Source organism: Castanea sativa, chromosome 1 (genome assembly GCF_040712315.1).
Source record: "Castanea sativa cultivar Marrone di Chiusa Pesio chromosome 1, ASM4071231v1".
Lineage (NCBI taxonomy): Eukaryota > Viridiplantae > Streptophyta > Magnoliopsida > Fagales > Fagaceae > Castanea > Castanea sativa.
In genome coordinates, this window is record NC_134013.1 from 37,644,886 (window position 1) to 37,715,716 (window position 70,831).

The 70,831-nt window shown below is 36.6% G+C and overlaps 6 protein-coding genes across 12 annotated transcripts; 1 reads left to right on the forward strand and 5 right to left on the reverse strand.

Moving 5' to 3' along the window:
* Window positions 1-7,143: 7,143 nt before the first annotated feature.
* LOC142620991 (EID1-like F-box protein 2) lies at window positions 7,144-11,281 on the forward strand. Its single transcript, XM_075794312.1, has 5 exons — window positions 7,144-7,282; window positions 7,383-7,420; window positions 7,906-7,961; window positions 9,195-9,970; window positions 10,930-11,281. Exon 4 carries the CDS (start codon window positions 9,205-9,207, stop codon window positions 9,949-9,951), a length of 747 nt encoding a protein of 248 aa, XP_075650427.1. The 5' UTR covers window positions 7,144-7,282; window positions 7,383-7,420; window positions 7,906-7,961; window positions 9,195-9,204; the 3' UTR covers window positions 9,952-9,970; window positions 10,930-11,281.
* Window positions 11,282-12,180: 899 nt separating this feature from the next.
* On the reverse strand, window positions 12,181-15,760 carry LOC142607571 (uncharacterized). 2 transcript variants are annotated; one of them, XM_075779117.1, is made up of 6 exons: window positions 15,652-15,760; window positions 15,393-15,557; window positions 14,233-14,306; window positions 14,039-14,118; window positions 13,519-13,670; window positions 12,181-12,397 (listed from the first exon to the last, which is right to left on the reverse strand). In XM_075779117.1, the coding sequence occupies exons 1-6, from the start codon at window positions 15,653-15,655 to the stop codon at window positions 12,321-12,323; spliced, it is 552 nt and encodes a 183-aa protein (XP_075635232.1). In that variant the 5' UTR covers window positions 15,656-15,760; the 3' UTR covers window positions 12,181-12,320. The 2 variants fall into 2 exon arrangements, with proteins under 2 accessions (XP_075635232.1, XP_075635224.1); XM_075779109.1 differs by having other exon boundaries at window positions 15,393-15,560; window positions 15,652-15,740.
* A 1,113-nt stretch (window positions 15,761-16,873) lies between these two features.
* Window positions 16,874-24,550, reverse strand: LOC142615991 (chaperone protein ClpB3, chloroplastic). Its single transcript, XM_075788890.1, has 10 exons — window positions 24,042-24,550; window positions 23,063-23,281; window positions 22,247-22,484; window positions 20,971-21,166; window positions 20,742-20,796; window positions 20,422-20,572; window positions 19,641-19,949; window positions 18,752-19,017; window positions 17,557-18,483; window positions 16,874-17,386 (listed from the first exon to the last, which is right to left on the reverse strand). The coding sequence occupies exons 1-10, from the start codon at window positions 24,306-24,308 to the stop codon at window positions 17,057-17,059; spliced, it is 2,958 nt and encodes a 985-aa protein (XP_075645005.1). The 5' UTR covers window positions 24,309-24,550; the 3' UTR covers window positions 16,874-17,056.
* Window positions 24,551-34,437: 9,887 nt separating this feature from the next.
* LOC142640235 (membrane-anchored ubiquitin-fold protein 1) lies at window positions 34,438-37,905 on the reverse strand. 3 transcript variants are annotated; one of them, XM_075814320.1, is made up of 5 exons: window positions 37,662-37,905; window positions 36,887-37,191; window positions 35,326-35,490; window positions 34,900-34,976; window positions 34,438-34,801 (listed from the first exon to the last, which is right to left on the reverse strand). In XM_075814320.1, the coding sequence occupies exons 2-4, from the start codon at window positions 37,017-37,019 to the stop codon at window positions 34,921-34,923; spliced, it is 354 nt and encodes a 117-aa protein (XP_075670435.1). In that variant the 5' UTR covers window positions 37,020-37,191; window positions 37,662-37,905; the 3' UTR covers window positions 34,438-34,801; window positions 34,900-34,920. The 3 variants fall into 3 exon arrangements, with proteins under 3 accessions (XP_075670435.1, XP_075670431.1, XP_075670426.1); XM_075814316.1 differs by having other exon boundaries at window positions 34,890-34,976; XM_075814311.1 differs by having other exon boundaries at window positions 34,673-34,976.
* Window positions 37,906-39,974: 2,069 nt separating this feature from the next.
* Window positions 39,975-49,535, reverse strand: LOC142612327 (putative galacturonosyltransferase 14). 4 transcript variants are annotated; one of them, XM_075784443.1, is made up of 6 exons: window positions 48,811-49,535; window positions 47,671-47,726; window positions 47,381-47,536; window positions 42,380-42,970; window positions 41,424-41,726; window positions 39,975-40,916 (listed from the first exon to the last, which is right to left on the reverse strand). In XM_075784443.1, the coding sequence occupies exons 1-6, from the start codon at window positions 49,001-49,003 to the stop codon at window positions 40,632-40,634; spliced, it is 1,584 nt and encodes a 527-aa protein (XP_075640558.1). In that variant the 5' UTR covers window positions 49,004-49,535; the 3' UTR covers window positions 39,975-40,631. The 4 variants fall into 4 exon arrangements, with proteins under 4 accessions (XP_075640558.1, XP_075640553.1, XP_075640549.1 ...); XM_075784438.1 differs by having other exon boundaries at window positions 47,381-47,539; XM_075784434.1 differs by having other exon boundaries at window positions 48,787-49,535.
* Window positions 49,536-56,393: 6,858 nt separating this feature from the next.
* LOC142644039 (pentatricopeptide repeat-containing protein At5g39350) lies at window positions 56,394-58,682 on the reverse strand. Its single transcript, XM_075818729.1, has one exon. The coding sequence runs from the start codon at window positions 58,451-58,453 to the stop codon at window positions 56,435-56,437; it is 2,019 nt and encodes a 672-aa protein (XP_075674844.1). The 5' UTR covers window positions 58,454-58,682; the 3' UTR covers window positions 56,394-56,434.
* Between the last annotated feature and the right edge of the window lie 12,149 nt (window positions 58,683-70,831).

The following is a 70,831-nucleotide window of genomic DNA, read 5'->3' on the forward strand; positions in this document are numbered from 1 at the left end:
TATTGGACTCATCCAATTTTTTCCTCCTCCTATCTGCTGTATGTCAGGGATGTCTATGCTCAGCATATATTGGATGTTATCGCACTCGTCTGTAACTCCTGCTGAAGCTGCTTTTGCCAAGACGTCTGCTTCCGTATTTTCCTCCCTAGGTAGTTGAACAAAACTTACAGCTGAAAATTTTCGTGCAAGTCGTTTCACTTTGTTGAGGTATTTCTTCATTCGATCTTCCTTAGTGTTACACATTCCATTTACTTGGTTAATGACTAGTTGAGAATCTCCTCTGATTGTTACCGACTCCACCCCTAAGGACTTAGCCAATTCCAATCCCTTGAGTAGAGCCTTGTACTCAGCCTCGTTGTTGGTAGTTTGATACTGCAGACGGGCTGCATACTCCAGCCTGTCACCCTCAGGGGACTTCAGTACAACCCCAATTCCTCTTGCATACAGTGTGGACAATCCGTCGACATTAATCATCCATTTTTCAACATTTTCGTCCTTGTCCAGCTCATCCTGGCTGGGGGTGAACTCTGCGATGAAATCTGCTAATGCCTGCGCCTTTATCGCACTCCTTGGAATGTATCTGATATCGAACTCGCTAAGTTCCACAGCCCACTGTATTAGCCGCCCAGCAGCTTCCAACTTGTTCATTGCCTTCTTTATGGGGTGGTCTGTCAGGACGTTGATGATGTGAGCTTGGAAATAATACCTCAGCTTTCTGGAAGCCGTGATCAATGCAAAGGCTAGCTTCTCCATCATCGGGTATCGTCCTTCTGCTCCTTTCATCGCACGACTCGTATAAGAAACCGATTTTCTGGACTCTCCCCTCTTCTCTGACCAACGCTGAGCTTACTGCGTGTGGGGACACTGCCAAATACAAATACAACTCTTCCCTAGGTACTGATGGACTCAACAGCGGCGCTGTCATGAGATATTTCTTCAAGTCTTAGAAGGCCCTTTGACACTTGTCCGTCCATTCAAATGCCTTCCTAAGGACTTTAAAGAAAGGTAAACACTTATCAGTAGTTTTCGAGACAAACCTGTTAAGGGCGGCGACCCGTCCAGTAAGAGACTGAACTTCCTTAATATTCTTTGGTGGTTCCATATTCAGTATCGCCTGGATTTTGTACAGATTTGCTTCAATTGCTCTGTGCGACACCATGAACCCCAAAAATTTCCCCGATGACACTCCGAAAGCACACTTTCTTGGATTTAATTTCATGTTGTACCGCCGTAATGTATCAAAAGTCTCTTGAAGGTCGTCCAGATGTTTATCCTCGTCCTGGCTCTTTACCAGCATGTCGTCTACATAAACCTCCACATTTCGCCTGATTTGAGGACGGAACATATGGTTAACTAGACTTTGGTAAGTCGCCCCCGCGTTCTTCAAACCGAAGGGCATTACCTTGTAGCAATACAGCCCTTGGCTTGTGATGAATGATGTCTTCTCTTGATTCGCTTCATCCATCTGTATCTGGTTGTAACCTGAGAAAGCATCCATGAAGCTAAGCACTCTGTTACCTGCTGTCGAGTCCACCAGCTGGTCAATGCGTGGTAATGGGTAACTATCCTTGGGGCAAGCTTTGTTTAAATCGGTGAAGTCCACGTACATTCGCCACTTGCCGTTAGCTTTCTTGACCATGACCACGTTTGCTAACCAATCCGAATAATGAACTTCTCGGATGAACTCCGCGACGACCAATTTCTGTACTTCTTCCTTAATGGCATTGTCTCGCTCAAGAGCGAAAATCCTTTTCTTCTGACGCACTGGTTTTGAATAAGGACACACGTTCAGGCTATGGGTAATGACACTTGGATCAATTCCAGGCATGTCCTCATGACACCATGCAAAGAAATCGAGGTTTTTCTTCAGAAACCGGACCAAAGCGTGCTTTGCCCCCTCTTCCATGCTCACCCTAATTCTAGTAAACTTCTCAGGCTAGTTCTCATCCAAAGGGACGTCTTCTAATACTTCAGTGGGCTCCGCCGCGACCCTTCTCCTGTCTATACTTATTGCCTGTATGTGCTCGTCCATCGCCAACATAGCTAAGTAGCATTCTCTGACGGCCAACTGATCTCCTTGTACTTGGCCTACTCCGTGCTCGGTTGGGAATTTGATGGACAAGTGGTAGGTAGAGGTTACTGCCTTCCAGCTATTCAAAGTTGGTTTTCCAATAATTGCATTATATGATGATGCACAATCAACAACAAGGAAATTTACCTCCTTGGTTATCTGCTGTGGATATGTTCCAACGACCACTGGTAATGTGATGGTGCCCACCGGTTGCACCTTCATTCCTCCGAATCCTACCAACAGCGAATTCACTAGTCGAAGCCGATCTCGTCCTAGCCTCATTTGCTGGAATGCGGGGTAGTAGAGAATGTCTGCAGAACTGCCATTGTCTATCAACACCCTCCTGGTCATGTAGTCAGAGATGAGTAGGGTGATGACTATCGCGTCATCATGTGGGTGGTGAAGTCGTCCTGCTTCCTCGTCCGTGAACGTAACTGCTTGCTCGTCTACTTCCCTCGTCCTAGGAGGTCGTCCAGACAGCTGGATGTTCTGCACCACCTTCAGGTATGTCTTCCTTGACTTGGATGACTGCGCTGTCGAGTTTCCTCCTATAATTACCCTTATTTCTCCGAGTGGGGGACGTGATGATTCTTCCACCTTGGCTTTCATTTTCTCATCTCTTTGGTCTCGTCCAAGGAAGTTCCTCAGTTTTCCTTGTCTGATGAGATTCTCTATCTGCCGTTTCAAGTCAAAGCACTCATCCGTATCGTGTCCGTGGTCTCTGTGAAAGCGGCAGTACTTGCTCCTATTACGCTTGTTAGGATCTCCCTTCATTTTATCCGGCCACTTCAAGGACGGATCATCCTTGATCTGCATAAGAACCTACTCTAGTGGCATAGTCAGGGGCGTATATTGCTGATTCCTCGCAGAGGAACTCGCCTTCTTACCATCCTTATCTTTCCTTTCGTCTACCCGAGCTTTCTTTGGACGAGGTCCCTAATTCGAATAACGATGGTGACTCGCTTCTGAGCGTTCTGCCCTTTTTCTTTTCTTAGCTATGATAGCGTCCTCAGCATTCATAAAATTCTGGGCCGAATGGACGAGCTCGGCCATAGTTTGTGGTTCTTGCTCGTAGAGCTTATGAATGAACAAGTCAGAATTGACCCCATTGTGGAAAGCGGCCAACAATAACTTATCGTCCATCTTGTCCACTGTCAAGGCCTCCCTATTAAACCGAGTGATAAAGGATCGCAAACTCTCATTTTCCCCTTGCTCTATAGTCAGCAGACTAGAAAAGGAACGCTTGTGGTGCTGTCCTCCAATGAAATTATTGACAAACAACTTACTCAATTCTTCAAATGATCCCACCGAGTTTGGGGGTATTTTACTGAACCACACCCGCGCTGGTCCCTTAAGTGTGGTGGGGAAAGCTCTACACATAATCTCGTCCGGGACCCCTTGAAGGTGCATGGTCGTCTTGAAAGTAGTAATGTGATTGCACGGGTCGCAATTTCCATCATACGAATCCAAAGAAGGCATTTTAAATTTTGGAGGTAGGGGGTGACTGTTGATGGAAGCCGTGAAAGGGGAGTCTGTTCGGTGAACCATATCATCCACTGGGTTCGCGCGCCTCATGTTTTCCCTCATCTCATCCATGGCTTTTCTCATCTGGTCCATCTCTTTTTCCAAGTGTGACACTCTTCTTGAAGCGGTACCCCTTGTCTGATCTTCGTACTCGACATTTTCTCCTCCACCTTCCTGACTCGGTGCTCGTCTATCCGCGTGCCCATCTTGGCGCTCCCTCTTGAGGTTGATCTCCCTATTCAACTCCTGATTCTGACGTGTCAGTTTTGCCATAACGGCGGCCATGGATTGTATGTGTTGAATAGAAGGCGGTTGCATGACAGGCGCTGACCTACGGTCGCGAACGGGGTTACTAGAAGCATCCCTACTCTCTTGGTGGCCTAGGCTAGTAGCCCTTAATCTTGTTCGAACCATTCAGCCTTTTGTCTAGGAAAGGCTAATCCTTGACAACAAAAACACAGTCGAATGAAAAGAACAGTGAACAGTGCTCGTTTGTTTTTTTTATCCTCTCCCCACAGACGGCGCTAACTGATGATGCAAAGAAAATCAGTAGGATGGATGCTTCGGACTTGAAAGGACCACTTGCTCTCTCAACGGCTTGAAAAAAGAAAGAAAAGCGATCAAAGGTGACCGGGGCTGCCGGCCAAGAACCCTCCGATGGCAAAGTTAGTTTTTCTCTCTATATTTTTGGAGTTCCAACTTTTTGGGAGCAATAAAAACGTACTTTTGCTTTGTCTGAATAAGCGTTTATATAGTGTTCTAATAGACGGTTATTGCAATTATAACCTCCCCTAGATTCAAGGAGGCGTAAGTATTTAAAAATAACTTCCATAACCGTTTAGGAGTTATGTACTACAACGGATACCTGGAAGTTACGCGAAAAATAAGGAATTGTCACATTATACTCAGAGATTTTCCTAAGTATGATACCCTCGTCCTAGTATCCCCTTGTCGAGTGTGTTTAGCTCATAAATAGGGGCCGTTCCGTCTACGGACGAATTTATTAAGGACGAGCTCTCCAACACCCTGGATGAGCGTCTCATTCCCTGGTCATGAGGACCTCGTCCTAGGCTCTTCCTCGATGGACGAGATAGTTATAGGTAAGGTTTTCAGGGGTGCTTGCAATACTAGTTAGGTCACGGACAACCTCTATGGACGGTTTCAAGATGGGAAAAACCAGTACCCTATCACTAATGATTTGTGGTATTAGATTTTTTATATTCTTCTCCCCCCTCCCTCCACTTTAGTTGATATTAGCAATTTTTATTTTTTAGTGATAAGAAGTTTGAAGGTTTATGCTATTAAGTTCAGTATCAATATTTTAATGAGCTAGATACTAATATGAAGTTGTGCCAAATACAGCCTTTTAGTTTTCGAAAATTCTTGCTGAATGAAAAGGTAATATCTAAGCTTATAGATACGGAAAGAATAATATCTATTGGGCAGTTATTTGACCTATTGGACCAAATTTAGAGGTAGGTATAAAAGAAGTTGTTGGAATAATTAATGAGTTTGCAATACAAATAATGAACTAGTAAAACTTTTTTTTTTGTTTAATTAGTATATATTTGTTGCTTCATATTGGAATTGCATGTGCAGTTCTATTTTGAGTTTTAACTTTGAAATATTTTGTGTTCTATTCTTCAATTTAGTTTTTTTCCCCCTAATGTTATTGTATTATATAAAGTTTCTGTTCGGTTTACTTAGTTTCCAATGTAATTTAAGAATTTTCATAGTTTTCATAATCCAATTATGTACTAATCATATATAGATATGGATATATAATTTTGTAGCAAGTTTTGAAGGTATTCTTTAGTTGCACAAAAAATTGCTTCCCTATATGTATGATTCAAAAAATTAAAATTTCATTTCATACAAAGATTGTAGGTTAAAATGTTAACTAATATCTATTTGTTAGCATTTTTTTTAACCACAAAGAAATATAATATATATATATATATATATATATATATATATATATATATATATATATATATGTCTGTGACACTAGAAGACCCCACAATGAGATCAAGTGATAGATTCCCATGTTTCAATGTTAAGCACTGCTCATAACAAGACATGATCTTTTAGAAGGAAAAATCAGTTAGATAATACTCAAAGCAACACTAACGATTATTCTCGAATTGCACATCATTTTGGATCATATCATACAAGCTCTACAAGACATGAATTTCATCTAAATATATTTACTCATCTTCTATGGAACAATTAGAAATGCAAAAATGACTTGTAATCATAACATAGAAATAGAATGTAGAATATGATTGTGAACTAAATTCTTATGATTTTATTTTTATTGGTTGTCTATAACCCAATAACCCTTTGTATAACTTTATATATATATAATTCGTCCTTTCATATATAAATCCTTCCATTTTTCGAAAAACCCAATTATTCCTCCTTAGGCCTACAAGCCTTCTCCCAATTAATTCAATGAATAAGATTTTTATCTTGCGTCATTGTCCCCACTAATATGAACATATTATATGTTGTAGATCTTTACACAATCCAAATGGCATCATGAAGCAACTCATGATATATGTAAGTAAGGCTCGAAAAACATAAATCTCATTTAATCCATCATAACATTACTCAATTCAATTTCACAATCATATTAACTTGCTTGCTTTTCATATCTTCGAGTTGACACTGGGTGTAATAATTAAAAAGCAATGAAAGCATTATTCGTATTAAAATGCCCAATGTATAAAAGCATTTTGTAAGGTAGAAGTAACAACAGAGAGATAAAACCTTCAATGGGTTGCAAGAAGGATCTTTGTAATGAGTTCAAAGTTCAAACAAATACGTAATAAGATAAGTTTATAGGACGAAATTCGATAATGTTTGTACTTTGTAGGGAATGAAACTTCATAGATTAAAGCAATTATATTTATTGAATTCACCTTAGGGAGTAGATGGCTAGTGGCTACAAATAATCTTCAGCAAAAAAAAAAAAAAAAAGATGGCTACAAATAATTATCTACAACTGTCGTTACCCTCCCCTTTTTGGGGTCGGTCTCTCAACAAATAAAAAAATCTACAACTGTCGTTAAGTAACAACATCTCTTCCCAGTCCCACAACAGAGTACAGACCAATCTGAAGTTGAGAGAGAGTGGTCTGATAATGAATGCCGTGTTTGATAATTATAAACAAGTTGAGAGAGATAGCCAATAAATAGATGCCACGTATACACCCCAAAAAAAGAAGAATCTTGGGCCGGCAGAATTGTCTTCTGACATATACCTCTGAAGGTCCCGACACAAAACAATTTGCTCTTTCTTTTCTTTAAAAATTACCAACAGTGAAAACACTACTTCCATACTTGACAAACACTACAAATGACCCTCCACTACCTGAATGACAGGTGGGATTCATGTGGTCCCACTACTATTCTAGCCACAAACTCTGTCTACGTGGCCAAATTTCATTCGTCTTTCGACTAACAAAACAGCTGCACTGTATGTTTAACCTTCTCAGTTAATTTCTTCTTCTATTTGGAAGCGGACAACGTAAAAAAAAGCTTCTTCTCTTCGTCTCTCTCTTTTCATTTTCTGCGTTTTGGCTTTCCTTTTCAGTTCCAGTGCCTCTGTTGTTGTGACTGTTTTTATCTTCTTCTTCTGCCCCTAAAGATCCCCAAATTCCAAGATGCTTTTTCTTTCTTATATGTAATTGTTTTATTATTTTTTCCACTTTTTTTTTTTTTCTGTTTTAGATCTTTATTTATTTATGACTATTAAACTCTGTGTTGAACTTTCATTTGTGCAGGGTTGAGTTTGCTAGGCTTTCTGGGAGTATACGCTGAGGTGAGGATTTTGGGTCTTTGATTTCTTCTTAATTACGATTTAGTCCAATCTCAGATTCTTTTGCCTCTATGGTTTTGTTTGGTTTTGCTGGGCTCTAGGGTTTAGTAAAGTCTTCATTTTTCGTTTCTGGGTGTCTAGGAAAACTGTAAAGTTTGAGACTTTATGTGGGGTTTTTTTTTTTAAAAATTTTATTGCTTGGAATTTTGATGTGAAGGGCTTGTGGATCTGGAATTTTACAACTGTATGGCATGCATTGAGAAATAAACTGAAATTTAAGTTCATTCTTTTGTGTGACTGAAAATGTTTGGATTAGTGTAAATTAGAACAAAAATGTTTTTTTTTTGGCTTTGAATTGTTTGTGTTTTGTTTAGTGAGTAAAAATTTTGGTTTATGTTCTAATATATTTCAACTAAATTCCAGTCAAATGCAACGCCACCCATTTCACATACGATTTTAAGCTCTCTCTTCGTTTTTTGATAAGCCAGGTTGCTTTTGGAAATTTCATAATCGGTGGCCATTGTGGAATCTGAAGAATTTAAAGGTGGGTCCTATTCTATTGAGATCTTGAAATATTAGATTTTATTGGATTGCATCATTGCTTATGCTAGTAGGAGAAGTAATCTACGTGTGAGTTGATCATGTCATTGCTGTGCGGGGCTCAAAAATCCCTTCTGAGCTCTCATATACTTTATTTTTGGACTTTGATAGACTTTATGTTTTTACCTTAAGGTTATTGCCTGGTAGATACTCTTCATCAAATATCCGTAAGAGCTCACCATTTTTGTGGCTGCTTGTAATAAATTTAGATGTTATATAGCCTTCAATTTACGTCTACATGAACATGGATTCGATATTTTTATGGATAATTAGAGAGGTCCATAAAGAAATGTAATAAGATCCATATGGGAAGAACTTACACTGCTAGTTTACCATGGAGCTGTACCCCCCTTTCATGGAGCTGAACGATTGTCTGATATTTTATTATTCTCATCAACTTTATCGTTTCTTAAATAGTATTTTTCATATCTGCATTTGTAGTGTGTAAACAATAGGGATGTAGTTATGCCCGCGGAGACGTCGTTGCCGCGATCGTGGCTGGGAGCGCGCGCCTCACGGCGTGCCTCGGCATCTGCGCGCTCCTGGCATCGGCCTGCGGGCTCCCCATTCGGCCCGTCTTGAAACACGGACCAAGGAGTCTGACATGTGTGCGAGTCAACGGGCCAGTAAACCCCCCCCCCCCCCTTTTCTCTCTTCCCCATCCTCCTTCCCTGTTCTCTTAGTACTTTGATGAATCAAAGGATGGGGGAGAAACCACCTATTAAATAAATTATTTCCTCGTACAAGTTTTCTTATCAACTTTGAATTGGGGAAGGTGTTGCTGCAACATTCTCTAGCATTTCTAAAATAGACCATCATTATTAGTTTATTACTTACACTTGCTTCTTATGTAGGTGAGAGACTATGTTGGAAGGTGAAACTTTTGAATCAAATGCCTTGAACAGCTCTTTGTTCTTGAGTTTGAGTACACTTTGGATGGCTGCATGATGTTATTGCTTTTTGTTATGTGCTTGAAATGTGGCTGCTGGAACTATGTTCTTGCCTTTAGCTTCCGGTGTTATAAATTGCATAGTTCTAGGCTAAGTCCTTCCTTTTGGATAATGTTTTGTTTAGATCTCTCTGTCTGGTTGAAAAACTTGGTCATCAGTGTAAAATATCAACTAAGCAACTTTTCTTCATTGTGTGTATGACAAGGATTTATGATAATTGTTAATAGGTGGCTGACAATGATTCTAACAAAGCAGTACCGTTGCATACACTCATCAAGCTGTCAATGCACAAAAGGGCATCTAAGCGAAGATGTGATATTCCTAGTATTCCAACAGTTGAACTGGAATCCTAAGCTAATTGCTGCTCTGTCCTGTGCATGCAAGTGGTTTGATGATCTAGCTAAGAGGGTACTATGGAAGGAGTTTTGCCGAACTAGAGCACCAAAGATGATGCTTGATCTGCAATCTAATGGGAGTCACAGTGTAGATGGGAACTGGAGAGCGCTTGGGAAGCTTCTTATTTACTGTTCAGGATGTAAGAAGGGTGGCCTTTTCAATAGCATTCAAATTCCAGGCCATTTTGTTTATAGGACCCGGTTCTCTAGGACATCAGGGAAGAGTTTCCTTTTGCCACAATGCAGAACAGATGTTTTGTATGTGTCTGATCCTTGTGAACATCTTGATCAAGGGGAGGAAGGGGATGTGGGATTCTTTCGTGGAGTTTTCAAGTCATTCTCAATGTCGAAGGTCCGGAAGATGCTAATTAAAAGGGGGGCCCAGCTTCATCCTACAGAGGTGTGCCCTTACTGTAAGGCAAAGTTGTGGAACATGCTGCAAGCTAAGATGATACCTCAAAGTGCCAGCTGTAGATTGGGTTCGTATGAGGATTGCATTGAGTATTATGTGTGTCTAAATGGACATATGCTTGGGATCTGCACTCTCTTACCTTTGTCTGATTCAGAAGAGGCATCTGAGTTGGAGTGATAGTTGGAATGAAATTCAGGTATCCTCTTGCACCAACTATTTTGATTTCTATTGGAAAAGGCTTTGGGGGGATCTGATATTAATAGTTAATACTTTTTTTATTGGTAAGTTATACATGCCCCAATGGGTCCTGAACCCACAACCCCATCCTCCACCTGGCAAGTTGAGCTAGAGTTCATCAGCAATATTTATATTTTTAAACAGCTGCACCACATTTATATGCTTATTTATACTGCTATAATATCTGTTTTTGTTTTTTGATAAGCAACTATAATATCAGCATTGAATGATTCTTAGTATTCTTTTGTTGACATTTCTAACACCAGACTGTCTCTACCTCAAAGATAAATAATAATAGAAAAGTGGTTAAAATTTTCTCAGGAAATACCTTGGATAGGTTTATAAAACAATTAGAGATCTTTTATGTCGGACCTATTCATGGTGAACCTTTTCAGGTGTGTGTTCTTCATGTATGCTAGTCAATGGCACCGATGTCAACTATAAGTTGTGAGACAAAGAACAACAGCTCATTAACATCTCACTGATTTGAAATTTTGGTGTTCGCATAAAGCATCTTCTGAAGCACTACAGTGATACTCTTACCTAACATCACCTGGGACTCTGCAATAGGAGGTGTTATTACTCTAAGATGCAGCACCTTCAATGTTCAAATATTGCCTTGATATTGGAAGTTAATCCTAGCTTATGGTGATGTCTGTTATAGCCTATGTAGAAGACTCTCTTTTTAAATTTACTTAAATGACTAGACTTTCATACCCAAAAGGATCCATGCAGCCAACTCCAATTACTTTAGATTAAGGATTAGTTGAGTTGCACACTAAACTTTCATATACCTTAACTCAGTGTTTATCTAAATGTGTTATTATGCGGTAACATCTTTAAGGTAGTTTATGTACTTTCTTCCGCAAAGAAATTGTTTGTTATAATTCTAACGAGACATATCCTTTCCTTGGGCAGATTTCTAATCATTTGCAAGTATAAAGTTGGGTTGTTCAAACATGTGATAGACTGTTCAACTTATTTGGTGGAAACTGGAATCAACCATCACAATTTCGTGGACTTTTGAGCCTGCTGCTTCAGTCTTGCCCCGGCCAAATATTTCCCAGCAAGAGGCTAAATGCTGCTGCTAACTATTTCTTTTTAAATCATCCTTTACATAGAATGTTAACGTGAAATGTACTATTGTGTACATTTATGTAAGGCCCATAAGTGTATTTCAATGTTGGATTGGTTTGTGAAATAATCTATACACGTGTTTATGATGAATTAGTTATCTAGTTTGAGTAATTTCTCCAAGAATTCCATTTCAGTTAAGGTTCCATCCTTCCTCTTGTGAATGGTATTTAAGTTGGAATATTCTGATATGCATTGCACTCTAAAGCACCTACACTTTGCTTTGTAGTACAATCTCTAGGATAAGTAATATGGGTGAAAATGGGCATTAGCTCCTAATTTACCAATTATGTAGTAAAATACTCCTGTTTTAAAATTATTTAGCAAAATGCTTATGTTTTTAAAACTCGATTTTAACAAAATCGAGTTATAGTGAAACTCGACATTTGCAATGTTGAGTTTAATGCATATTTTGACACCTAAATTTTTTTGATAATTTAATTGAAACTCGACATTGTTAATGTCGGGTTACTCTTAAAAAATGTACATAGAGTTTTACACCTAGCTCAATTTTGTTAAAATCAAGTTTAAAAAATAGGAGTATTTTGCTAAATAGTTTTAAAACAGAGGTTTTTTGCTGCATAGTTTATAAATTAGGGACAAATGCCCATTTTTCCTCAAGTAATTTGTGGTTTCTTTTTTCCAATCTATGTTCCTTGACAATCAAATTCAATTTTAATGTGGAATCATCGAGCATAACCCAGGAACTTGGAAGAATGACTTAAAGGCGTGATTATCAACATTAGACAAACTATTTCCGCCTAGTACACTGGACCGCATTAGGGGAATCTGTTTTATGAAAGACAATTCAATAGAGAAATTCGAAGTCAGATTCTATCCAAAAGATCAGGCAATACCATAGAGTCAAACTAGTATGATGTTTACATCAGTATCATGTAGAGGGTCATAAAGTGAAGCATGGCTTTATCTCAGCATTTTGACGTAGAGAATTCATCTTAACGCGGGGAGAAGTAAGTTTAAGTTTCGTATTACAGGAACTCAAAAGGCATCAAAATGAACCAAAAACAAAGAACAAGAAATAAAAATGCAGCTTATTACTGCATGCATCATATTGATTTCACTTTGTCGGGTTTTACAATCCAAGTTAGAATAAACAAGGATATTAGTATATTCAAAGGATCAAATATCCAGCCCAAGGTCCGGCTCTTCCTTTTTTATTTGGATAGTGTCTGGCACTCTGGCTCCTCTTCTTCAAAGTCCAACCTTGTAATGCTCATTGGGCCGATGTTAACTGCAGGTTTTAATTCTCAAATAAGGTGCTTGACACTTGAAAGGAATATCAATTTTCAAGGTATAAAATTTTGACATGAAATCAATATATAAAAGAGCTGTAGGTATTGAACAGAAGTTGCAGAATCACTAGCACAATAGAGGTACACTGTAGTGCTCCTGTGAAACTAAAGCAAAAGCTCAAGCTGGATAAATGGTATTTGCTGAGTATAATACAATGGGTGCACAATACCTTTTTTCCTGATTGAGGTAGGGGATGGAGAATTGAACAGTATGAAAGTGATATGACATGCTGCTAGTGCAATTGCAATAATCTCAATTCTGATTCTAGAAAATATGTTCTCCAAATAGGACTTAAAAATCATTGCAGTGACCTTCAAAGTCATATCCTAGAGAGTGCATCCAAAAAATACCCTAAATCAAGTTTCATGTGACTAGCTTCAGGGAATTTAATTGCCAAAGTAATCAACATACAAAGCCTACTTCCATCGGAAAATTCAAAAGTGAGTTGATTTGAAGAAGAAACTTTCAACTAAGTTGCATTTTAAGCATATCCACTTGCAAAGGAGAAAAATATAGGGTCTTATCTTATTTTTGCTAACATGAAAATAAAAGACCAAAGAAAACATGAGGAAATCATTTTATTCGGAGTAACCTTCAGATAATCATTTTAAAGGATGACAATCGAAAATCTAGGAATCATTTAGGTATGCTCAATACATAAGCAGGCCAAAACTGTCCTCATGGCTATAAGAAGTTAATTTCTCCCATATTCTCTGCATAACATCCATTATGCAATGGTGTTCATCTAATCTGACTTTTGGTTCCAAAATGGTCAAAAGCATGGTGACTGGAAGTTCACATCACTTTGGAATCTTACACATGCAAATTGTGCACTGAAAAAATGGCTGAAATTTTTAACAGGTATCTTTTTGAACTAAGAGTAGACAATAAAAAAAATAAAAAAAAACAGTTATAATAATATTTAAACTGTTGTTAGTAAAGAAACCAAGCAGGTAGGAAAGCCTAGACCAGTGCCAAAGCTTTCATACAACTTATAAAACAGAGATTCAAAAAGAGAGAGGGAGAGCAAAGAAGAGGACAAGAGACTGTGTTACATACCAACAGCATCTACCCCAGCTAACTTTGGCATAAACTGCCTGATATGGTCTTCTGCTGCTTGCTCAGCTTTCAATGTCTCACACACAAAAGAAACAAAAATCTTGTTCTTTCCATCCTTTTGTTCAACCATACCCACAACATCCTTCTCCCACCTGCCTCCAAATAAATATGAACATAGAATGTGAATTGATATTCACATCATCACATGCAATGATGATAAGCATTGACAAGAGATGTTAACAAAAAGATAGATAATCTTTTGGGATTTAATATCAAAGATAAAAGTATAAGTCATTTCAAACTTAAAATATATAATACATTTGGATGGAAAATTATTATTTATCTAGACAGAAGTCATCAGCTGACTAAAAAGAAAAAAGAAAAATTCCAAGTGTAAGCAGATTAAACATTTTTTATGAATTTTCCGATATCAAACAAAGACAAAAGAATGCTAATGGAAGCATTGAAGTTATAATTTACCCTGCTTAGAAAACCAGCAACATCAGCCAAGACAGCTTACCCATGAACTTGATCAATGCTGTGGAAGCGGGCAGCATCGTGACCTCTACACTCCACAACAACATTTTGTTCTTTCTTTCTCTGTTATGCCTTGAACAGTTAGAGAAAATTGAGGAAAAAAAAAAACAAAGAAGAAACAAGGAGAATAAAGGTAAGTAAAAAAATAAAAATAAATGAAGAGGCAAAAATTCCTACATTGTAGTCTATGATTGTGAGCTTGATCAAGCGGTAATCCTCACCCCTGCTGCACTCTCTTTCACATGCCAACTCTTTCGCCATGTAAAAAAGAAAAAAGAATAAGTATCATCGTATAATAATGGCAGACATTTATAAAGAGGTTCCCAGATAAGCCTCGACAGGACATTGGACAAAGTGAACCAAGAAATCCTCCATTCATGAAAACAGCCAAGGTGAGGAAGTGTACTGGCTGGACATTACTTGCCTAGCAAACAAATTCAATGATGGTAAAAATTTAAATTCCAATTTCCGTAGAGTTTCTGTCACTATTGTGGACACATTGACTTTAATGTTTCTGTATGCACATCAATTAACTGTAGGACTGATTTTGGCACCAGATATATGTCCAATGACAACAAGTCTAATAGGTTTTTCAGTTAGAGAAAAATGATAAAGAAAAAGGGTCCAACAGGGAAATATTTTGAGTATCTAGTGAGCATTCAATTACTGATGCACCAACCCCTATTTCACTTCAAGTGCCAAAGATTCCTAAGCAAAAGTTTATTTTATCAACTAATAAAGACATATAGGTACACTAAACAATGTTGATATAATGTAAAAACAAGATTTTCCCAAGCATGACCGTTCAGGGTTAAAATTCATGGCTGAGTTGTCAATCATATCTGTGACAGTTGGCCAAACTCCAAAATCATAGAAACAGAAGTAAAAAAAAAAAAGGCAATCTATAGGCATACATCAGACAAGAAACAACATTTTTCAACGACAAAAAGGATACAATACCCCCTTTTCACATTTACGAATACCATGTGTTCATTAGTGTATCCCTTTCAACAATGTTCAAGTTCTCTTACATTCCCCACTTCTATAAGCACTCTGCCCATTTGCAAATTCACAACATTTCCCAATCCCAAGCCCACTAAGCTAACATTAATAGTCCCAAACCGCAAAATTACAAATACTTATGCTGCAACCAATCCAACCATATGGTCCGTCGTAGAAGTGAATGAAAAAGTAAATCCAAAGAAAACCCAGTTTATACAAGAAACACATGAATGATTGATTGCAACTGAATTCTCAGCCTAGAAAGTAGAAATACAAAAGGAAAAGTAGAGTGTGAATGTGATGTGATACAAATGAATTAAATAAAAAAAAAATACCAGTGCCATGAAGGCCATAGCAGATAGAATGGGGAAGTTGGATGAAATGACCAGAGATGGAGCCACATGGCAACAGTGCTATCGATGCCACTCCTTCCATCACCTCCTCCTTCTCCTTCTCCTTCTCCTTCTTCCCTTCCTTTGCTTCCGCTCCTCTTTCTTCCTCTGCTACACGTACAGTTTGTTTGTATGTTTATAACCAAACAAATAAATAAACTTTCATTGACAAAAACAAAAAACAATCTTAAAAAATGAGTACCCATTAATTAAATCCTCAGAAAATTCCCCTTTCCCTTTGCGAAGGAATTAGCTGGTCTCGTCTCCAGTGAGGCAGTGACTCACTAACTAATATATGAAAAAGAAAAAGGTGCTGCATTTCAAACGACGTCGTAAAAATGATTCTCATCTCATGTTAGCCTTGGCCTTAGTTGGCAGTTGAACTTCAATACAATACATACATACGGATACGGGTTTGGTCCAAACGACCATGTCATTGCTCTAAAACGACATGCTAAACTGAGCTCCTCCAAACGACAAGCTTATGGGCTGCCCTTCAACCCTCCAATCTTTGTGGCTATGCTATTGCCATTGACTCATCCTCTTAACTTTCTTTAAGTTATATGTGTTATACTTTCAATCGTTTATTTGTTTGCTTTTATTTTATGCTTAATTTTAATTTTTGAAGAAAAACTTATAATTGTATCGGAGATCATCAAATAATATAAAGAACAAAAACTGTACAGAGCAATACAAGTCTTATCACGACTATTTATTATAAGGTGTTTTCTATCCAAATTTGTTCTTCGTACTAAAAGTAAGATCTACAATAAATGGAGGGGTATTTTCTATTCAAATTTGTTCCTCTTACCCTAAAATAATTTGTATACCTTGTCATACAATAGGCTATAGGCTACACTTCATAGTTTGCATCCCTTTTTTAGTTTTTTAGCCCGTATATTTTCAAATTATAGAACTTTTAAACTTTATTTTGTAAGGTGTAGCCTTTTCAGTTCATTCTCAAAAAGCTGAAAAAATAAGTCGTATAAAACAAGCACCAATAGACCCAATAGAAGGGTTGGTAATGCCTTGAGCGTCTTTGAAATTAAGCCTATTTTCAACAAAACAAAACAAAAAAAATTTTAAAGGTTTACCAAGCAAGCACCGGTCCTTAATTTCGGCCTTGAGAGTTTGAAACATCGAAAATGCATTTGGTCAAACTAATCTAAGCTTATTGGCCAATGTACACTTTTCGGAAATCTTCTTTTTTCAAGTACAGACTATTTAGAAACCTGACTTCTTTTTTTCAAGTACAAACTATACTTTATACTCATGATGTCCTCAAAGAGGCAAACTCAAAGCAAGTACAAATATACCTTTTATATCTATAGCTTAATTTCACTTCAGCGGGTTGCAAAAGCTAACGATTTTTGGTACTTGAAGAGAACAAATGATTCTGGAAACTTCTAATGTGCCTGTTACAATTCTAAAAGTAAATTATAGCCTTTTTATTAACCACCAAATGACTCGAATTTCACAGATTGTAATTTTATATGAAAACAACAAGAAATATACAAGAGGACAGTTTTATCAGTATTATATTACATTCTTCGTCAAAATTTGTGTCAAGAACCTAATGTATAGTGAAACTAATAAGCACAAGAGACTTAGACAGTAGGTGAAAAGGCTTCTTTGCCATCTGCAACTGTATTTTCTGAATCAGTTTCAAGCCTCGTGAAGACCAACTTTTGTTGGGGAAGTTGGCCATTGGAAAATGCTGTAACTTCTGTGTCTATTAATATTGTGTCTTCCTCCTTAAACTCGCCTCTCAGGATGCCCTTAGCAAGTTCATTCTCAACATTCTGCTGAATCACTCGCTTTACTGGCCTGGCACCATAGTTCGGGTCATAACCAAGACTTCCAAGGAGCTCAACAGCTGCATCTGTTACTTGGATTTTCATCTTCCTGTCCGCAATCCTTCTTTGCACTCGTTCCAACTATAAATCATGTACATACACGGGGTTAAGGTGAATTTGTGCCAAAATAATCAACACCATAAAACAATAAACTACATGCAAATACAAAATAATAGATTATACTTCAAGGAACTGCTTGTGTTGGAAAATAATCCATCAACTCAAGGAAGCATCATTATGGTAAAAGTTACCTGTAACTTGACAATGGTCTTTATCTGATCGCGGTTCAGAGGCTGGAAAACTATGTACTCATCAACCCTGTTCATAAACTCCGGGCGAAAGATTGATCTTGCAGCTTCCAATACCCGCTGCTTAATAGTTTCATATGCTAATTCCTTGGGTAAGTTTTCATCATCTGTATTGAGTATGTACTGTGAACCCACATTTGAAGTCATAATGATGACGGTGTTTGTAAAGCTCACAGTGCGACCTTGGGAATCAGTTACTCTCCCATCATCTAAAATCTGAAGGAACACATTGAACACATCAGAATGTGCCTTCTCTATCTCGTCAAAGAGAATGACTGCATACGGCCTCCTGCGAACTATCTCTGTCAGCTGTCCTCCTTCCTCATACCCCACATAACCAGGTGGGGCTCCAATCAATCTTGAAACTGCATGCTTTTCCATGTATTCACTCATATCAATCCGTACAAGAGCTTCTTCTGTGTTGAACAAGTAGGAAGCAAGCGCCTTGGCTAGCTCTGTCTTCCCAACACCAGTGGGACCCATAAACATGAAACTGGCGATTGGACGGTGAGGATCTGAAAGACCAGCTCGAGATCGCTGAATAGCCTCAGCTACTGATTTCACTGCAGGATCTTGACCCACAACACGTTTATGCAGTTCTTCCTCCAAATGTAATAGCTTCTCCCTCTCTGACTGTTGAAGCTTGGAAACAGGGATACCTGTCCATTTACTGACAATTTCAGCAATATCACTTCCTGTGACCTCCTCTCTCAGCATGGACTTTCCAGATCTTATATACTCATCCAACTCTTTTTCTGCACTTCCGAGTTGTCGTTGCAAAGAGTTGAGGCTCCCATACTTCAGTTCAGCTGCACGATTAAGATCGTACTCCCGTTCAGCCTGCTGGATCTCAAGATTTACTCTGTCAATCTGTAATAAATAAGAGGAAAAGTTAGTCAAATCAGAATTTTTATCTGTCAATATTTCATTATTTCCAAAAATAACGAAATTCTGACAATGTTATTGGTGAAAATTGATTTAACTAAGTAATCAGAATGTTTGCCGCACTCATTCTAAAACGTTTTTTTCCCAGATTTAAAACAACAAACATATTTTCATGATAACTAATCTGAGGAAGCTAATATACACCATGAGAGAGAAGCTTTTGACAAGAAAAACAAGCACATTAACTACATACCTCTTCTTTGATTGACTGAATGCGGGTCATGACAGACTTCTCATGCTCCCACTGCTCAGTCAACTGGGCTTGTTTCTCCTTGAGGAGAGCCAACTCAGCCTCAAGCCGGTGCAACCTATCTCTAGAAGCTTTATCTGTGTCATTTGTAAGAGAGAGCCTCTCCATCTCCAGCTTCAATACCGAACGATTGATCTCATCAAGGGCGGTTGGTTTAGAGGTAATTTCCATTTTCAGTTTGGCAGCAGCTTCATCAACCAGATCGATAGCTGCAATTTGAAAGTATATTAGGTCTCAACTAACACACAGGTCTTAAATATTAACTCCATGAAAGCAACACCATTTTTTTTGGCCAACAGGGCAAAGAGTTACAAACTTTTCAGGACCTTACAACCCAGCAGAAAGTTCAATAAAAGTTGAATGATACAACTCTGAAACAGATTATAAAATTTAAGACCAACGCTTAGCCTGGGAAATAAGCACAAATATTTTGTTTTAAAATATTTTGCTGATTACTTACTGGACATGTGTGATATATGTTTGCCTATTCCTAGTGGTTGGTATATGGAAAGGTAACTAATGTTCTAGTTGTAAACATATATATATATATATATACACACACAAATGTGTGTAATGTATTTTGTAGTCATTCCCTCCAAGATGTACCCTGGTATTGTTACAACTTACAACTGGAAATTATGGTGTGCTTCATTTATGTAATCTCATCTTTATGCTGCCTGTACATTTAAGCATAGTTTATGGCTGAAGTATCAGGTGACAAATTTAATATTCTGATTGACAAATGGATCAAAGAAAGTCACCATGAATAGATTAGTTTTTCAATAAAACAAGACCCTTTCAAATGTTACGTGTTGTATGATTTGATATTTACCTTTGTCAGGTAAAAATCGGCCACTGATGTAACGGTCTGAAAGAATAGCAGCTTCCACAAGTGCACTGTCAGAAATGCGGACTCCATGATGCAGCTCATATCTTTCACGCAGACCCCGCAGTATAGAAATGGTATCTTCCACTGAAGGTTGATCAACATAAACTTGCTGAAAACGACGCTCCAATGCTGGATCTTTCTCAATATATTTCCGATATTCATCCAGAGTTGTTGCACCAATACAACGCAACTCTCCCCGACCAAGCATGGGCTTCAAGAGATTGCCTGCATCCATTGCACCATTCGTAGCACCTGAAAGAGAAATCAAAGCTTATTGTCACAATTGGCATTGTCATTCTTCAACTATATTTTATTTCAAACTATTGGAAATCGACTACCTGCTGCAAAATTGTTGCGGACAATGGACAAGAATGGAATTTTTTACATAAAATTAAATCACAATTTAAATGGAGTATAAGGGGTTAATTCTGGTAAGTTAGTATGTAAGTTGACTACCTGCTGTCAAAATTGATGTGGACAATGGACAAGAAAGGAAATTTTTTACATAAGTGAATCACAATTTACAGAGTATAAGGGGTTAATTCTGGTAAGTTAGAATGAACTTATTTTAGATCAAAAACAAAAAACCTGAAATACAGATACTATAACTTGCAATAACAGAGCTTCCTAAAAGTTAAATGAAAAAGGTCATGAAAGCTGTTTCAGCTAGCTTTCCCACAGTTTGAAAATCAGGCATCTGAACATAATTTAACAAGCATCTTACCTGCTCCAACAACTGTATGGATCTCATCAATGAAGAGGATAATTTGGCCATCTGAATCTGTAACTTCCTTGAGAACAGCCTTTAGCCTATCCTCAAATTCTCCCCGATATTTTGCCCCAGCAATGAGTGCACCCATGTCAAGTGATATTAGCTGCATAGAGAGAGAGGTAGGTCAGACCAATATTTAGATTTTACTACTAGTATGCACCTTGTGCTGAAACCCAACCCCCCCCCCCCCCAGAAAAAAAAAATAAAAGAAGGGCAGGAGAGAGAGCAGAAACTCCAAGACATTGGCTCAAACATTTAGACATAGCACACACCTTACGATTCATTAGAGCTTGAGGCACATCTCCCTGCACAATTCTTTGAGCAAGCCTGTTGAAGAAGGTAAGTTAGACACACACACACACACGATATACAAAGAAATTTCCAAGATAAGTGCCTAGCCTGGCATAGCAAGCCTTCAAAAATGATCAAAAATAATTCAATCTAGCGCTCCATACAAACTTCTAAGAAAGGAATAGACTCTAGCTCCAACTAAGTGCTTACCCTTCAGAAATTGCAGTTTTCCCTACACCAGGCTCACCAATTAGAACAGGATTGTTCTTTGTTCTCCTGGAGAGAATCTGGATGCACCTGCGTATTTCATCATCTCTTCCTATTACTGGGTCAAGCTTTCCTGCTTTTGCCATGGCTGTCAAATCTTTTCCATATTTTTCAAGTGCTTCATACTTCCCTTCAGGATCTGTAACAAACACAATTTGTTACCCACTTAAGAATTAAGCACACAATATTTTTTCCATAAAAAATGTGAGTTTTTTAGGGTGTGTTTGTATAAGTTGTTGAAAAACTGTGTTTTGAGTTTAAAATGAGTGTTTGTAAAAAAGTTATGAAGAGTTGTAGGCTGCGTTTGGTTGGGTGTAAAATATTTTACAAGTGTAAAATAATTTCTAATGAAAATATTTTCGGAAAAGGAAAATATTTCTAGGTGTTTGGTGGCATTTTAAAAAATACTTTGGAAAATATTTTCAAGTGTTTGGTAACATTCTAAAAATGTAAATTTTTTACTGATTTCTCACATTTTCTCACATTCCAAACAAATTTTATAATAGAAAATTACAATCCATCAACTTCTAAACAAACAAAAATCAAAACAACACCATGGCCAAATCATTCGGTCAAACTGAGAGAGGGAGGTGAGACAGACAGGGAGGAGGAAGAGAGAGATCGGTGGGTCACCGATCTCGCCGGGGCGATCTCGCCCTGCGCAAGCTCGACGGCGGGCCTTTGGGTTGAGGACGACGATCTTGGCTTCACCGGCGTGATCTGACCGATTCGGCGATCTCCCTCTAACTCTCTCTCTCTCTCTCTCTCTTCTAGTGTGGGTCGTTGCTCTCTCCCTCTCCTTCTCTTTTTTCCAACGGAAAATTCTATTTGAAGGTAAAATAGAAATGGAAGTGATTTTCAGTCTAGGAAGGGGGTATTTTACGGTCAATGCAAGTGATTTTCAGTTTGACCAAATTTTCAGTTGTTGCCAAACACACGCAAATGCGTAAAATATTTTCAGAAACTTATTTACTGTCCAACCAAACGAGCCGTAGTTGAAAAACAGAGTTTTGGGTTTTAAAAAAGCTCTTTTAAACTCCCAAAACGCCTGCCCATAATAAGGAAGGGGGAAAAAAAAAAAAGAAGAAGAAGAAAAAGAGTACACTTAGTCACATTAATTATGGAAATGTGACTAAGTGTGCAATATATAATAGGTAATTTAAAAATAAATAAATAAAAGAAAAGGGCAAGAAAAAAGAAAGAAAGAATATAATGTAACCTTGGTCAATAACTGATTGGCGTCCCCTTATGGCTTCTATTGCAGATTTCAAAGTTTGCTGTGATATTTGAAAATCTCTAAATAATTGCTTCCCGAATCGTTGATCTTGTATGAAACCAAGAACCAAATGCTCAACAGACACAAATGAATCCCCATACTCTTTCTTGAATTCCCTGGCTCGCTGAATCAAGGCTTCCAAATCACGTCCTAACATTGAACCAGCTGATTCACCAAGAACCTAATTTAATCAGACAAATATAGGGGTGAACAAGTTAGCTTGATAGCTTCTCAGCATAAAGATGATGGACTGAAGAACTTATTTACTGACAAACCAATAAAAAGTCTAAATCAATTAACCGAATCCTTAAAAGAATCATACAACACAAATATATAATGGATGCTATCAATATGGTTCCACTATGGATGCTGAGGGACCCCTTAACAGTTGCTGACCCTCGTGTATAACACCTATACCTAGGAAACAGAAATTTCATGGAGTCCAAAAAATACCGAAGTCTTCAACTAGGCCTTCCTAGCATTCGAAACTTAGCTATTGCTCAAGTGCAGGCCAACATTTCTAAATGCTTGATCAATCCTTATACCATTTAACTAAATGCATCTACTAGTAAGGTTTGATAGTCAGAACTTAGAAGTGAGAAAAGAAGTACAGCTACTTCCAAGATGAAGGAGCTCACACCCATAAAAGCCCCAAAACTAGTGAGAGTATTTATTGCCAATCAATGTTAATGCCAAATCATGACTTCACCAAATTCATGAGCTGGAGTCACAATCAGAAACCAAAGCTAAAGTAATTACCTTTGGTTGGCGTTGGATGAACTTATCAGTGGCTTCTAGAAGGCGGGTATTGTCAACTCCAACCTTGGAGAAAATCCGGCGAGCGAGTCCATTCTTCTGCTCCAAGAGGGACTTCATCAAATGCTCTGTCTCCACTATCTGATGCTTGTTCTCTTTAGCCACTTCTGGCGACGAAACAATCCCTTGCCATGCCATGTCGGTAAATTCTTGTTGGGTTATCTATACATTATATTAAAAAAAATCAGTACAGCAAACTCTTCACTTGCTCATGTTCCAATTGTACACAATTTAGCATTCTTGGGACCAAAGTATAGCTCAAAGTAACATAAAATAAATCTAAGGAATCTCCACAAAGAAGTTTTATTGGAATTAGAAAACAAATACTAGAAAACAACACAAATTGGTTCCAATCTTCAAAAAATAATAACCAAAAAAAAAAAAAAAAACCAACAGCAGTAGCAGCAATAAACAACTTAGTCCCAAAATTTTGGAGTCGTCTATGGATCCTTATTCCTTAATAGAATGGTCAGGATTGGTCACACGTATTCTATTCTATCCAAAGTCATGCTATCTATTACCTCCTTGATTGACATGTCATTTTTTTACTACTACTACTACTATTAGAATTAATGTTAATTTACATCTTTTTCTACCTCTTTTGGTTCTCTAAACTTCAATCAAGTCACACTAGTGAAACATGAATAACAAAAGTAAATACTAAATTATGTGAACCAGTTGTTTAATTTTGATGTGATGCTCATTCAGCAAACAAAAAAGCAGTAAAAGAAGGCGACCCAATTGAGCTAACATGAGCAGTTGTCTTACAAATACATTATTGTTGTTAAAAGCTAAATTATTGTACTGATGCAGATAATAGCCAAATAACAAAAAGGAAAGAGTAAAATGACTGAAAAGAGAGTGACCCAATTAACAAAAGAACATGAATATATAATCTCATTGTTTAAAAAAGAAAAGTTACCCTTCCAGTTCCAGATGAAGCATCGCAGCGAACAACGAGTGTGCGAGGAGGACGAAATCTGTGAAACCCATTTGGAAACGCAGCGATTCGGTTGAGTTGAAGCGAGTTAAAGGGCTTTGCAGATTTGGATTTGGATTTGGATTTGGATTTGGATGTGAGGGAAAGACGCGGTGGATGAGCCAACAGAGTATTTATATTATTGCTGCCACAGTTGGTCCGACACAGACTGAGCCCCGAAAACGACGCCGTTGTTGAGGTTGAGGCCATAGTTAGGAAATGAATGCAATGGGAAAGATGAGAGCTTTGCGTGGGAATATGACAAAGGAAGGGACTTTATTTATTTAGCTTTTGTTTTGGGTTTGAGTTTTGAGTTTGTGTTATCGGTCTCTTCTGGGTTTTATAGAGTGAAAGCTTTTGCTGTATAGTGAGAGAGAGAGAGAGATTGAGAGTGTTCGCGAAAGCTCGTGAATTTTGTTAGGATGCGCGGGGGCCGAGCCGCATGGTGTGCTGCCTACTGCTTCTCTCTCTCTCTCTTAAGCTGTATTGAAATGAGGTTGAGGTTCACACACGTTGGGAAGCCTAAGGATATGATAGAGCTCCATGTGATGTGATGTGATGTGATGTGATACGGCTGAGTCCTTGTTATACATGTGGCATGTGGGCATCCCATTCACCGCTACGGTGAGGTGCTCTAGTGGTACACAACTCCTTTGCAAGTAGGAGAGTTGTAAGTTCAATTTATTTTAAAAACCGGAATGAACAAAAAAATCATTTTGCCCCCAATTTTTAGTTTTTAATAGTTTATTTATTTATTTTATTTTATTTTACAGATTTTGGGGGTTTTTATCTGACTGAATTGGTGCTCAGCTTTTGATTGAACTGGTCTAACCGACGGGTCTAATCCAATTTTTAAAACCATTCGGTATTAAGTCCTATTAGTGCTTGGATAGTCTCATACCATATATCAATATAAAGGAATTTAAGTGGCATGAGAGTAGTGACCATGCCAATTGTTCAAATATTTACATTTTTTCTGAAACGTTCAAATATTTACATTTCAATTAGACTAATGTTAGTGTTTTTTTTAATCAACTTATAAAATTAAAAAAAAAAAAACACTTTACCTCTTATTTTTAGGATTTCAGTCAAATTTATAGAAAATATATAATGTAATTGTCAATCAAATACATTTCTTAGAATTCTCTCCCTACCGTGGAGCTCTCTCTCTCGTGTGAAACGAGTGACTCCCTCCCTTGACCTAGGTCTAAGGGTATCAGTTTTTTCATTTCATTATTTCTGGTTTTTGACGCTATGGCTGATGACGTTGTTGATGGCTTGGGTAATATGAAGCTGACATCTAATGAAGAGGAGGTGATTCCCGTATCTAATGAAGGCAGATTGGAGGCTTTGGAGAGTTGTAGTTTGAGTCTTATTGGGAAGTTCTTAACATGTAAACCGTTTAATAAAAGAGCGGCAAAGAATACGTTGAGAAGGGCATGGGGATTGGAAAATAGTTTGTAGATCATTGAGGTAGGTCCGAATCTCTTTCAATCCAAGTTTCACTCGGAGTGATATGGCTCGGATTCTACAAGATAGCCCTTGGTCTTTTGATAATCAATTGTTGTTGCTTCAAAGGTGGCAGAAAGGGATGACTGTGGGGAACATAAAACTTGAGCATGCTTCTTTCTGGATTCAAATTTGGGGTGCACCGTTTGATATGGTTTCCCCTCAAGTCACAAAGGAAGTTGGTAGTTGCCTGGGTATTGTTAAGGAAGTAGAATGGAAGCGAAGGCGAGATGATCCTAATTTTTTTATGCAAGTCAAAGTTGCACTACCAATTGGGAAGCCCCTGCGGAGAGGAAGTTTTATTGCTGGGTCAAATGGTATTCGTACTTGGGTGTCATTTAAGTATGTACGTTTACCTTTGTTTTGCCATTACTGTGGTATGTTAAGGCACGATGTGAAGCACTGTGCATCACACTTTGCTATCATTCAAAATGGTGGCGAGGTTGATTGTCAATACGGGGACTCTTTACGTGCTATGGGAGGGTGCCCATGATCTTTCTCACCAAGAAACACAAGTAATAGTGCTAGAGTTGCAAGGGAGCAAGTGTTAGGGGAGTCTACAAGTAACAGTTCGAGGGTGGCGGCATCACCAGCGATGGGATTAGAGAACACAAACCCTAGCAGGCCGATTAAGATTTGTTTCGAGATTTTAGGGCACGTGCCTATTTTTCAGGATGATGATAACGTGGATAAGGAAAGACAGGATTACGTACAAGATGAAAATTCTAGTAGGAACGCACCAAGTTGGGCCTTGCACGATAATGATGTGGAGCAACTAGCTGGATTGGAATTAAATAAGGTGGCAACAGGTAAGCCTACTGATGAGGTGAGCGGGTCTGCCTGTAACAGATTGAATCAAGAAGAGAGTCAGGCCGTGGTTAACAATCTAAAGCCCAAATCCACTTGGACCAAGATTAACCGAATGGATTTTGGGCTTGGAGGGCTGTCTAAGGCTTTCATGTTACCAACCCATGGGAAAAGAAGCAATGATTCATAATTAGAGGAAGGGCAGCATGAGTTTCTTGAAAGTAGGGAAACTAAACGTGTAAGGGTAGGGAGTAAGGATGATCTTGACAATATTATATCGGTGGGAGTGGAAAGCCACCCTTGCCAGGAGCAATAAGGATCCTAATTTGGAACTGCCAAGGGCTTGGGAACCCTTGGACAGGCCGTAGCCTTCACTAGTGAGGGAACAAGCTCTCACTGTGTGTTTTCTTATGGAGACATGTTTAGATACGGAGGGTTTTAATACTCTGTATGGTAATTTACCCTTTCAGAATAAAATCATTGTTAAGCATCTGGATGTTGGTGGAGGGTTAGCTTTTTTATGGAAGGATGATATAAAGCTAAAGGTAGTTAACTATACTGCAAATCATGTTTTAGCTAGGGTAACAGAAGAAGATGGCTTTGTATGGTTCATGACAAATTTTTATGGTTGGCCGGAGACACAACAAAAATTCAAGTCTTGGAAGCTATTGGAACATTTGAAAACTTATGTGGAGAGTCCTTGGTTATGTTTTGGAGATTTTAATATTATTCTTTATTCCTCAAAAAAGCAAAGCACAAGGCAGCCCCATACTGCTTAGATTAATGCATTTAGGGAAGTTTTGAAAAGTTGTCAATTGGAGGATCTAGGTTACAAAGGCTACTTGTTTACTTGGACTAACAAGAGACCCGGTGATGCAAATACCAAGTTGAGACTTGATAGAGATGTGGTAACAAAGGGGTGGATAGATAATTTTCCAATTAGTAATGTGGTGCATCTTCTTCCTCATGCTTTGGACCATATCCCTATTACTATCCAAGTTCAAAGTTTAGGAAGAAACATAGAAGAGCTTATCGGGGTTTAAAGTTTGAGGAGAGCTGGCTTTTATAGGATGATTGTGAGGCACGGATTAAGCAAGTTTGGAGCTTGTTAGGCAGCGGGGAGGCGAATCTAGCAGCTGTACATGCAAAAATAAGGGTTTGTGGGGATGACTTGAAGGCATGGGGAGATACAAGGGCTAAACTCGAGGAGAAAGAGATTAAAATCCTTCAAAACCAGCTTGATAAAATTAATAGAGGTGACACTACTGAGGAAAGTAAGGAGGAATATTTGGTGGTTAGTTAAAAGTTGGATGATCTTTTGCTAAAACAGGAGATTTACTGGGCACAACGGTCTAGGGTTGCATGGTTGAAACATGGGGAGAGAAACACTAAATTTTTCCATTCAAAAGCATCACAAAGGTGAAGAAGGAATCATATTAAGGGTATCATGAATTCATAAGAGCATTGGGTGGAAGAGATGGAGGATGTAGCCAGGGTAGCAGTTGATTATTTTGACAATCTTTTTTGTGCAGGTTCATGCAATCAAATGGAGGAATGCCTAAGCACTGTTTCGGCCAAAGTCAATCCAGCCATGCAGGATATGCATCTAGGGACTTTACTGCTAATGAAATCAAGGAAGCTATATTTCAGATAGGACCAACAAAGGCATTTAGGCTTGATGGTATGAATGTCTTGTTTTATCAAAAATTCTAGCATATAGTGGGTAATGATGTTGTGAATGCTGTGTTATATTTTTTGAATAATGGAGTCGTGTTACCTGATTTAAATCATACCAATATTGTGCTCATCCCTAAAGTGAAGAATTTAGAGAAAATGTCTGAATACAGACCAATCAGCCTTTGTAATGTTGTATATAAGATAATTTCTAAAGTTCTTGCAAATAGGCTGAAACAAGTGCTTCCTGATATTATTTCCCCCACCCAGAGTACATTTGTGTCAGGTAGACTTATTACAGATAATGTTATTGTGGCATATGAGGCTTTGCATTCTACACATGCCAGGAAGAATGGCAAGACAAGTTCTTTGGCTTTGAAGCTAGATGTCAACAAAGCTTATGATCAAGTAGAATGGTTATCTTTATAGGAAGTAATGCAGAAATTAGGTTTTCCAAAAAAGTGGATTGAGAGAGTGATGACTTGTGTCACCACCACATCATTCTCTATTCTACTCAATAGAAAACCTTATGGGAACGTGCTTCCATCTAGGGGAATCCGTCAAGGAGACCCCCTTTCCCCATACTTGTTTTTGTTGTGTGCAGAGGGATTCACTTCTTTATTAGCAAAAGCAGAGAATGATGGTAAAATTCATGGAGCTTCTATTTGTAGAGGGGCACCAAAAGTTTCTAATTTATTGTTTGCAGATGACTCCCTTTTGTTCTGCAGGGCAACACAAAATGAAGTGGATGTAATTTCTGGGGTGCTTCAGACCTATGCTAATGCTTCGGGACAATGCATAAACTTGGAGAAGTCTTCAGTCTTTTTTAGCAGTAACACTTCAGCTAGTCAAAAGCAAGATATTCTGAGGGTCTTGGAAGTTCAAGAGGTAAACCGATTTGATTCATATTTGGGGCTACCTACCTTAGTAGGGAGAACTAAATATCATACGTTCTCATATTTGAAGTATAGGATTTGGAAAAAAATTGTAGGGTTGGAAAGGGAAGATATTGTTTAGGGCTAGTAAGGAAATACCTATTAAAGCAGTTGCTCAGTCTATTCCTGCATATATCATGAGTGTATTTCAACTCCCTTTAAAGCTATGTGATGAACTAGATGTGATGTGTGCTAAATTTTGGTGGGGGCAAGTGGAGGATGAACGGAAAATTCATTGGCAAAGGTGGGAAAAGCTAACAAGATCAAAGAAGGATGGAAGAATGGGTTTTAGGGATTTAAGGGCATTTAATTTAGCTATGTTAGCTAAACAATGGTGGAGGTTGCTGCATGATGATAATTCTTTAGTATATTAATGCCTTAAAGCTAGATATTATCCTAGAACTTATTTATTTGATGCCAAAGAGTCCCCAAATTGTTCCTTTGCGTGGAAGAGTATTGTGGCTGCTTTACCTATTTTGAAGTTGGGATGTTGTTGGAGAGTTGGGAATGGCCTTTCCATTTGGTTTTCAGGGGATAAATGGATACCGAATTATCCAACAAATGCGCCTTTGTTTCCAGTCAAGGATAAGGTTCGAGAGGTGACTGTGGCTGAATTAATTGAATAAGAATTGCATGCTTGGAGGTCTGAATTTATCATGGACGTGTTTGAGCAAGTGGATGCTGAAGCCATTTGCAAAATCCAGCTAAGCCGAAGAGATGTGGAAGACACTATAATCTAGTTGCATCATAAAAAGGGGTTGTTTACAGTCAAGTCCGCATATAAGGTGGCGAGAGAAGTATTGCAAGGAGGAAATATAGTTGAAAGCTCAAGGTGCTGCGTGGGGAGACAAGTTTGGGCTGCCCTATGGAAGCTTCAGATTCCAAACAAGATTAAAGTGTTTGGGTGGAGAGCTTGCAATGATATCTTGCCAACAAAATTGAATCTGTCAAAGCAAAAATAATTGATGATGCGATATGTCCTATATGTATGAGATTTTCAAAGTCAGCTATCCATGCTCTGTGGGAATATGAGGCGGCCAAGGATGTGTGGTCTAGTAGCTTGAAAATTCTACAAAAGGAGGTCTTGGGTTTGGCTGATTTGATTCACTTAATGGAATACTTGATGGATTGGGTTGAGTTACAAGACATGGAGGTTGTGTTGGTCCAAGCTTGGCTGATTTGGAATCAAAGAAACCGGGTTGTACATGGAGGGAAGTTCCATGATCTAGGATGGTTGATCAATCGTGCAAGAGAGCTGTTAGGGGAGTTTTGGATTGCACAAGAACAGAGGGAACTGAACAAGTGATATAGCTTGCTCGGGATACCTGGTAGCCTCCTCCACAGTCAGACTTCAAGATTAATTTTGATGCAGCGATGTTCTCAGGCCTCAACAGATTCGGATATGGTGCCATTATACGAAATGAGAAAGGTGAGATTATGGTAGCCATGGCAGCTAAGGGACCGGAAGTGTTTTGCAGTGAGGAAGCTGAACTACTTGCATGTAGAAAAGCTATTGAGTTTGCGATGGATGCAGGCTTCTCTAAATTAGTCATTGTGAGGGTCAATTTTTGGACGGTGTCCAAGCCCAAGTTTAAGCAAGGATGCTGGGCCCTCTTGTTGTAGTTTGAAGGGACTGGGCTTGGTTCACCGCAGCTAAATGGGCTGTTTACAAAATCAAGTGGTGCACAAGGTAAGACTCCTGCAATACGTACACACTAGCAAGCGAGAATATGTATTGAGCAACAAGAAAACAACAAAGGAAGACAAGATTATAACAATAAAACACAGAGTAATTGTTCGGGATTCTCAAATCAATAAGAACTAATCCATTAATTTTTCTTAGTTATGAATTACAAATGCGCTCACTAAAACGTAATACAAGGTCCAAATAAGCTCAAAAATTACAGACTTAGATGACTATTTAAGCCTCTAAGACTTGCAAAGTTTGAATCCTTTTGAATTCAAGTATGTACTGTAGTGGCTGTTTCTAAGATACTAGGAGATATTCCCTTGTTTTCTTTGAATTTTACAGAGTTTTTTCTTAATGATTCTGTCTGATTTCCTTCTTGTTATGTAATGGAGTATTTTTTCTTTCCCTTTACCTTCATAGGTCCTGCATAAGAACATAGTATACAATACACATATCTTCAAGTAATTGTTAGTTTCTTAGATTAGGATGTACATTTTAATACATAAACATATATATATATATATATATATATATATATATATATATATATATATATATATGTATAAATGAATTTCATGAGAATGATTTAGCCACGAGGATCTCGGCCCCAATTCTCACATACTTAATGCTTTTGCACAAGACTTGTGGGATTTGGAACTCAAGTTTAAGTAGTTTTGCTTGGGTATTGTCTTCCAAGATAGTTAGGTGAGGAAGATTTTTGTGGGAGAGAGTGATATATAATATGTGCATGTTTTTTGCTTATGTTTCTTTGGAGGCTAAGTGATGTTTCAAATAATCTCAAGGATATGGGACAAATTCCTACTCCTTGGCTCTCTCTTTTGTTTATTTCTTTCTCTTCCTTGCTAGGCTTTTAAAGCTCTAAGAATATGTGTTTTAAACCTCTAAACTTTTCCCCTAAATACCCATTTTTCTCCCATCAGAATTCCCCCTTTCTGCTATGCGTTGTGTTCTTTTTATAGCAGATCTGGTCTGGGACCCCGGGAGAGGACGTGCCAGGTTTGCTAGGTAAAACTATGTCCTCTGTGACCTGAAAAGGTGCATTGGGCAGGGGTTTAGCTTATTTAGGCAATTATAACTCAAAATGGGCATTTGACTTTAGCTATAAATGCAAGATTCCTTCTGGGAACGTCAAAAGAATGGATGGGCTACTCAACGTATTATCACAGCTTTGTTGAAAATGACATAGCAGACCTGGTCTGGGACCCCAGGGGAGGACGTGCCAGGTCTGTTGGGTAAAACTACGTCCTCTGGTTTGATCGAGATCCTTACTGCATGTCCTCTGGCCAGGATCCTTGTCCGAGATCCTCTTATTTTTTTCTTTTCTTTTTTTTATTATTATTTCTTTCTTTTTTCTTCTTTTTGGGATTTTAGGCCTTCATGATCCTTCTTAGCTTCATGAATTGGGCATTCTTTTGTTAAGGCTCATGGTTTTTCCTTACTTTTCATGGAATGAGCTTTCTTGTGAAATTTTGGCCCTTAACAGTCATTGAAGGAGATAACAATTCTACCATGAAAGTTATTTCAACTCTGAAGATTCATCAGTCAATGCTTGGGAATGTGATCGGGGATATTCAACACTTGATTAGAAATTTACATTGGGTAAGGATTGATTGTATTAGCATGACACGTAGTTTACATGGTATTTCATTTTCCACTCACATGCATTACTATTACTCATATACAATAATTGATTTAGATTCCAAATGAGGTATTTCTCACAGCTAAATCATTGCTTTTAGTTGTGAGGGATTAATGAACTCATTCACAATAGTATTTGCTTGTGTGGTCTCTACCTATGATTAGCTGCCTATGCTTGTCTGCCTTGACAGGAAAAAGAGGAAATTGCTGGATAAAGCTGACCTCGGCATTGCCGAGGTTAAGCTCTAACCATAAGAGAAACAAATAAATGTACAATATTAGCTATAGAGATATTCAATATTCAATATTCAATAGCCAATTATTTTAATATAATGGACAGTTGGAACCCTTAAAAAGGGACGCCCTTAATTTTTTTTTGAGAAGCAGCCAAGATGCCCTTAATAAGGCTATGTAGGAGATGCTCATGAGGTTATCTCTATTGTTTTGAGATTTGTTAGGTAAAGAAGACGTGAAAGTGACTCTCTCTCTATAGGAAAGGTACATTATAAGGCATGAGGTGTGACAGAAGTTAGGTTTTGAATAAGATGATTTTTTTTTTTTTTTTGGTGTGCATATTGAAAAGTAGTAAAAATGAAGGGTGTTTAAATTTGTTATAATCATGAGGTCTAGCTATCTTCCGCAAAACCTCCGCAACTGTATGGTCACTACAATAAATTTAATTGCACTTGCATTAGATTTAGCCTTTAATTATGTATTTTATGTGATAAACAATTACATGATCCAATGTTATTCCTAAACTTTGATTCTTAATTGCTAAGAGTAGTATTCGATTAACATGTTGGTTGCAAAAAGGAGAAATTATTTTCAATGTATATGTAAATCTTAATTTTGAACAAAATGATTTATCATCATTCAGCTTCAAAGTCATGGTATCTTCAGTAAATAAACATTTTTAACTTCTATTTAATTATTCTGTGCACAGGTTAGTGATTAGTTATCAATAGATCAAGAGGACATGTCTTGGTTTAGAAGTTTATTGAAACATTACAATTTTACTATAATTAAGGGAGAAAAATAATTAAGGGAGGAAAGGTGTAATTAACCCAAAAATTATTGCAAGAGAAGTTGAGTTGAAGTTCAGGAGTTGATTTGGAACTAACAAAACTAAAAGGTTTGAAATATTTATTTTTTGAGAAGAAAAAGGATTGAAATATAATAATGTTAACTAGGGTTCACTTTGAAACTTTTAAAATTATAGGTTTTAATTTAGAATCACCCCTAAAGTGTGGGATTCAAAGAGTAATGCACCTATCTGATTTGGAGTTTGCACACAGAAACACCATTGGGACTGCACCAAAAAGATGAAAATTTCCAAAGAGGGAATTTTGATCAGCTCTCATATTTGCCTTATAAGAAAATATATCCTTTTAAAATGGGGACTAATCTCTAAGCTGTACTTAGTCCCTAAAGTTGTCCTTGATCCAGTATGGTCTGTAGCTAACATGGCAACCAGATTGCCAATGCATCAATGCTGGCACAATCCAGCTATTTTGTAACTATTTTGAACTATGTTATCTCCCTTTGAAAGCTATCAAAAAAAACAAAAACAAAAAAAACAAAAAGACAATATATCCTTTTAGCCTAATAGTGTCCCCTAGCTCAGTATATCTATAATTAAAGAGGAAAATTTTGAAGATGTTCCAATTGGTAATGCAACTAAACTAATCCGAATAGTACTCAATTTTGGTTTGTGGTCTTTTCATCAATTTCTCTGAACATTTAATGGAAGAAATAGTACCAACGTCACCCTCTCAGGACACCAAAATTTAGTCGGCACCAAGTTTCAGCTCTGGGAAACCGCATGCAAGGCTCCAAAGAGTTCACCAATAGTAATGTAATTTGACATTCAAGTACTACTACTTAGGGTGTAATGGGGCCAACCATTGATGTTGGTATTCTGCAATATCAAAAAATTTTGGCAAGAGATTCGCACGCAATTTATAATTTATAATAGTAATAATAAATAGTTAATAGTTATAGGTTGTGTACTTTGAAATTTTATACAAGGTACCATTCTTCATCCTCCAACAACATTCACTTGTTATTCAGCACCCAAAAAAATATAATCACTTGCTTACTTGAGGATGATATATATAATCAAAATCATAAAAAGTGAAATGTAGATGGAGGTCATCCTCATAAATTCTGGGATGTAATTCTCTGGCTCTTGCACTTGGGCAACATATGGCCTCAAACATTAAATTGGAATACAAAGCCAGGCGAGACAAATTTTACATGAGATGTAAGATTGGGAAAAATTGATAAGGTATGACACAAAATTTCAAGATAAAAATTGGAAATATGATTTCATAATAGAGTCCAGTATACTTTAACAATGTAAAAAATATACCAAATGTGCATAATTCTGCCTCAATCACCAACTTTCATTATCTTAATAGATCCAACACCTGTAAATGAGAAACATACACCCAAATAGGTGCGATTATCTCCACCATTATACCCAAAATAAAACAAAATAGAAATATCCATACTCACTTTATGTTACCTCCACTATTCAAACTGCAAATCATAATATAACACAGAGGCACTTGTTCTTCTTTGTTTGGTTTGCCGCTTTCTTATCTGTTGAATTAGAGGAAGAGATTCACTATATCAAAGATGAGGTAGAAGCACTACATAGAATAAACTCTAGAAGTTGGGGAAAGGGTCAGAGCAGTTAGATAGAAGTATATACATAGTTGGCCACTTGGCCCTGGTTTGGTGCTTTTCCTATTAAGCAGTTGCCAATATTGAAGTCAGCGGAATGGAGCCATATCACAGTTATCATTACTTAAGGTGATAATCAAAAGAACCAAAGCAGAATTATATATTTCTCTCTACCAAATCAACCTAAGAGATAGGAATACTATCTGTCTTCATTGTCAAGTTTCAGCAAAAAAACTCAAGGAATTTCTCAAAAACAAACTTATACCTTTCTCCGAAAAAGGTGCCTGAACAACAACATGCATGGTTGTAACTCCGCCAGGGATCTCACATAATGGGCTCCAGCACTCTCCAAGTGTTCTGCTGTTCTCCAATATTTTCCCTGCACTTATTAACTTGACATCTTTCACTGTCCTCGGACCATGCTCCTTCTCTAAAAAAATCAGATAATATCACGTTTATATATCTTGGATAGCTAAATATGGAGGGATTGCCAGCTCATAGAGAAACAAATTTTAAAAAGAAAAGTTCTTTGGATGCATAATAAACAAGAAAGAACAAAATATAGAAAAAAAATGGAATGTAAGACCTAAAGGCTGTCATTTTTAGTGTCACTCACTAATGCTATCAAATGCTTAGATATCAACTGCAACTTATAGTAAAAACTTAGATAAGGTACTTGACTTTCACCAAGTATGACCTGTCTTATTATTGCCCATCAAATAAGGCCTGTCAACAGGAAATCTGAATCTCCTTGACCATTACCAAATGTGGCATTGGCAGCTACATTCTACTCTTTCCCTCTTGTGGGCATAAACCCAGCATTTTTTGGGAACTGCCAGTGCACTTCAGACCACCTTCATTCAATTACAAAAAAAAATTAGCTGTCTCTCATTGGTTCTTTTATGTCAGACAGCCTAATTTCTTAGAGAAAGGAGCTAATAACTCAAGCATGAGATTAATTAGAAGCACAAAATCCATGAAAAGTCAGATAGAGAGAGATGACAAGTACAACTCATAAGAAATTATCTTTTATCATATGGGGAAAGTTGGTTTATATCATTATATTCATTAATATCACCATTCTAGTTCCCTAAAAAGAGCCCCATGCATGCTCCTCCAAAGCAATAACCTAATTTTTCAATAAATTTGACCTTCATCAATGCAATGATATTATAAGTAACACAGCAACATGTTTATGCTATTATATACTTCAAATGAAATTATCCCTTGTGTATCACGCAGAGCATTTAAGATAGTCCATAATGGGAGAGGGTTTATGGTGTAACTGGCATATGTAACTACCATCTCTTGTAGGGATGGACCCTACATTCTTTTTCCCATAATGGGCTCTCTAGTGATTCTAGTCAGTTGCTTTGAGAGGATATGACATACAATCCATTTCAACAAGTCTAGAGGCACAAAAATTTCATGGGCCCAAATGAGAACTAGTAAAAACTTGTCAACTGTTGTGAAAAATATTTTGTTTGTAGCATTACTGAGTCTGTTTCTAGGATATATCATGGTGATGCTACAGTAGTCTGTCATCATTATGGCAATGGCTAAATTTGTCTGTAACCGTTCCACTCCAATGAATGGTTTGTGAATTCAAAAGGAAATGTAATGCACTACATAGATGGAACACAAAAAAGCAAAGGAGAGCTTCTTAGTCATTAAAACAATAGATATTAATATCTCATCCAACAGACTTACCCCAGAATTCATGATGAAACAGTTGCCACAATATGTTTCACAATTAAGAACTATGATAAGATAATTGCGGGATTAAATCAGACACACAAAAAACATAAAGAAACAAGATAACCAACCTTTTGGCCATTGAGCGAGAATGCTTTCCTTTAAAGTTGCAACAGTTGTCGCAACAGGAAAGCTTTTCGGGCCAATATCTGATCCATCAGTCAGCCTAAACTTGATCTCTAATTGATCTTGTACCCCAGCCATCTTCAAAGATCCAAGACAGAATTTCAACTCCCAATATCCTCACTTGGGCCTTCTCTAAAATATCAATTTTGTCAATTGGGATTGCTATTAGGAATCAATAGCCCACTGATTACTTAAATTGCCTTCCACACGTGAAGAGTTCATCAAATTCTCAGTAGGGTATTCTGCAAATCTGAGTTAAAAACCAAATAATTAAAGAGGTGTTGTTTGGGCAGGATATTGATTAGAAACAAGTCCAAGTATTCTGGAATTGGAAACTAATACAAAAGAGGAAACTTCAAAAATAATGACAATAATAATAATTATGTCCAATTGGGATTTCCATTTTCCAGCTATGAAATTCTGCAGCAAACCTGCCTAGTTTGGTGTATCTCCAAAATATAATCAAATACAGACAAATACCCTGATAGAGAGTATGACACAAAAACCAGGAAAAGCAAGAAAAGATACAGTGACACCCACAGCCACACACACAATCTCTTAACAGCTAGCATTCAGTAGAGAAAAAAGAGAACATCAAATCTTCAAATTGGTGTGTAATGAAAACCAAAAACAAGAATCAACTAAAAAAGTTTCATCTGGGTCACCTCCAAATCAATCAAAAACCAAAAGAATTGAAAAACCTTAAATGGGTTGTCTTACTTGGCTCAGAAACTGATCAGGGGCTCCTCCTTTTCCAAAACTTTTGGTTAAGAAATCCAAGAAGAGTAAGAAGAAGTCGAGGAGGTTCTAATAATTAATACTAAAAGTCAGAGACAGAGGAAGAGATCAAATAAGTTTCCAGGGACGAGGCTGTTTCGGAGTTTTCAAAGTCTTCTATATCCGAGGTCAATGACTCCATTCTTTTTGCCTTCTTCTAATGCCCTAAAGGGCTATGGAAATGGACAGCTTTTGTCTTGCTCTCTTTTTATTTTTAAAGTCTGCTCCTTTTTTCCTAACTTGGAATCTTACAAACTATACGTGCTCGTGCTGCATCATCCTTACTCATTCATTCATTCATGGTCATGGTCATGGTCATGGTCATGGTCATGGTCATAGTTCATGACCATGACCACCATGACCATGTGTCTATCACACAGACAGATTCATGCTACAACTGTTGCGACTTCCAAAAAATAATAATAATTTATAAGATTTTGAGCTCGAAAGTCGAAACCTTTAGCCAAAGAGAGTCTTATACATTCTCTTTTAAAAAAAAAAAAAAACCCCAACTTAAGAAAGGAAAAAATTGCATATCTAGTACTCAAATTTTCACATTTGTTTCAAAATCGCTCCAATATTTTAAAATATTTGAAAAAATCCTTGTGGTCATCTAATATATTCAAAATAATGACATAGTAAACGAAATTGATGACATCAAAGTCACTTCGAGACCTACAACATGGCATGAATTATGTTTGTCTTATTTATTTATAATTTAATAGTTGGGAAACAGAAGATTTAAATTTTATATATCTTCATAGAAAATATTAGAAGGTATTAACTATTTGAGTTATAAGGCTCTTAGTCTTATTAAATTATGCTTGTCAAGTTAGTATTTTGCATCCATAAAAACTTAATTGAAATAATTTTTAAGGGATAAGAACTAAAGTGAAACATCTATTAAAAAAAGAAAAACTAAAGTTGAAACATTTTAAGTATAAGGATGATTTTCCTTTGATGGTCAAATAAAAATATATACATATTGTGTACAATAAAAATATTCAACATATGTATTCTCTTTCGTAAACAAGTATAGAGTTGACATGTTGTGACTTGTGAGAGACATGATTCATTTGCAGAATGCAAACCCTATGAAAGAACAAGATATCACCACTTATACATGCGTATAGTGAAATATCTAACCAATTCCCTCTGTTGTGATAGACAGTAAAATTGGTGCATGCGTCATGCATATCTGCTGTCTTTGATACTGTATATGTACTTTCATCATGTTTGATAGCATAGGCAACTGACAAGTCCAAGAACTATTCAGATTCTCCGGCGAGATTTTGGAAGAATAATGCAATTTGGTGACATAAGCCAGTGCCAATCATGCAAATAGTAGAGTTTATTGAAAAATGAGAGTTGTTTAGTAAATGCCAAAGGGTCCAATCAAATGGGCTATTTCGTCGATGAAACGTGTTAAGCATTGGGAACCCCCCGGCCCCATCCCCATCCCCATGGACCTGGAAAGACCGGAATTTACCAAATACGGCTGTGGGGATTGTTAAAAATATTACAGCAATTTTCTAAATGGGTTTCTTTGTCATCATCGACTCACCAAATTCCATGAACAAGAATCTTCCATTAAATTTGTTATGGTAGAAAATCTCCTGCTAATCAGCAAGAAAACATTGAAGGGCAAATTTTTGGACATCAACCTCATGACATGACATAAGAATGACGCAATGTTTCCTAGAGCAGTTGAAGGGAATGGTGTGAGACCAAAGACTGCAGTGCATAAAATACAAAACTAATAATCAATATATATAGTAAACTGTCAATGCATGAAGAGGGCCATCTTATACATTTGGTAGAAACATTTTTCCTAGATATATATTGGATGTACAAAATAATTATTACCTTCTGCATTGGACGCATATGAAGCATGGACAACTCCTAGTAGTCTCCAACTCACTTGTTAGCCATTTACATATATGTATAGATGAAAAATTGTTTCCCTCGGAATGTTATGCCAAACACAATGGAAAACTCAAATTCCAATTAATGGAATGAATGCCTTGAATGATCATGAGCTGTCAGAATCTAAATTATACCAACCCCATTGCTCATGAGATTATTAAGTGTATTTATTTATAATTGCCAAGGGGCGATCAAGAAAAGAGACCATTAGGGCAAGAATGAGCTTCTGTTTTTGTTTCTTTCGAATGAAATTATGAATACAAGGCTGGGTGCCAAATAAAATAAATTCAATAATTTGATAATATCATGAAACAGAAAGAACAAAGAAAGTTGGGAAAAAGAATTTTCTGCACATTTCAATGTCTCTCATGAATCGTACATAACAAATACCGATATATAACCTAAGAACAGTTCTCCATTTGAATGGGACCTGTAACAGAGCAATCTCATGATCTACCCTAAATGATGATATCAATAGAAAGGGGAAAAAATGGGTACTAACAAAAATGAAGGCAACAAAAAGAAATGAAGGGAAAGAACATTTCTCGGCTAAAGGGGGAGTCTATCCTAGCCTTTCTCTTCCTTGCACCAATCAACATGATGGCATTAACAACAGTACCTTCTATCTTTGTATATTTCCACCTTATTTCAGAATATGCTCTAAGAAATTAGGCAGGACTCCCCTGATGGAAAACCAATAATAGTATCCTTTTCTCAACCAAAAAATAAAGGATGGATTGCTATGTTACAGATTGAAAGAATGAATCTCATGCCGTGCTAGTGATGTTAGTCCTTATCTGCAACAGTGCAGGGGATGACAGCGAATCTGGACCTTGCAAGGTTTGTCCCTTTGGCCAATTTTCTTCTTGCATTCTCAAATAAATCTCAAAAAGAATTCCGAGCCACAAAAAAACTTATATGAAACCTGTATCACTCGTGTCTTTTCCAGGCCCATCTATCTTGTTTAAACCACCTCTACCTGATAGACTACGACTCCAATATGTGACAGTTCCTTATAAAATCATTGGAGTAATTGACATACTTGGTCCAAAATGGCCGGAGATGCTCAAAGCCAATCTGCAACCATGGTTTTGACTGGCCATTGTAGTGAATAACTGCAGCCTTTTTCACACTCTCAATGTTGGTGTTGCTCTGATAGCCCAAGCCGAGCATGTGCCACGATGGATCAATTGGATGAACATGACCTTTAAATGCAATCAAAGCTGGTGGTAAGGTTCCAAGCTTCCACATTGTCAAGTTTGACTTCAGATTCTGCCACGGAAAAAAACCAGAATCTAAGTTAAAGTGTGGCAATGCATCTGTTTTTTAGCTATAGTTAGATGAACAATTGCCCATGTGAAATACAATCAACAGTGAACTCCACCAGAAAAGGAACCACATTTGAAAATTCTGGCCCATGTTGAAACATCTTTGTTCAAAAAATACTGTCATTTAACTAGAATTTTTCCACAAGGGGGTAGAATAGGGTAAAAAGCACGAAATTTGCATAATCTAAGCAACTTCAAAACAAATTGACATTTTTGAAATACAGAAACTAGTAATGAACTTAAATTGCCTGAGAATGATGGACTTAATTAAATATCTTTGATAAGAAGTACCCAAAATAAAACTTCATACCCAGCACCTAAAAGGAATGTATAGAGAGGTTAGGAAAAATATTTGGCATAGATACTCTTGCAGATAGAAAATCACATTATTTCCTGGAGTAGATAAACAAAAATAATGAGTTTGCCAGTAAAACTGAATACTTGGGTTTACCTCTTTCAGCCAAGAATGATATGTTTCCCTTATCTTTGTTTTCCTCCAGGCACGGAGATCAAAAATATTCATCCCGTAAGCCCATGCACATTCATCAGGGTCCAAATGCTTTGCTATGAGGGGATGGGAAAAATTGAAATAGTTCCTGAAATGCTTAGACATTACCCATTCATCGTCACCTTTACAAGTTTCAACAGCTCCATTAATCTTTCCCCCAAGGTTAATTTCCCAAAGTGGAGATAAATCACGCTGAATCACAACATCATCATCTAAAAAGACCACCTTGTCGAGGTTTGGAAAGAGCTGTTCAATATACATAATCAGCACACTTTCTTTTTTTTTAATAAGTAAATAATTTCATAAAAAACTAAAAAGGGTGCAACTCCAATACACAGGCTGTGTACAGAGAAAAGCACATGAAAGGAATAATAGCACACTTATTTTGGATGAAATGCATAAGGTCGTACAAATAAAGAAAATTTATCCAAAACAAAAACACTATATAATCATTGCCACCCAAAACAAATTCAATAAACAACCCAAAGCAATCCAATATTTTTTTAGAATTTACTACACTCAATTTAAGTAAATATATTTAACTCGCAAGAAACTGATAGCTAACAGCCCCAGTTGTATGCCAAGTTTTTTTTCATCCTAGTTGATGAAATTCTTGACCATTTTTAATGAGACTTGTTTGTCACCACTAATGTGACTTACGGGTCTACAGCTCCAATAACATCAGGGTTATGCAGGGAAGGAGACGAGAGAAAATTTTGGCCTACATTTCCAACCAGGAGAAGAGTAAACATTCAAAGCATTAACTGCCTACAATATCAAGCAACAGCATTTTATGGGGGGGGGGGGGGGTATTCTTGAATAAACTAATAGCATCATGAATTATAGGTCTCCAGAAACCAAATAAGGGAAAAGAACAGTCTCAAATTGCATGTAATTACCTCAGGTATATAAATGCGGAGATGATTCAGCAAGGATATATACTTTGGACTTCTAGCTTGCAATTTTGAAGCAAATCTCCGTGGAGTTGTATCACTAAGATTGGCCCCTGCAACATGATTCCCATGGTAGTAATCCCTAATTCCATTTTGGTTCTCTACAGCTTCAAGTACTGGAACATTTTCTCTTGTTAACCAGTCGAACTGGTGAACGCCTTTCACTTCAACAATAGCTGGGGAGACGGGATTTAATGCAAACCATGAGTGCATACCCGCATAAGTTTTCTTGTCAGTGATGACATGGAAGACAATTTTTTCAGGTTTTAGAGATGACTGGACAGTAGAAGTGACAACAACTGAAGCAGCCAAAATGTTATCAGTAGACAGAATAAAGTGGTGATAAGAATTGTTAGAGAGCAAAGGGAGTAATTCCGGAGGAGGCAATTGTTTGCGTGCATGGGCGTTGGAGGAATATTCATCAGTCAAGCGCAGAGACAGACAGTGGATCCCTTTAGGAATGGAACTTGCCGCAAAGTGTTTGTTCATCAGCTCTGAAAATCTAGACTCCCTAAGGTCCCTTTCAAATTTCTCCATCTGTGCAAATAAACAAAACATTTGTTGAAAATATGCTGAAGTTATCTTAAAATTTTCCATTTGGGGAGGGGGAATGAGAGGAAGGAGCAAATGTGCTCTCTCTCTCTCTCTAAACAAACATCCCTTCATACTGCCTATGACAACATCCAATACTTTTAGTACAGCAAATGCAATCATTAAGCTCCAGCACAGATATAAACAATTCAGTATCAAGTTAAGGATATGTAAACAAGTAATCTTATTTTTATAAGGATAAATATTTGAACACATCTCACTACCAAATAAAAAAGCTTATTCTCCTTAAAATTACAATCCTTCCTGTCAATTTAGATCCCAAGAATCACCAGCAAACAAGTAATATTTTAAATTAAAAGCTTCCTTATACACATTCCTTACAAAAATAAAGCGTATAAATAGTGAAGAAAAAATATAGACAAGAAAGTTAGCTATAAAAATACAAATGAAACAAGACAATTAGAGGAATGCGGGAAAAGATACGTAAATGGGCTAAAGCAAAAATATGAAACCAAATATGTGAAAGAAATCCCTAAAACACCAGAGAATCAAGACACGCCACCCAAGGTAAAAATAGTTGAGGAAATATAGTGATAGTTCCTCCCATCATTAAAGGTGTCTTCATGATCAAATAATTAGTACTCTCCAAGTTATAGCAATAGCCAAATCACTTCACAAATATTTCTAAGAGAAGTCCTATACTTTTCCCTTCCTTAGGCCCCAACATGACACTAGTAGCATCAGCCACACTAGTATTTACCCATCATGACACCTAGAGGGTACGAACAAATTTGGAACCTCATAAAAGTCATTTAATACTCCAACCATCTGAGTCCAATTTTATATTCTCAGTGGAGAATCTAAATATATGCATCATCTGGTGTAAGCTAGATGAAAAGAACCCATTACTTACATGGCCCCAAAATTCATTAAGCTCCTTATTAGGGAACAAAAAGGACTAAAATGCTCATCATGACAAAACCCAAAAACAAGGACCATTAGTCAATATCAAGAATATCTTCATCTTTTTTTGATAAGTAATATCAAGAATATCTTAATCAAAATATATAGGATACAGGAGATATCAGCTCAGAAAAAGGTCAAGCTTGTAGTTAAGAACTTAGGACACAACCAACTTAAAGTTCCCATAATCCCTACGCAAAGAGATTTCAAATTTCCTAATTTTGTATATAAGAAACATTCTAAAATTTCCTCAGATGCATCTCACACAAGACAATATCTTGTGGTCTTACGATGAAAAGAGAAATAAAGGCTTTTCATAGAAAGGTCTGCATAACAACAACAAAGCCTTGGTCCCAAAATTTTGGGGTCGGTTATTGATCGTCAGCAAATTAATTAGGATTGGCCACATGTATTCTTTTCCTCAATTTTATTTTATCTAAAGTCATATGCTCTGTTACTTCCTTACTTCTACTAATGTGATAGTTGGTCTTCCTTTACCTTTTATCATTCCCTCCACTTGGATCCCCATAATACTTTCAAAATCTAGAATCAATAATTCATAAGGATAGAGAAATTTAAGAGGATGTAAAAAATAGGATAAGAATAAGGTGGATAAAGTGTGGAAGTGCATCAAGAGTACTGTATGATCGTAGAGTAATATAAGAACTAACTATGCTCTATGGCACTAATTGTTGGGCAATTAAGAAGCAATATTGTCATAAAATGTGTGTAGCTGAAATAAGAACGTTAAGATAGATATGTGGAAATATAAGGAAAGATGGGATTTGCAATGAGGAAATTCACTTGAAGGTAAGGGAGACCCCTGTTGATGACGAGGGAGAGTTGTTTGAGATGATTTGATCATGTGAAGAGGATACCAATTAATGCACTAATAAAAAATCGAGCTTATTCAAGTCAAGGGAACGCAAAAGGTAAATGAAAACCTAAGATAACATTAGTGGAAGTAATGAAAATGACATGTTAATTAAGGAGATTATAGAGAGTATCACTTTCAATAGGACAAAAAGAAGATAAAGAATATATGTGGCCGAACATAATCACCCCCAAAGTTTTGTGATAAAGGCTTGGTGGTGGTTGTTTTCTTAATAACAAAAGTAACAATACGACAGAATCCCTGAGTAACAAGCTAATGAATATAAATACATGGATGTTTTATTTTTTATTTTATAAGTAAAGTTCATTAAAAAATCTCAAAAGCACCACCCATGTATGCAGGGCATATGCAACAGGTAAAGCAAAATTATAAGGACAAAAGTGTGCGTATATATATACATAGTAAAAACTTTGGACATATGCTAGAGAAAACTAACATTAGAAGGTGAAAAAATTAGTTTCCATCGGCAACAAATGCTGCATCAAGATCACATCTCCAAATTTTAGAGTTGGGCATAGATGAACAAGCTGAGCTCAAAAGGAAAAAGGTTAAGTACTGTGTTCTTCACCAACAACATAAGACTAAACTCGGGGTTTCAGCAAGCACAATTGCCAGGTTAAAACTATAGCACAAGACCTTCAACCTAGAGGAATGGTATAAATGCTCGTGAGCATATGTAGAAATGAAATTAAACTATATAGAAGCAAACAAAAGGTCAGCATATTGTGACAAAAAAAATGCAATGCAGAACTTAAATTGCAAGACTTAGCCACTGATAAGGCTATAAAACTGATACTGTGTTTCCTACTCAATAAACACTTAAAACTCAGATTTCTATAGTGACGGACAAATTATAAAACTGTGAAATAGCTTTAGACACATACGATAGGACCAATCAGGGAACTCAAGATATCTTCACCATAAAACAGTGATATCATACTTCCTACTAAACTTTGTAAGGCTCAGAGTCATATATTTATAGGCAAGCTTGAACTATAAGATACTGTAGAGAAGGCTTGAGACATGGAAACACCCTACATCCTCCAATGGTTCCTCTCTTCTCTCAAAAAAGTCTTTATCAATCTAAATTTATCCCCTACTTTCCATAACAGCTTCTTTTATTTTTATAGTTAAAATGGAGGTGGGGGGATTTGAACCTTAAAAGTCTCCATTGGAAACACCAAAAGGTACCAATTAATTGAGCTACAAGGCTCTTGGCATAACAACTTTTCAAATCCCCACATCAAATTGTTCGCAACAAATCAAGTTGCCCAGAAATATACGCTATGGTAGTCCCCCATTAAAGAGTTTAATGACCAAATTAGTGCCTTTCATATTACTCTTAATCATCAAGATGTGTACTTTTGTCAAAAGCAAAGAAAGTCAAAAGGTAAAGTACTTTGATGAGATCTATATCTTTCAGAACCCCCCCCCCCCTTCTCTCTCCTTTCCATTCTATTTTGACCCAGAGCATAGAACTCGAGTCTTGAACCACAAGATTGAACAAAAAGCCAAACATACAAATTAATCCCCGAGAATAATTCAATCATTTATGCACAACACAACCTTGTCTACTTTTATTTGAATCAAAGAAGTCATGTTGTAAGTTTAAATTTATACATGGGACCTATCAACATGTATCGAAATGAGGACATTCACTTAAAAATAGGGGTGACCCCTATTGATAAGAAGATTAGAAAGTCAATCGAGATGGTTTGGCATGTGCAAAGGAAAGAAATTAAGAAACCTACGAGAAAGAGCGAGTTTATTAGAGTCTAGGGAATGAAAAAAAGTTGAGGACAACCTAAAATAACATTAGAAGAATTAATTACATGTCAATTAAGAAGGTAAGAGAAGGTATGATTTTTAATATAATAGAATAGAATGGAGAACAAGAATACATGTGGCCAACCTTGGCTAATTTGCTGAGGATCTATAGCCAACTCTAAAACTTAGGGATTAAAGCTTAGTTGTTATTGTTGTTGAACTACAGACATCTATTCATCCAACATGAGCATGTTCACTAGTGCATTCCTTTTGCAATTACCTCATAAGACTACAAGAGTTACACTAAAAAGGAAAAATGGCAATCAATCTTACTTTTGATAGAAGAAACTTAAATTTTGTTTGTAAGGCTTTGGATGTCTACTAAAATTAGAACCAGATGGTCATAATTTTGGGGCATATAACAGGGAAACTTTTCATCTCCTTCACTACATTTTTTCTTTCTTTAGGTAATTTCATTAATGAGGAGACTGGATGGTCTAGAGCAAACTATCCCAAAAGAACAAACAATCTCCCAACAGAGCTACAAATGTTAAAAATATTACCAAAGGGTCTAACCCACACAATATTAGGATTTCGTTAAACATTGTCAATAGATCTAAAGTGATTTCGAAGACTCAAAATTGATAGCTTGACAAATTGCGAGATGATGGGGAAAAAAAAAAGAGGAAACCTCAGTTTCCAAAAAACACTCTCTTCTAGTATTAAAATACTATCTAAACAGCTTTATATTTCTTTCACATGCAACATACCATTGCCCTTAACACCAAAGCAAAGGTCCTTGCGTCATACTGGTTGTTCTTCATATCGGAAACGAGATGACTAAATGAATCTGGCACCTTTAGACCATGTGGGATTTCCTCAGTGTTCACCTGGTGAAGAATCTTGTACAAGTCTCTAACCTGTCTCTGCTGCACCATCACCACCACCACCACAAGGATCCATTATAAGTTTATAACAAGCATTGTAGACTTAAAAGAACAATTGAATTTCATTGCTGATAATTAATACACAATTAAAGTATCAAGGAAGAATTACTTACTCCAGAATCATCACCCCTACCAAGAAACCTTGGTCCTAACCGCCTACCTAAACAATCTGAAGCACAGAAGAGCAAGGATAAATTTACGAGTCTGCCATAAACACTATGATATCATTAAGAAAAAATTCTAAAGCCTGATCTAACTAGCATATGAATGAAAAAAGCAGGCCAGAGAAAGCAAACACAAGGGAACTGAATAAGAAATTGTAGACTATAATACAACCAAATTTATGCTTGATGTAGTAATTGTGGCCAAGTAGGAAGATAAGCAAGATGCATGAAAAATAATAATAAAGAACCAATTTTTTCTCTTCAAAATTCTGCAAATACTAAAGTTGAAGCTCAATATCAATATAGAGAATTATAATATATTCAGAAAAACAGAACAAACAATGGAATTCAAATATTAAAATCACATGATGCTGGAACATGCGTAAATAATCTATGGATTTGGAAAAAAAGAACATGCAGTGATCATCCAATCACAATTTTTTGCATATGTCATTAAGGAAAAATATATCAACTCTCAATTCATACTCAAATTCAATCAAACAAAACAATTGAATTCCTGATAAGAGTCTATTCATTTCACATGTTCAACAATATAAACACTCCAACAAGTCATTAGTAAACCAACATAAAGTACCAACAAATATGAAACTTATGAGACGAATCATTATCAATTACACCATACCAGAATATATAGAATTCAATTTAAAAGCAATGCAACCCATTTAAATACCAAAATGACAAAAAAAAAAAATCCACCACAAAGCATTAGAACAAAAAGCCAATCCAACAGAATTAATACACCAATCAGGTTCAGCTACACAAATCAACATGACAAATAATTACAAAATGGGCATACCACCCAAAACCAAATTCAGCTAAAACATTTAACAAATCCATCAGATTCAGCTACACCAAATGGACATCACAACAAAACCCAAATTTGAACCCAATGAATCAATCGAGGAAACAATAAGATTTCAGCTACACAAATCAACCTGACAAAGAATCCACAGACGGGCATAACAAAAGAAGCCAATTGAAACCAAGATCTATAACAAAAAACAACAACAACAACAACAAAAAGAGATGAAAAATATGAAGTACCAAATGAGGAGCACTTGTTGACACCTTCAAGGGTAACAACAGCAGTGAGAATGAAGACAAAGGGCAACAAGAAAGCAAGGATTAGAATGGTATGGAAGAGAGTCCTATAAGAGATATGGCGAGCTGCGACCTTGATCTTCATCAAGTCAATAAACCCATTGCTGCTGCTGCTAGAGATAGTTATGCTTCTCATGCTGGGCGAGAAGTGAAGCTGCATCGTCGTCTATGCAGCCCCACCACCTCCTCCACTACCACCACCACCTCCAACTCCTCCTCTAATATTATTCTACTATTAGTATTATTATTAATGCCAAATTCAAAACTTGATGACCCTACCCGACTTTCTGAACCCACTTTCAAAACAATCTCCACCATCAGATCCGAGCTCACACCCACTCCCTCTATAACACCCACCACCCAATTCAGATCTATTTCTCTGTGTTTTTCCGCTCTTGCAATGATAACAATAGCTGTTGTCTCTGTTTTTTATTGGTCTTCTATAAGACCGCATTGGAGATCGACCCAAATCAAATTTAGGCCTCCCTATCACTGATTTCAATACAAAATCCTATTTTGGTATCTGGGTTTTGAACAGATTTTTATTCCCATGGATCAAAGAGACTGCTTTCACACACAGAAAGCCACACACAGGGAGAGAGAATGAGGAGAGACAGGGGAAGAGAGAGAAAATATAAAATAATAATAAAAATAAAAATATGGTTTTTTTTTTTTGGGTGGTGTTTTTATTTTCTTTCTTTCTTTCTTTCTTAGTTTGTGAATTGCTTTTCCATTGGTGGATCGCCGTCGGATCTAAAATTATTTTTTACATTTAAAAAAATAATAATCAATTTCATTAATCAATACACTTTTTTTGGTAAGTAATAATTACCAATTTAATAATTATATAATAATATAATAATAAAATTCAAATCTTTGTGGAGTCAAAACCGTGTTGGGTTTGGAGAGAGAGTAGAAAGAGAAAGAGAAACTTGTGGTGGGGGTGTTTGACCTTGAAAGGTTTAGGTTTAGGGACAAGGAAAGTTGGGGGGTCAGGGAGGGCTCTGTGATTTTGGGAGCTAATTTGGGAGCTCTCCTATTGTTATGCCCAAGCTTTGGGGGATTTTATGTGGATAAGAGGGCTGCTTTTTAATTTTAGTTATACTTTTTTGCCTGCTGTTGCTGCCCTGGGTCTGGGTGGGCTTAAGTTGAAGGGAGGTAAATTTTTCAGGGGTAAAACTGTAAAACTATTTCACTTTTTGAGCTAAACATTTTTACTATTTTTGGACAAATACCACTACAGGCTCCAGGATGAATAATAAATAATTAATAGGGTATGGACTATTGCTTAGACAGGGCTTGGTTTTTTAACCTTGTGGGCTGTAAAAGGTGAAAAACATTGGGCTAAAAGCCAAGGCTAATTGGGCTGACTTATAGCTATATATTAGTTTGAGTTGAACTTCTCCGGTGTTTCTGATTGCTTAGTGTTTTTTGATTTTTTTTTTTGATTTTTTTTATAAGGGATTGCGTAGTGGTAAAGTTAATATGCATTGTAATAGACTTGTGAATTCTTAGTTTAATGTTAACTCATGTGTTACTGGAAAAAAACTGTTAATAATGCGCTAATAATGGTCACATGAAGCCCATGGTAAATATCATGATCCTCTCTAAGAACAACTATCTAATAGTAAACAATTAATGAGAAATGAGTTTAAAACTTTAGATGAGGTGATATCATACACACCTATTTTAAGACGATCCTATAATAAAAAAAAATAAACGCATGGTTTTAGATTCATGAAAAATATGTAGCGAGAGAGGAAGAGGTGAGGTTCAAATCATAAACATGAAGCATCACAAATAATGTTATTACCACTAGATTACCATTTGAACTCTTACAATATCTATATTTTAAAAATAAATGGATTTTAAAAAGAAAAGGATGACACTCAAACAATGCCTGAAATACTTGGAGCAAGGGAAAAAAAATAAATATTGAAATATAGCTCTTTATTGTTAGATAATGAAGGATACGCATGTTATGATTCTAATTAACTATTGTGGGCATAATTATTGTTATGGTAGAGCTATTTAAGAACTTGTTTCAAATAATCAAGGGAGGTGGAGGGACATTCAAGGTTTCATTATATGAGATTGATTAGGAAAGCAATCTTCAATATTCAATTCACAACCATGGCTTTCTCATATGATAATATCATATTATCTATTCACCATAACGGTATAACCATACTGATTGTCTTTTCATTTTTTCCTCTTCATTTTTTTTTTTTTTGGGGGGGGGTCTGTTGGTAGGTAAATCAGGATTCAAGACCCAAATATGGGCATCGCATTTAGTTTTTCAGAGCCTAACCACGTTTCCTAGTTTTTCAGTTGCACAGATAGTACAGCATCATTGATGGTTAAGCCAGTGTCCTTTTGTTACGTGGACCATTCAAATTGTATGATGCAGGCCTGTCTCAGTCTACCTCCCTTGCCAGGAATTTAATCAGCATTGTTTCAGAACCGAGGCATTGGTGCAATGCATCTAATTGGACTTCCCTACTCAAAATTATGAGCATTTCAATAAGGAACTGAAAACATTGACTAAGACCTATTAAATGGTATATGGCCTATGTTGTTCCACATAAAGTATACATTTATATTCAGATGACCCTCAAAAAGCAAACATACACAAGCAATAAGACACTAGTATTAATTTTGTTCAACTAAAGGGAAAGCTTACCAGGATTAACATCATTTATAGAGAGTTAATTTATGCCTTGTGTTAATCCTACTGTCCTATGGTGGGTGTCCTAGTCTTCTGTAATTCGAAGTATAAACTCTTCTTGTTTGGAACTTGGAATCCACACAAAAATTACATTATGAGGCACATGTGATTAAGGTACTTCATATGATATGCTCACCTTTCCCCTGCACTATGAAATTAGGCAATGGGGATATGTGGGCGGCTGGTTTAGTTTTTTTTTCCAAAAGAAAAAGACTGTTACCTAGTTTGAGTAGTAAGTCAATCCCAACGCAAGCTTAAGACGGTAAGAGAACAATGCAAGTATGCAAGAAAAGTCAGTTAAAAATGGAGCTATTATAGAGCAGAGAGTATAAAAAGTAATTGAAGTGATTTGGTGTGCCAGTAGCTAGTTACATGATGCAACCTCCACATGGGAGAAGTTTGGTTCTTAATGCCACTGCACAAGAAGGTAACATGCATGCCGCGGAGAGCAGGTGATTACCAAAAATAAACAAAGGTTACTTGTGGGCCATTCGACTTTTTTGATATGTTGTTGTGCCTAATAATTCTCTACTTTATTGGCTTGCAAATTGCAAAAACTTCACTGCTTCCATTACATGAGATGTACAAACTGATTAATTGGATAATAAAGTCTATGCTTAATTGCAGCTGACTGGTAATAATAGGCTTAGAATTTGTGAATGTTATAATGCCCTGCAAATGCAAATATAATTAATCATAAAACTCTGATGAACAGATTTTGTTGCATTACAATGACATGAGGCCCTTATACTGTACAGGCAGGGAAAGAAACGGGCTATCTTTGCAATGCAGTCCAATTATCTAGAAGTAACGCCTGAGCTTCTTTAAACAATTAGAGACAAATGGCATCAGCATCATATCATAGAAGTAAATGATTCCAGTCACACTTCCCATAGGTAGGTATATCTTTTGGCAAATTAGAGCCAAGGATATTCAATTATCTACCTGTAATATTTATTACATGGTGTGGTAATTAGTGGATATTATTTTATATATATGTTGCAGTGTTGCACAGGCATGTGGTTCTTTAAACAATTAGAGACAAAAAAAGAGATTAGTATATTTATAGCAGGACATTAGTTTTAGCCATTTATGGTAAGAGCATTCTTATTAAGATGGGCAAATGCTATATATGCTAAAATTTAAGATACAAAATGCTATAACTACTAAAAAGCATTCTCCATCAAAACTTTTATATCTCATTTATTTTGCAATCCAGCTACAGTGGACTGCTATGTCTAGCAGCCCACTATAGCAAGATTGTAAAACAAAAAATTATTTTATATTCTTTCTTTTATCTTCTTTCTCCAGATTTCTTCTCTCTCCGATTTCCGTTTCTTCCATCTCTGCTTGCTCCCATTTCTCTGCTCTCTCTCTCCCTCTGCTCGATATCTTTGCCTCCCTCTCCGACGAAACTCAGACCGGAGCATCAAGCCAAGCCGATCTCTATCGAAGTGGTTTTTTTTAATTTTTTTTTATAAGTTTGTGATTTGATGTTAGATTCGACAGTGGTTGTGTGGGTTATGGATTTGGTGTTTTGGGTGGTGGTCTGATGTGTTCCGGCGATTTTGTGGGTCTGGGTTCGTGGGTCTGCAACGTGACCGGCATGGATTGTCAACTTGATCGGTCTCATTGGCGTGGGTCATCGAGAGGGAGAGAGGGAGAGACAGCGAGACCGAGAGGGAGAGAGGGAGACAATGAGACCAGAGAAAGAGAGGATGAAAAAAATAAAAACAAAAAAAGAATAAAAAATTATAAAGAAATAATATTTAAATGAAGTTATAAAAAAAATTGAAGTTTTGATATTTGATATATTATAAAATAAAGTGTTAAAATAAAAAAAATAATGTTTTAAAATAATAAATATTAAATTTTTTGTAATCCTTGATAAGAATGCTCTAAATTTACTTAGACAAGTAGTGTCCATCTTAGCTGGTGATCTCTCTCTCTCTCTCTCTCTCTCTCTCGCACTAGAATAGAAATATGCATGGGATGGGCCCATCCAAGAGCAGATCTTTAATTGAAAAAAGTAATGGCACATGACATGTAGCAGTGTATTGGAGACAATGGTTTGAAAGTATAACTAGGTGACGTATGGATGCTTTCGTTTCTTTTCTAAAAGACTAAAAAGCTATGAGGTCAAAAGTTCCCATCAGTTGCCCAGTGCATGGCAGCAATTGGCAACAGCAACAGTTCTATTTGTTTCTCTTTCAAACCCAGCTGATATTTTGCCATTATTGTTTCTGTCTAGAGACCATCTAGCACACGGTTTTAATGCTTGAAGTTCAAATAGCAACAAGCACCTTTCAGTTTCAGAGACATCTTTATTTCATTAAAGTTTCCAACTCTTTATTTGTGTTACAATTTGATCAAAGTACCATATAAAATTGAGTCATGAGTGAACAAGATGCTAGCTAGAACCCAAAAAAAAAAAAATTTGGTTGTCAAACTAGACGAGACGAGTGGGAGGAAATTTTACTGTGCTTTGAATGAACCCTGCATGCATGCCTATTGGGTTAGCTACTTTCATTCTCCTTTTCGAGCCTCAGTCACCACTTTCTAATTACATCATTCATTCATGTTCCTTTGTCCTTTCCTGATGAGTGATGACCAAAACCAATTTCAAGTATTCGATTCACTGTATTTTTCAAGACATTTTCCGCGAGATTGATGCTAATGAATTTTGGCTATACATATATATAGGCTTGAATATATGAGCATAGAGTAGTGTTTTCTTTTTCTTTTTTTTCTTCTTTTTTTTCGGCTGAATAAGTTTAGATTAAAAAAAAAAAAAAAAAAATGAGAATCTAGAGGCACATCCCATCTACCTTCTCCGGTAGTAAAACATGGGCTGGAAGATTGACGATGGACAGAGCCCCAAAGGCTAAACAATTTTTAAATCTAATTACATGTGAAAATTAACAAAAATGAAAGGATTTGTCAGCTACATTAATTACCAATGATGGAGGATAATATTGTAGAGTAGTGTCTATTACTCTATTACACACAATTCAATTTTTGAATTAAAGTCGTGACTTCAAAACATGATTTTTTTTTTTTTCAGTTGAAAAAATAATTTGTGTATGGTGTGTGCAACAAAAAATGTGTAAGAGACATTATCTAATATTGTAAGAATTATTTTCAAAGATAATATAGTTTAATCCCAAAAACTGTGTAAAGGTAACATCTAGAAGTCCGGCTCCGGCTTCAACCCATAGAGGATTACCATGAACGTCAACACCAATCCATTATCCAAGCATGTGTGCTCTTTTCCAAAAGACTTCGACAAACAACAACAAAGTAAACGTCGTTGGGCTTCACAACAACATCAAAATTAATCTTGAACCAAGCAGATGGAGCGGGGATCAGGTTGGGGTGAAAGGAGGATGTGGTGTTGGTTAGTTAACTCCCAACTCCCAAGCTTGTTGGTGAAACAAAGAAAAATAAATAAAAATCCATTTATTTTACGAACAAGCATAGAAGGTGGTAATGAAATGAAGGGGATGGATGCGGTGGTGGGAGGGCAACTCTTGAGACTTGAGCAATTTGTTCCTATAAAACCATAATTGGTGGCGTAGAATAGTGTGAGGTTTTGAGTTTAAGACTTGTTGAATGCATGTTTAACTTACCTATAAAAATAATACTAAGCAATATTAATATAAGACATTTTAAACTTTTTTTCAGGTGTTAGTACAAAAAATATTGAAAATTGTGTATGAGCATAGGTAAAATTTTGCTTTTTACCCATTTCACCTCTTAAACTTGATACACAATGCTAAATCCTTGAAGATGTGTATATAAAATCCCATGTTTAAGTAGTACATAACATACTCTATGCTAAAAAAAAAAAAAAAAAAGTAGATAAAAAGACAAGAATTGGGAAAAAGAAATAGGCAACCTCTACAAGTGATTAATTCAGCCTATAATTCTAACAAACAAACAAAAAAAATTAAACCCAAACCATTCCTATTTTCAATCATAAAAAAAAAAGAAATTTATTAAAAAGCTCAAAAACAAACCAAAACCTCTCAAATCTAATGATAACGTTGAGCTCTTAAATTGAGCATGTGATTCTGACAAAGTACTGAAATAGGATGTTTGATCATTTCTTGAAGATCATGCAATAATCTGTGGTCACGAGAGGAAGCTCAAGAAGACAAATAAATTATAGTAAATGACAAAGAACATTATAAGTTAACATGCAAAGCCTAAAGTAATTTTTTTTATAAAGAACCATATCAAACTCCATTTTACATAGACATATCCTGTGATCTAATGAAGATGGCTCGCTGTCATGAGAGATCCTCATCCCCAACATTCTCATCACACTACAGTTCGATCCCACTTGGAAGAGTAATATAATTCAATATACCTGATCCTCCAGCAGGCTAACATGGTACATACAAATGTCTACCTATAGCATCCATAAAATGCAGATAAATGGCATCAGCTTATGTAATTCCCATTTGTCCATAGATAGGTAGCATATTAATGAAAGGAATGGCAAACTGGTCCATGCATAATAATGACAGTTGCACATTCTGTTTGACCAAGAAGTTGCCTCTTCAGTCAAAAACTTACAAAATTAACCTGCATGCCAACTGTAATTGATACAATGGCAACGCTGGTTAGAACTGATTGCAACATAAGTTAGATTGCAGTGATATATGAAGGCATTCCCTAGTCTCTAAAACAGATTCCCTTCTGTCAATCAAACAAAATCTTCCAATTAAGGGTATCAATCAGTCATCATAATCACACACTTCCATTTGGGCAAGCACCTTGGCTTTTGATTGGAACCTCTACTTAGGTATAGGTCATGGCAGAGATATATCCATTCAAACCAAAAAATCTGTACCCATATCACACATTTCTGACCTCAACCAAACTGTGAGCAGCCATTTTTCTTAATCCTATCTCATTCATCATATGTCTCACATTCTCGGCATCTTTCCACCTTCCTGCTGTAGCATAAATTTTTGCCATCAATATGTAATTTCCTGTGTTCTCTGGTTCAAGCTCAAAAAGCCACTTTGCAGCCACTTCTCCTAGTTCAACATTCTCATGTATCACACAAGCACCGAGCAGTGCACCCCAAACAGCATAGTTAGGCTTAAATGGCATTGTCTTGATTAGATCATAAGCTTCATCCAGTCGACCAGCACGACCAAGAAGATCGACAAGGCAAGTGTAGTGATCTGGACGAGGACTCATTTTGTGATTTTCAAGCATGAATTTGAACAAATTAAAACCCTTATCCACCAAACCAGCATGGCTGCATGCGTGCAAAACAGAGGTGAAAGTGACTTCATTTGGTTTCACCCCAGATTGAACCATCTGATTGAAAAGTGAAACAGCAATCTCACCATGACCATGAACTCCGTAACAAGCTATTATTACACTCCATAGGATAATGTCCTTTTCCTTTTCAGGAACTCCACTAAAAACTTTGTGAGCAGATTCTAAACTTCCACATTTTGAGTATATATCTATCAAACCAGTAGCAACTTCGGTGCTTGAAAGAAACCCAGATATTACTAGGTAACAGTGTATATTTTTTGCTTGCTGCAAATCTGCAAGAATAGAATATGCAGGGAGGAGACTATTCAAGGTTGCATCATTTGGTTGTAATGCTTCCATTAGCATTTGTTTGAAATATTCTATTGCTTCTCTTGCAAGCCCATTGTGAATACACCCAGAAAGAATTGCATTCCAAGGGACTGTTCGTTTTTTAGTAGTTTTAGCAAACACTCGAAGGCTGAGGTAAATTCTTTTGCATTTTGCATACATGTCAATCAATGCAGTTTCCACAATAACGTCAGACTCAACTCTTTGCCTTATTGCCCACCCATGGAAGCACCTACCATACTCCAAAGAACACAAACTACCACATGCCGAAAGAAGAGAAGCTATACTCACTGAATTGGGTCTTACCCCATCAAACTGCATCAGCTGACAAAGTGCCAAAGCACTTCTTGCATCACAATTCAAAATGTACCCATTGATCATGGTTGTCCATGTGACCACATCCCTCTCACCCATCTTATCAACAACTAATCGTGCTTCATCCATACTACCACACTTAGCATACATGTCTACCAATGCATTCTTTGCTGCTATCTTCTTCCCCAAACCCTTCTCTTCTACTAACGCATGAACCTTTCTTCCTGATACCAAATCCTTCAAGTAACCACAAGCTGGTAACACTGAAACCACGGTGGCACAATCAGGTTCAACATCCACATCCATCATCCAACTAAAAACCATCATAGCCTCCTTTGCACACCCATTCCGAACATACCCATTAATCATTGTATTCCAAGACACAACACTCCGTTCCCATATTGCATCAAAAACCCGTCTCGCCTCCTCCTTCTCACCACAATTCATATACATTGCCAGCAAAGAGTTCTGCACAAACGTGTCCAAATCAAGCCCAGCCATTAGTGTTTTCCCGTGAACTACAAGCCCCACATTAAGCAACGACAAGTCACCGCAAGCCTTGATAACAAAAGGGTACGTAAAGTTATCAGGCCGGCACTGCCCCGAGCTGAGCATTTCAACAAACACGCTAAGTCCATCCAAGGGAACCCCTTTTTGTATGTACATTCTTATGACGATGTTATACAAAAATGAGGTTCGGTGAGGCGTTTCGTCGAACAGTTTACGCGCATGGGGGACGTAGCCACATAGAGCATAGGCGGTCGAGAGGTTTGAATGAAGGTGGGTGGAGAGTAGGCCAGAGGTGATGGTGTGGGCATGGAGTTGTTTGGTTTTTGTGAGAGAGCGAATGGCCGCATAGCTTCGCAAGAGTGACTCGCACTGGGCTGCTGCGGTAATAGTGAGAAGGTGTTTGGTTTTTGAGAGAGCTTGAGATGTCATGTGCCATTCATCAATTCAGATTATGATTATGAGCCACTTCAACTTTAAAAATGATAGAATTAGGGGTGTGTGTGATAGAAATTTAGGGGTGTGCGCGGTTCGGTCGGCTCGATTTTTTTTTAAATTTGGTACCGAACCGATAGGGATCGGTTTTATAATAATTAAAACCGATGTATACCTATTAAAACTGCGCCTACCGATGTAAACCGATTCTATCCAAAGTTTTGAATTCCGTTGCGGTACAACAGACCCCTTTAAAAATGAAATCACGCGGGTGGGTCGGGTATTTGAAATAGGATAGGAAAATACATTCGAGTCAACAGTGAGTTTGAAACTTGAAAATCAGCCTTCTTGGAACCTTCATGTTTTGCAAATAACCCAAACCAAGTTTATTTTTTTACAAATTATTTGAGTTTATTTTTATTAAAAAATAATATCTTTAGTTTCTTATTTAATTTTTTGGCAAAAATTCAAAATAGACGCTCTTACTTTTAGCATTTTTCATTTCAGTCCTTTAATTTTTAGTTTTGTCATCTTAATCATCGAACTTTTAATTGTTATTAATTCGACATTCTATTAACCATCTATTAAATGTCTCTGTTAAATGAGCAAAACGAAGCTGTTTTAGCTTTTTTTTTTCATAATTAAAAGAAATTTAAAAAACTGTTATTAAAAAAAGTTGAAGAAAGGAAAACTCTGTCCGTCTGTGTAGAACAGAGCAAAGAGAATACGAAGAAAAGTAAAAAAACCCACGTGCTTGATCGATTTCTAGATGCAAGAGACTGTGAAGGAGTCAACAGCTTTATCTGAATCCGACAAAATCGCGCCGCCTCTGCTGCCAAACACCAGTGATGTCAAAATCGAAAGCTACCTCTTCGACTTTCTCTTCACTGCTCAAGACGCTTCCACTTCATTACTCCACTTGGCCATGACTCTCCTCGACTCACATCCGGAGGTTTTGGCGAAAGTGCACAAAGAAGTTGAGTTTATATGACTGTCGGAGTCCAATTCTTTGATAACTGGTGACCAGATAGCGCAAATGAAGTACACGCACGTTGTTAACTCCTTCACAGTCTCTTGCATCCAAAAATTGATCAAGCATGTGGGTTCTTTTCCTTTCTTCATGTTCTCTTTGCTCTGTTCTACTATGATAGATAGAGTTTTCCTTTCTTCAACTTTGTTTTTTTTTTTTAATAACAATTTTTTAATTTCTTTTAATTACAAAATTTTTAAAAAAAAGAGCCAAAATGAAGTTGTTTTGCTCAAAGGCACCTAACAAAATACCAAATTGACAACAATTGAAAGTTAGAAGACTGAAATGACAAAGTTGAAAGTTATAAGACTGAAATAAAAAATGTTGAAAGTTAGAGGGTTAGTTTTAGATTTTTGCTTAATTTTTTTAAAGAATAATAAAAATATGTAATATATACTAGTCTCATCACATGTGCTTCGCGCGTGCTATGAAGTTTTTTTTTAGCAAAAAAAAAAACTCTGTGCTTTTATTTTATATATATAATTTTTATTTTTAAAATCTAATTTATAAGTAGATAAAGTAATTGAAAATTAATAAGAGAGTGACTCTATTTTTTAGGTAATATTTTAGTGGGAGTTACAGTTGCATTTTACCAAATTATCATTTAGTTTTGTCTCTACTTAAATATAAGGGTGGAGAGACATTTTTTAATTAAAAAAATGAGAAATTTAAATAAGAGAAGCCTCTTAAATAATTGTGTGTGTGTGTGTGTATATATCCGGTGTGTAATTCCAAAACAGTGCACCGATAAACACCAACACCAAAATATTTCATTATTTAAAACATTGGATAGAATAACATAAACATCATAATTAAGTCTTTTATGTTCTTCTATACTACTATTTAAAGGATTTTCCCTATTTGGACCAATTTTTTTATTTATTCCAAAATACCCCTATAACCTACGTTTAAGTAAGGGCAAAACTTGATAAAAATGCTTCTTTAACTCCCACGTAAAACACTATCTACAAAATAAGACCACACTCACGTTGGTTTTCAAACTCAAATTCCTTATTCTTCAGTTCTCCAATTCTCTCAATTCTGTGTTAATCTTCTTTTCACATTATCATCATTTTTTCTATTTGCTCTGCTCCAATTTGCTCTTGCTCAACGATATGTGTATGTTAATGTACTTTGGTATTTTCTATTTTTGGTTTTCTAATTTATGAAAAACTTCTTATATTCTAGAAACAAATCAAATATTTGTGTAAAAAAACCTTTATATTTCAACCTTACCTTTAATTTCTTTCACATATTTTTTCAAGGAACGCGCACTGGAGTGTCTTTCTTCAAGATTTTTGTATCTAAACTTCAACGAACATGCGTTGGGGTATTGATCTTCAAGATTTTTGTGTTCTTTGTCCTCTAACTCTAACAAACTGTTTGGACTTTGGACTTGAAGTGTAGTCAACGGCAGAAATGTAAGTATCTTTGACCACTTCTATTTAGATGCCTCATGCATATTGGGTTCTTTGTATTACGTTTACTTTTATGAGTTGTCATTCAATATTTACTTTCATGTATTTGGTTTATATTTTGATTTCCTTACTTTGTTATCATTATCCTTTTCATATCATTATCTTATCTTAAAAAAAAAACACTCACGTTTTCTTTTATTTCTGTTACACTATCACGTTTTCTTATATTCCTATTGTTTTGTTCAAATATGATCATCATAAAAGCAAGATTAATTGCTTTTTCTCTTGGAGATGATGGTAAAAGCAGTCGAATTTGTCGAGTGAGATCTAGCCAAAAAGGATATCAACGTAATGGTTATATTTTGATTGAGGTATTTGCCTTTGAAAATGGGTACATAAATAAGAAGAAGGATAATTATCATCATGTACAAGATGTTTTACCACTAACCAACATCCATTCCTCCATGTTTGAGGTGGCAGATGGTGAATATAAGAAAATTTGTGATCAAATAGAACTCATATTTGAAAACGTGAATATAAGAAAAAAAAAAATTAGTTGAACGCTAACTTAGAGTTTAGAAAAAAAAAACGTTATTCTCTTATCGTGATTTAGAGTTTGAAAAAAAAACTTTTAACTCTCATGTAAAATACTACTTACAAAATAGGACCACAATTTGGAAAAATTACACTTTATCACCCTAAATTATGTCTCAGATTACACTTTGTACCCTAAACAATTCAAATGCACAATTTACACCCTAAACTATGACTCTTCTTACACTTTGCGCCCCGACATTAGTTTTACAGTTAAGTTTAATGGAAATATGAAGCATGTGACTTGCATGTGTGTATTGCTTAAGTGGCACAAACTTAAAAGACAAAAAACTCCATCTTTCCAATTAATTAAAAACAAAACTTCCTTCTCAATTTTTTTTTCAGCTTTTACTCTCGTGGGTATCCTCCCTCTCCCCAAATCAAAAGTGTGTAACCCTAAATTCCCAAATCAAAATCATCATCAGCACTACCACTACTTCACCATTGCGACACGTAATGCTTCACCATAATAATAGGTCATGTAGGGTCCGTTGCTATTGTCCATCTAGTCCCCAATAGTATATGGACTCTTAAGTTCCCCATACGTAGTCGTGAAAAAAAGCCTGCTGAACAAAGGCATAAAGGTCATGAGGTGAAGAAGTATTTGAGAGAGAAGCAACATTTTTTTTATAGTCAAACTGTAAGCAATTTCATTAAATGGGATATAAACCCAAAGATAAAACATCCATACAGATTTGGTTAGCAATCATGGGTGGGGTGTCTTCAACCCATATAACATAGTTAGCAATATTACAATGTCTACGCACATGGTTTGTCTTCCACATCTTAAGGGCCTTTAGCTTCGTTCTAGTACCTTCCACAACTTTCTGAATTGAGCTTGGGAGTGGTCAGGATTCTCAAGGGCAGACATTACCATTAAAGCATCGCCTTCGACTATTACTTCCCCAAGATTAAGATCCCTTGCGAAGATAATTCATTCTTCTACCGCTCTTGCTTCTACCTCCAAAGCCCCCAATGGGAAAGGTATTTTTCTTACACATTGCCCCCATCAGTTCTCCTTTCTCATTTATGACTACTGCTCCCACGCCGCAGTTCCCTGCCTCCTTGAACACAGCTTTGTCAATGTTGACCTAGTACCACCCACGTCTAAGGGGGCGCCACAATGTTCTGTTCTGCCCTCTCGATCTGTGATTAGTGTCATTGGGGACACGGTTCTACCGAAACTCCTCCATATAGTTGGCTGCGTCCCTGGCTATTGTTTTGGCTAATTTGCATCTGCCTTCGAGCTTGACAAGGTTTCTATTTTTCCATATTCCCTAGGCCGTAGTCACAAATAATTCCCAATCAATATCCATTGCAAACTCCCTCATCAACCATATGATATCGATGAAGTCTCTCTGCAGTGAGATCCTAGTAGAGAGCTTGATACCTGATTCCTTCCACACCTCAGAATCTGCCATGCGATTCCATAAAGTGTGACCTTGCGTTTCCTTTTCACCACAGATTACACATTCATCCATTGTTCCCACTTTCCTTCTGACCAGACAATGATTCATGGGCAGAATGTTCTTGCAGGCCCTCCGCAAGAAGTGTTTGATTTTGCTTGGGCATCAAAGCTTCAAAATTGACTTCCAAATGTTTGACATTTTTGAATTATCCGAGCAATCTCCATTGTCCCTGGTCTATTTGCCTTCTTTGAGAACTTGAAGAGCTACGCCATAAGCACTTCTGACCGTAAATCTCCCATTATTAGTCCATGCCCAAATTAAGGAATCATTAGGAAGACCTGGGCTGATTGGAATGCCCAACACTGCATTAGCTTCATGGGGGAGAAAGGTGTTTTACACCTTATCGGTATCCCAAGTACCCTTTTCATAGTCTAGCAGATTAGCCACCATCTCCGCATCCAAACCTTGTCTTCTAGGGCTGCACACTTCGAAAGAAACAGGAGTTGGGAGCCACCTGTCCTTTCATATATTAACCTTCCTTCCATTCCCAATGATCCATCCCATGCCCTTCTCAATAATACCCTTGCAGCCAAGATACTTCGCCATGCGTAGGAAGGGTTTTTCCCCAATTGAGCCTCCATAAAATTGGAATTCTTGAAATACCTGGCCTTGTATACTTTGTGAAGAAGGGAGGAGGTGTTTTGGGGCAGCCGCTAGCCTTGTTTAGAAAGGAGTGCTAAATTGAAAGCTTTTAAGTCCTTGAATCCTATCCCGCCATCCGCTTTTCTGGTACACATTGTTTCCCATGATACCCAAGCCATTTTCCTCTCACTTCCTTTCTGCCCCCACCAAAAACTACTCACCATGGCGTTTAGCTCTTGACATAGGGAGTCTGAGAGCTTGAAACAACTCATGGTGTATGTGGGGGTGGTTTGGCCACCACTTTGATGAGAATTTCTCTGCCCGCACTTGATAAAAGTTTGCCCTTCCAACCTGCTATCCTTCTTCCCACTTGGTCCATGCCTTCTATTTTTCCCTTCCCTATCATCAGAGGCAACCCCAAGTATTTTTCATGTTGTTGTATAATTTGTGCTCCAAAGAGATTCTTCACCCCCTCTTGCACTTCCCTCTCCTTACTTTTACTAAAGAAGAGGGCGGTTTTCTCCTTGTTCAGTTTTTTACCCAAGTCTCTTTCATAATTTGTCATAACCTTGACCACTCAGTTGCTTTCTTCCATGGAAGCTCTACAAAAAATGATGCTATCGTCGGCAAATAGCAAGTGAGAAATCTGAGGAGCCCTAGACAAACTTGAACTTTACTTAATCTTCCCATACTCACCTCCCTTTTAATCATAGCTGACAACCCTTGACTCATAGCAGAAAGAGGTAAGGGATATAGGGTCTCCCTGGCAAAGCCCCCTAGTAGGATGAATGCAGCTTTTTGGTACACCATTGATGAGAACCGAGTAAGACATGGTCTTTATGCACATCATAGCAAGTGTAATCCACCTTTCTTAAAAACCTATTCTCCTCATTATCGCCTCTAGGTATGGCCATTCCACCCTATCTTATGCCTTACTCATGTCGAGTTTTATAGCCATCATTCCTTTCTTTCCCTTCCTTTTCTTGTTGATATAGTGCATTGTCTCAAAAGCAATGAGCATGTTGTTTATGATTTGTCTCCCTAGCACAAAAGTACTTTGGGTTTCACTTATCACTTCGGGCAGAATCTTCTTCAGCCTATTAGCTAGGACTTTAGATATGATCTCATAGATTACGTTGCATAGGCTAATAGGTCTAAATTCTATAATTTTCTACAGACACTTCACTTTTGGGATTAGGCATATATTGGTCTCATTTATATCACTAGGCATAACACCAGAGTTCAGAGAATGCAAGACATAATTAATGACATTAGGACCAACTATATTCCAATATAGGGGACGTACCATCTGGGCCTGGGGATTTGGTAGGGTGCATCTCCAACAATGCCATTCTGACTTCCTCTGGTTTGCAGTCTTCAAGGAGCAGAGCATTCATTTCTGGAGATATCCTCGTACTCACTGCTTCTAGACTGGGTTTGTGTGATTCCGATTGTTCAGAGCTATAGATTGAGGAGAAGTGGTCAAGGATGATTTCCTTCACTTTCTTTTAGTCCTCACACCACACCCCATTAGTATCACAAATCCCTTCAATCTTATTGGTTTGCTGCCTTTGTGTTGCCGTCGCATGAAAAAATTGAGTGTTTCAATCACCACACTTCATTCATAGAGCCCGGGAGCGCTGGTTCCACATTAACTACTCCCTGCACAAGACTTCATTGATTTCCTTTCTCAATTCTTTAATCTCTTCCGCGGTGTCATGGAGCATATTCATAGTCTCAAGTTGCTAAAGGCGTATTTGCTTATTCTTCAAACTCTTATTCACATTCCCGTACACCTCTCGATTCCATTTTTGGAGATGAAATTGGCAGCTCTTAATTCTATCTGGTATTTGGAACTCTGGACTTTCCTTGAGTGGATCCCATGCCATTTCAATTACCTCATTGCATCTCTCATCTCGGGTCCAAGAATAATCTTCATTTCAAAGGCCTTGAATGAGCTCGCTGTTGCAGGTATAGAGCTAGAAGACAGTGGTCCGAAGCGGACATCGAGACATGATGCACTTTCGCCTCCAGAAACATTTCCCTCCACCCTTTGTTGGCGACCATTCTATCCAATCTTATCAACGTGCACTGGTCCCCTAATCTTTCATTACACCACATGAACCTTTGCCCCACAAAACCCAGGTCCATGAAGTCGCAACTATCCAGACACTCTCTGAAAGCTCGCATTTGATCTACATCTCTTTCAAGCCACCTTAATTTTTCATCTGATTGGGTTATTTCATTGAAATCCCCAAATATCACCCACGGCATATCACACTGTTTTTTTAGAGATTCAATCAAGTTCTAAGAAATATGTCTCTTACCCAAATTCGACTGATTGTAAAAACCCATTGCTGTCCACGGCTTTGTTCCCATTTCGCCGAAGACCACCATGTCAATGTGGTAGTTTGAACAACTCTTTAATCTAACACTTGTACCTTCTTTCCATATCATCGCTAAGTTGCCACTCTGACCATCACTCGGGACCATGATTCCTTGAGTTAATTCTAGCTTACACTGAACACCCTTTATTTTGTTTATGCTGGCTTTCATCTCTGCGAGGAAGACGAGGATCGGTTTCTTCGCTTTCACCTCCTTAGTGAGCATCCAAACCGCCGGGGGTGATCCAAGACCCCAGTAGTTCCATGCCAAGACACTCATCGGGCTCGGCAATGCTACTCTGCAGACACCGCCACTCCGCCATCCATATCGTTCTTCTTTTACTGCGTTGTACAGTCTTGTTCTATCTTCTTTCCTCTCTTCAATTTTAGGGTGTTTAAGTCTAACTCTTGAAGGGGAATTGGGTTAGTGACAATTCCGACCCATAACACGTGGAGCCCCTATCATAGCTTGCTATAATTACTTGAGCCCACTGCATCTGCCTGCAGATTTTGTTCTCTTCCGAAGGAGGTTTCATCCACTTAGGTGGGGTGTTTGTTCAGAGCTAAAAAAAAAGAAAAAAAAATTGTTTTTAATTGATTGGGAAAGGGGTTTTTTGGTCCTTTAAAGTTCTGTTACTTAAAGCAATACACATATGCAAGTCACATGCTTCATATTTCCATTAAACTTAATTGTAAAACTAACGTTAGGGTGCAAACTGTAACAATAGTCATAGTTTAGGGTGCAAACTGTGCATTTGAATAGTTTATGGTGCAAAGTGTAATCCAAGGTATAGTTTAGGATGGTAAACTCTAATTTCCCCCCATACTTTTAATTTTTAATTTTTTCTATTATTTGGTCAATTTTGAATGTTTAATATTTTCTCTAATTAATGACTCTTTTTTAAGAATGACAATGATATATATTTTTGTCAATTTATTTATTTATTTGTGGTTATCGGGTTTGACTAATTACTTTAGTGTATGTGTTCTAAGTGGTACTCTCTTCCTAGTATTATTTTTGTAAGTTGTTTTTCTTACATTTAAGCCTTGCTCTCTATATTTTTGTATTATTTTTAGGGTGACATATCAACAATTTTGTTAGATTGCATAGCAGTCACATTGAATGAATTCGAGTGAGTGAAGTGGTAGTCAATCTATCAAGTAGTTGTTAAAGACCATTTTTTTTAATATCCTATCATATGAAATTTAATATTGTCATTTGTTGTGGCTTGCATTGCACATTTGATGATTCTGTAAGCAATTACAATATACGTAAATCTTTTTTTTTTTCTTTTTCTTTTTGAAAAACCTGTATACATAAATCTTGAAAAAGAAAATTGATTATGGGGAAGTTATCTTTAAAGATAAGATTTAAAAATCGTGGAGAAACCTAAAACATGGAGTTCTCTCTCTCTCTCTCTCTCTTCTTTAAAGATAAAATTATAAAATCATGGAGAAAATTTCTTCTAAATAATAGGCAAACTTTTAGGAATAAAAATACTTGGGTTTAAACACATTAAAATGTTGGGTTTTTTTCTCTCTTTTCTTTAAAGATAAAATTATAATATAAAATCATGGAGAAAATTGCTTCTAAATAATAGGCAAATTGGAACCTAGGGGTGTGATGAAAAATTATTTCACCACACATAATACTCATTAGTCATCACACCCTTAGGGTTTTTTTTTTTGTGATTAGAAATGTAGTAATTCCAAATTATAATGGATATTTTAAATTAACCCTTATCCAAAAATAGAAGAGTCTCACGCGCGTGCTCAGTGGCTAGTAGTATATAACAAGTATTTATTTTTTATTGTTTTTCATAGTACTTAATGAGTTATTACATCGATTACATCAACATATACTTATCATTTTTTTTTTGGAAATAGGGACTTGGCCCAAGTTTTTTATTCGACAATACAAAACTTTACCACTTAAGTTAATTGAAACACACATAAAGAAAATGAAATCTATTGGTGTTTTTATTTGATAATAAAGTGTAATTATCATGAAGTGAACGAAAAAGTATTTTGTATTAAATGATACAATGCCATCCGTATCAAAATCAAATAAATGAGAAACATTTGTGCAAAAATAATTACCTACTAACACATATCTTCCAAGGTATTTATTTTTTATTGTTTTTCATAGTACTTAATGAGTTATTACATCGATTATATCAACAAATACTTAACATCTTTTCTTTTCTTTTTGGAATAGGGACTTGGCTCAAGTTTCTTATTCTACAATACAAAACTTTACTACTTAAGTTAACTAAAACACACATAAAACAAATGAAATTTATTGGTGTTTTGTTTTGATAAAAAGTATTTTATATTAAATGATATCATGTCATCCATATCAAAATTCAATAAATGAGAGACATGTGTGCAAAAATAATTACCCACTAACACATGTCTTTCAATTATTAGTGGATTAGTTATTTTTTACTACATGTCTCACATTTATTAGATTTTGATACTATTGACATGGTATCATTAGATACCAAATATCTTCTCAAAGTGAACACCATAAATTCAAACTAGCCTCATTACACGCGCGTGCAATGAGGCTTTTTTTTTTAGTGTCATAATTTTTCATTCATTTCAATTTGAGGTTTACATATTTTCTTATTAATATGATGTATTTAGAACTATTAATACAACCAAAGCATCATGAGGCTAGCTTCAAAAAATGAACAAATATTACATGTTTACTTTATAGAAAAAAAAAACCATATATTTTTATTTTATATATATATAATTTTTATTTGGATAATTTAATTTATGAGTGGATAAAGTAATTTGAAAATCAACGGAAGAGTGGCCCTATTTCTTAGGCAATGTTTTAACGGGAGTTAGAGTTATATTTTTACTAAATTGTCCTTTAGTTTTGTTTCTACTTAAACATAGGAATGAAAGGGTATTTTTGAACAAAAAAAATGAGGATCCCAAACAGATTAAGTTTCTTAAATAGTAGTATAGATAAAGTAAAATTATATTATATCTATTAAAAAAACTTTAAAAACAAAGACTTAGCAAAAAAATCACTTCATTAAATTAATTTTAATAAGAAATTTCATATTATTATAGATTTTTCGTAAATTTAATTGAAACTAATATCATTTCTTACTTATTAGTTTTATTGCTCCAATTGGGAAAATCGCTACATGCAATCACGTCTTCCACTATATCTTTCCCTCTATCTCTCTAAACAATCTTTTTTTTTTCTTCTAACTCTTTTCTATGGTTGGGTTAGGATTGTGGGTTGGAGGCTAAGTGGTTGAGGCAATTGGAGTCATTTAGTGGCGGCGCCACGTTATGCTCAGGCTGTTCCTAAGAACACCTTGACCTGAAAAAAAAATTTATATATAATAATTAAATTTTTTTTATTTGTTTACCCTTAAAAAAATTAGGAACACCCTCGAATTAAAAAAAAATTATTTGTTCTACCTTCAAGCCAAAAAAAAAAGCCAAAAAAAAATTTTTGAACTAAAATCTTAAAATAAAAAATTTGTAAGAGAGCAAAACAACGGATGGCAAGCCCAACATCAAGCCCATGGCAAGCCCAACAGATTACAGAAGAAGCAAACCCATGGATTCTAAAAAAAAAAAACCAAACCCCAATACAGAGCAAATCACTAAATCAAAAACCTCAAATCACTAAAATCAGAAATCACTAAAGGCTAAAGTAAACCTAAAAACAGAGCAACGCCTCCCCTCATCGGAGATCGGTCTAGAGCACATCATCACTCGCTCACCCCTCATCGGAGATCGCTCATCAGTGACGGTCACTGCCTCAGCCTCAGCTTCAGGCCTCCTTGCTCCGGTGCTCCCTCAAAGTTTTTCTCTTTGACTCTCTCTCAGTCTCTCTCTCTCACTCATCAGTGACGATCACTGCCTTAGCCTCAACCTTCAAGCCTCCCTGTTTCGATGCTCCCTCAAAGTTTTTCTCTCTGACTCTCTCTCTCTCTCTCTTCTGAAATCACTAAACTGAAATGAAATGAATGAAAGTATCTCTCTCTCTCTCTCTCTCTCTCTCTCTCTCTCTCTCTCTCTCTCTCTCTCTCTTTATTCTTTAAGACTAACTTTATCTGAACAGTGATTGGTTGAAGCTTTAATTTTATTAATATTTTGCTTGTTTTTTGACTTTTTGAATTTGGCTTTATCTTATGATTCTTATCCGTTGGTTGGTGTGTGTTGGTGTTGGTGTTGGTGAAATATTAATTGTCATTTAGTGTAATGTGTATTGTGATTTGTGATTGTGAAATTTTCTGATTGGCAGCTGGCTCTTGTGATTGGGGGCATCAGGCAGGCTTATCTGTTGAGTGGGGTGGGGAGTGGATGGGCTGATGGGCACATAGGGCGGGGTAAAGCAGTGTAATCTGCACATCAGCACATGGGATGTGTAATGTGCACATGACTGGCTCTTTTAGTGTAATGTGCACATGAGATGTGTACTAGTGCAACTAATAAACAATAATTTAATTAACTAATAATTAATTGGGAAAAGTAACTAATAAACAATAATTAATTGGGAAAAGTAACTAATAAACAATAATTAATAATTTAATTAACCAATACATTATAAAAGACAAATAAATTAAATTATCTTAGGCTAAACAACAATTAATAATTTTATAATTAATGGAGAAATAATATAACAAATTATAGTTTATAAAAGACAAACAAATTAATGAAACAACTAAACAACAATACATTTGGGAAAAATTCCTAAAGCTGCCACTGGAAAAAATTATGCTTCTTAAAGAACACCCTGAAAAAAATTCCTAGAGCCGCCACTGGAGTCATTGATAGTGGCAACTGAAAATAGCGATGGCAATGGTAAAAGGGTGATGAATTGAATAGTGTTTTTTCAAGATTTCCTTTTTCTTTGGTTC

Bases quoted from the DNA above. Each gene is read 5' to 3' on its own strand.
- LOC142620991 (XM_075794312.1), top strand. From the start codon at position 9,205: ATGATTCTAACAAAGCAGTACCGTTGCATACACTCATCAAGCTGTCAA.
- LOC142607571 (XM_075779109.1), bottom strand. The intron at 14,119-14,232 runs GTAGGAATTTTT...AAGGCATAACAG, and splicing joins TCACAATCATAGACTACAAT to AGAAAGAAAGAACAAAATGT. The intron at 12,398-13,518 runs GTATGTAACACA...TAAAACCTGCAG, and splicing joins AGCTGGGGTAGATGCTGTTG to TTAACATCGGCCCAATGAGC.
- LOC142615991 (XM_075788890.1), bottom strand. From the start codon at position 24,308: ATGGCCTCAACCTCAACAACGGCGTCGTTTTCGGGGCTCAGTCTGTGT. The intron at 21,167-22,246 runs GTTACATTATAT...TGTTTGTTACAG, and splicing joins CCAATCAGTTATTGACCAAG to ATCCTGAAGGGAAGTATGAA. The intron at 17,387-17,556 runs GTAACTTTTACC...CATGATTTATAG, and splicing joins AGACCATTGTCAAGTTACAG to TTGGAACGAGTGCAAAGAAG.
- LOC142640235 (XM_075814320.1), bottom strand. From the start codon at position 37,019: ATGGCTGGGGTACAAGATCAATTAGAGATCAAGTTTAGGCTGACTGAT. The intron at 35,491-36,886 runs GTTGGTTATCTT...TGATTTTTTTAG, and splicing joins TCTCGCTCAATGGCCAAAAG to AGAAGGAGCATGGTCCGAGG. The intron at 34,977-35,325 runs GTATAAGTTTGT...CTAATTCAACAG, and splicing joins GGCACCTTTTTCGGAGAAAG to ATAAGAAAGCGGCAAACCAA.
- LOC142612327 (XM_075784432.1), bottom strand. From the start codon at position 49,003: ATGCAGCTTCACTTCTCGCCCAGCATGAGAAGCATAACTATCTCTAGC. The intron at 47,540-47,670 runs GTAAGTAATTCT...GTGATGGTGCAG, and splicing joins GTAGGGGTGATGATTCTGGA to CAGAGACAGGTTAGAGACTT. The intron at 42,971-47,380 runs GTATGTTGCATG...TTATTTGCACAG, and splicing joins CTTTGGTGTTAAGGGCAATG to ATGGAGAAATTTGAAAGGGA.
- LOC142644039 (XM_075818729.1), bottom strand. From the start codon at position 58,453: ATGACATCTCAAGCTCTCTCAAAAACCAAACACCTTCTCACTATTACC.